Genomic DNA, 72,089 nt, shown 5'->3' with positions numbered 1-72,089 from the left:
ATTTAAAACAAAATCATTAAAATACGTTAGAAAACAAAATCATTAAAATATGTTAGAATCAATAGTACGTTAAAAAATTATATCCATCAATTACAGACTAATAATTTAATTGGTGTACAATCAAAACCTACCAAGAATTTAATTGGTGTACAATCAAAAAGTAAGAATATATTTTCTACTTCAAAATGACTTTAACATTGTATCACAAGTTGATTGAAACAAATTTACATTAAAAGCTAATAAGAACTAAATAGAAACTTTTTTTTTTTTTTTGGTTTATAACCACCGGTTTAGTCCGGTTCGGGGGAACAGCTCTGGCATCAAGTGGGTCAAGCCCCCTCCCGATCGCAGTTGCGGGGGATCGAACCGTGGTTCTCCCTACCAAGTCCAGCGCCAATCACCACTGCAATAGAATTTAACATTATCATTAATTTAAAATATCACCTAAATAGCAATAGGGTTTTTCTAACCTATGCAACCTTGCATAGGATAAGAGACAATTAATACACCACTTTTTTAAATATAAATTACCATATTTATATTTATTTATGTTCATCCATTAATTGGGTAGGAGAGAGAAAATATAAAAGGTTAGGCCCAATACGATTTTCGGCCCAGTAAACCTCAGAGGCCCACGTTCCTCTACGACCCTCCTACGCACCTAGGATGCCCACCTTAGGCATGCTCGGAACTAGGCATGCTCGGCACTAACGACCCCGCAAACACCTTCGTTGCCGAGGACTCTGCTCCGCGCAGGGTTCCTTCATATACAACCCTCCGAACAACTCGGATTCCACGTGGCTCCTGAAAGACCGCGTCTCCCTGGAACTTTGGAGCGGTTAACCAGGACAGAGGACATACACGCACCTCCGATATTTCCGCTCAGGAAACCTGGCAGTCTCCTAGTTAGGCTTGGGGATCCAACCCAATAGCGAGATCATGGCCCAGCGCGGGGGCTATATATACCCTCTTTGATTAGAGGGTCAGGTATTCAATTCTCACTCACTCTTAGCTAGTACTTGCGCTCCTTTGCTCGTCAACTTACTTTGGCATTGGAGTACCTTGCAGGTACACCCCCCCTCTCACTTCACGAAGACCCAGCATCCGAGCAGGCCTTGACGACTCTTCTGATCAGGTACGATCAGTATTGGTATTGAAGATGAAGAGACGAACATCGGTATTGGTATTGAAGATTAAGGTCCAACATATATGAAATAGGTGAAGAAATCAATTAAAAATTTTGTAACCGATTTTAATAAACTGGAAAAAAAACATGTAAAGTTAGTGGGAGGAAGATCTGAAATTTTACTTTTTTAGATTGTATTAGAAAAAATGAATAAGGATAATAAACAAAATCTTTGTTGTTGTCAAAGAAGGAAGTAAAAAAATTGGAGATCAAATCTGAATAACTTGGAAAACTAAGAAGAGCAAAGCAAACTTAAATTATATTTGTACCAATAAAATAAAATAAAATATAATATAATATAATATTGAAATAGAGATTTGGTCTTCCTCTTTCTTAATCTCAATCATTCAATCACCATCGTTACTTTCTTTCGCACTGAAAATATTTATCATCATCAATTTTGAATAATATTTTATTTTTTAAATTCTACCAATTGAATATAATATAATAATAATAATAATAAAAATTATATTTAATTTTTAATGGACAATAAATTAATTTTTACCCTCACTCAAATTCCAAATTACTCATCTAATGATAATAAAAATATTTTATTATTTAATATTTTGAAACTCTCAAATATATTCCAATTATAAAGTATAAAAATATTAGATAAAAAAAATTTATATATATGTATTTTTATGTTTATGTTTTTAATAATATTTTATGATTTAATATTTTGTATCTCTCAAATATATTCTAATTATAAATTATAAAAATATTAAATAAAAATACTTTTATATGTATATATTTTTAACTTTTATATGTATGTATTTTTATGTTTATATTTTTAATAATATTTTACTATTTAAATTCTACCAGTGAAATATAATAATAATAATAAGAATTATATTTAATTATTAATGGACAACAAATTAATTTTTACATTAACTAAAATTCTTCTTAATTACTAAAATTTTGTTTTATTGAAACAAATATTTAATTTCGATTAAATTTTTTAACCCCTCAAATAGTTAAAATTGGTTTTAGAATATCAATCGATCAAAATCAGTTTACTTTGACAGTCTATTTCACAAATCCACATTCCTCTATTAATAATAATATAATAAAAATATATACAAGTTTAAATTATACAAAATTATTAAAATAAATAAATTTAAATTTGATGCAAAAAATAATATAGGGATACCATACCAAAGAACAAAATAATTGAAATCAAGAATTATATTCTACAATTTTGAAATAAATAATTAAGTTTGATTAAATCTTTTAACAACTCAAATTATTAAATTCAGTTTTAAAATATCAATCAATTAAATTCGATTAAAAAAAATTAATAGTACAAAGAATTAAATTTGGTTTCATTGAAACAGATATTTAATTTCGATTAAATTTTTAACCCCTCAAATTGTTAAAATTGGTTTTAGAATATCAATAGATCAAAATTGGTTTACTTTGACAGTCTATTTCACAAATCCACATTCCTTTAAAATTTGCACAATATCGAACGCGTAAGATCTTTTTTGTTTTTCCCCTTATATATTCTTAATCGATCAAACTAATTTATATTCTTTCATTTTTAACACAAAAATAATTCAAATGATAAGAGTCATATCTTTTTCTCAATGATCTCTCAAATGATTGAGAACATAACTAACCGAAAGGAATTTATTTATATTATAATTTAAGTTTTTTCAAACTATTTATTTCTTTAAATAGTTTAACATTATATTTCTCATCTTTCTATTACAAATATGATATATTGTAATTTTTGTGATATAATATTTTCCGCCTTTTAATTCACATATATTTCTACCTTCCTTTTTTATTTCTATTCATTTTCTCTAATAGGTATATCATTACCCACGCCGAAAATATAAATATTTATTATTTTTATATTCTATATTTTTCATTTGACGTGTGTTTTCATAATTGTTGATTTTTTTTTAATTTGTGCAGGAGAATAAAATATTTATGTTTTAGATTTATAAGTCAACGTATACCAGTTTTGTTTAAAAATATGTGTCTAATCACCCATTTTTTCATGTATTTTTATATATAAATATATAAATTAAATATTTTTATTGAATTTCTCATATTTGTCATCCGATACTAAATATCTTTAATGACAATAACATCTCAATAGCTCAAAATTTGCAAAATTATGTATACCATAAATAATATATTTTCTTTTATTTAGATTATTTATTTAAATAATTATCACACTATTTTAAGAGATACTGAAAACATATGAGAATGTATTGATTTTTAAGTGACAAATTTAATTTGATAATAAATATTTTAGTGATAAAATTAAGCCATTCAAACAAAACTATTGAAATAAGAAACTAAAATAAAATATAAAATAAAATAATAAAATTATATTAATAAAAATTTTTATGTGATGTAATTGTTATAAATTAACATTAATAATAATAATAATCTACTTAATATAATAATATTAATAAAATATTAACTTTTAATAACTATTATAGTTTTCAATTCTAAAATATCCATGCATTGCAGGGCCAACAATCTAGTTATATTAAATGATTAAACATGGTTTCTCATTCTCCTAATTGTGATTTTATGCATGAAGTTCTACTCCATACTATTACTTAAAGTTTTAAAAACTATATAATTATTCTTAAACTTTTAAATTTTTGAATAATTTTTTCCATACATGTTTATAATATTATAAAATATTTCTTTACTAAATAATATAATTTTTTAAAATGAGAAGAATTAAATATGAATTTTTTAAATTTTAAAAAATAATGATAAAACTAATTCAAATTTCGACTTAGAAATTAAATTTTGAATTTGTTTTTTTTCGAAAAACTTTTTATAATGTTCTAAACATATATGTAAAATAATCATTCAAAAATACACATTGGCTTAACAATACGGACCAAAATTACGTGTATAAATAACCAAAACATATCATTTTAATAGGGACCAAAAACAAATTTGTATAATTTTATTGGAACCAAAAATATATTTAACCCTTTATATAATTATAGAAAATAAAGATGAAGAGGGTTTGAGAAACCTCTCTCGATGTCTCATTAACAGATTATTAATTCTCTATCTTTCTTGAAAATATGGAAAAACACGAAGAATAATTTTAGGGTTTTAAAAATGAAAAAGTTCTCCCTTATCTATTTTTGGATAAGGTTTTGTGTGCCGATTCCATTCATTTTTCTTTCGTCCACGTTGGAATTAAACCAATAGTTCCAAATTATTTGAATCTTTTTTATGCTATAATAGATGCAAAGGTATCATAACATTCATTATTTTTTTTCTATCAATATAAGAAAATTCATTATCAGCATAATTACTTTTATTTGAAGAATGTTCTGTATTGATTTTTACTTTTCTTAAAATAGTTGAAAATTATTCTATTTTAATAGCGAATGCAATTCTCTATAACTGGAGAAATAACAGAGCAAAGAAAACAAGAATTAACAATAAGATGTTGGTTCTCTACCAGGGATTATGTCGAAAGCTTGGTTCCAACATGTGCAGATTGATTGTGCAATTATTTCTTTTAACTTCAATGCTTTGTTGTAGATATCATGATATTTTGAATTAACTTCAATACCATGTTTAGAACTCAACTATCAGTTGTGATAAGGGCCAGTTTGTTTCAGCTTTAAAAAAATGGATTTTTTCTTTGTATTTTTGAAAATAAATTTTCTAAAACCGTTTTTTAAAGTATTACAAATTTTTTTATATTCGTTTTTTCTAAAATGAAACACTTAATTTGACATCCTATAACATAAACATACATAATTGAAGACCAAAATTTGGTCAAAATCATAATTTTTTCAAAAAGTTGTATTTCAAAAATGATTTTTATGAAAATCTATTTGAAATAGCTTCAAAATTAAGTGATTTTTTGAAATTTTGATATTCAAATTTTTTCCCCATAAATAGATGAAATACCTAAAATCACATTTTAAGAATAACTATTCAAACAAAATTTTAATTTGAAGCTTATATAAAAAGTTTCTTTGTTAAAAAATTTTTCACACAATTTGGTAACACTATAAAAATCATTTTTAAAAAAAACCAAAACAAACGGGCCCATAGACTTGTATTAATGCATTATTTATGGTAGATACAAGTTAATTTCTTTCAATTTTTTTCACAAATGGATACGGCTGCACTTCAAAGGATTAGGCATCCTCTTTTCTTCTGTCCTTTTTTCTCTCTGTGTGTATTGTTGTTTCAGTGCCTTGCCTAACAAGAGTTTGTTTTGAATTACTGGTTCGCAACCTCAGCTTCAAGCAAATCCAACATTACCAATGGTACATAATAAGATGAAAGATCCTTTCTGGAGCTACAATCTCTTCTGTTATAGTGTTTGGTTGGAAACACTTAACTTTACACAGTGCTCCGTTAATATTTGTTAAATTAAATGTTACTTCTGCTACTAATTAAATTAGTAGTTAATCCTGAACTAACTAACTTATCAATCACCACAATAGATCTTTGGCCCGTTTGGGAAAAGTTTGACCATTAAAGAATGTCTTAATGCAGAGTAAAATCATATACAGAACTGTTATTTTCTCTTCTCAAGTGTTGGATCCAACTTGCTAGAGAACAACCGAATTTAAAATGCATTTAATTTAATGATAAAAAAATTCATCTATCATTTGTTCTTAACTGGGAAAACATGCATAAAAAACCTTTACATTGCAATGCACAACCAAACATGTGAATTCAAGCTAATATGCTATATATAAAAGTATGCGGTTACACCTTTTATCTTACCATTAAATAGATTATTTATACATAATCACTTCAACCCAACTCTTAGTTTTCTATATTTCCTCAATGAAATTTAAATTAAAATCCATAATCTCATGAACCTTATCATAACATTTCATAAATTAAATTTTAAAGAGCGCCTAACCAAGAACTACATATCTACTTTTAAATTAATTTAGCATTACTCTATTAGATTACCTACTAATATCATTGGCTCCAAGATTACAGCCAAAAATTAAAAATCATTGTGGTGTAATCAGTAGGCTAACATCTATCATATAAGAAAATCAAATGTTCTACCAAATACTATTTTGCATTTTTTTTCAATATGCCATCCACGTGTGTGTTCTTAGCTCTCAGCATTCATGTTTCTTTCTTATTCTTCCCCTTTAGTTATTCTTATATTATTCTTCTACTATTGTCATATTTTATTATTAATACTTGAAGCAAAATATATTTTATTCACCTGCTTTCACATCATCTCTGTTGGAGCAGACTACACACCATGTTTTGTTTCAAAATTTGGTTTTCCTTCTTTCAATACAAATCTTATCTTTTCCTAGATTTCCTTTTCTCTCTTCAACTTCCTTCTTCTAAGCTAAACCAACTTTCTTCTCTTTTGCCTCACCTCTCATTTCCCTACCTCCAACTTCATCTTCCTCCGTGAGATTTTCAGTTATTTTACGGTGGTAGGCAGTTTGAGAGTGGTACATATGTGGTTTATCAACAACGTTAGTAGGTATTTTTTATTTATTTTTCAATATTTTTGTATTGATTTGTATTTATTACTCAAAAGTTCATATTGATTGTTCAGATCTTCAGATTAAAAAATATTGTTGATATACTATTTTCTCCTTTGAATCTAAAAAAAATTATTGATGACATTTTGGATCTGAAACTAATAACATGTCATCATGTTCACTAACTACATTTAACAAATATGAACTGCAGGACGAACTCGGGAAGAATATTGATGGAGAAAAGTATTCATAAAGCCTATTGATGAGAAAAAAATATTTGCTGAAATTAAATACACTTAAATATGATTAATTTATCATAATTTTATTATTTTAATACTGAGTTTATTTTGATTAGGAATATATAAATCTGTTTATGTCATATAAAATATATTTAATGATGAATATTTGTTGTTTATATAAAAATAACATTGAAGTAAAATTTGTTTTATTTTTAATTCAATTAAAATAACATGGATGTTCTGCTTGCTGAAAAAAAATATGTTTATTACATTGTTTATTTTTTAAATGATGATTTGAATAGAAGAAAGAAAATTGATACAAAATGGATAGGTAGGACATCGACCAAAAACCTATCAAGAAGAAACAAACCTAAAGATGGGCAATCCAAGCCGATTCTTTACAAAATCTGCCCTTAAACATACCGGGACAGAGTCAAAATAATAAGAGTCAGAGAGATTTAGACCTATGTTAGCAAGTGCATCTGCACAACTGTTACCTTTCCTAAAAATATGAGAGACAATAAAATTCCAATTAGATATTATGTTCATACAATTCACCCATCTATTCCTAATATTCCAAGGCACCAAAAAAGGGGCTTAAACGCCTTGACTACGGCCACCGAATCCGATTCCAACCAAAGGTTATGCCAATTTTTCTCATGGGCGAACTCAATTGCAACCATTGCACCGGAGAGTTCGGCAATGAGGGAATTGGACAAACCCAAACCAACAGCAAAAGCACCCAAAAAAACCCATCACTATTTCGCGTGATTCCAAGAGTTCGGCAATGAAGTAATATTTCAAGATTAATATTTACTTTATACAAAAATTCAAGTTGAATATTCTAAGTGATTATTTAAATGGTGTTATTGATAAAACAATGAAATATTATTTAACTCAATAATTGAAATATTGAATCTTTAATTAATTTATCTAAAATTCCAAACATGTATTGAAAAATAGTTTTTACTATTTATTTTATTTTTCAAAAAATGGAGACAACTAGGTAGAGATAGTGAGTCAACGTAAATATGTACAAATCACATCAAATATCTCGTCCACATTATTACTTATACTATATTTCTTTTTTTTTATTTCTTATTTTATTTTATTAAATTAGATAACGAAAGCAAATATTTTTTTCTTAGCTAATATAATCAATTGCAAACCAATACTACTTATTTATCATCATTGTCTCTACTTTACTATTATGTCAATCAAGACTATCAAATTTAAATTGAATTTCAATCTCATTAACTCATCATTATATTGTCTCTACTACCATATCAATCAACTTATTTCAATATATCTTAAAATTTCAATTTTATTTTTTCCGTTCATTTCTCTTTTCATCTTATATTTATATCTACCAATTAATTTTTTGTAGACATACAAATAGAGAAGAAGAACAACATCACGTGTAAGTAAGCAAAATCAGTTTTATATAGTCATGTTCTATTTTCTTTAACAAATTTTTATAAAAATAAATCTAAATAAAAATAATTGTAATAATAATGAGTTTTGAGAGTGAAAAACCGTTTCTCCCTATTTTATAAAATGAAAAAAGAAAAATAAAATGGTTTAAAAAATTAGATATTTAAATATGAAAATTAATCAACTATTTTTTTTTGTTAATACTATAAATTTAAAAGTAAATATTTGAAACTTAAATGGAAATTTAATATTTATATAAATTAACAACATTAATATTATATTATTCAAAATATTGAATATTAACGGGAACATGAAATTACTGATCAAAATATTTTGAAATCAACGGGAACCTGAAGTTACTGATTAAAATATTGAATATTAACGGGAACATGAAATTACTTATCAAAATATAGAATATTAATGGTAATATGAAGTTATTGATCACAATATTAAATATTAACGGGAATATGAAGTTATTGATTAAAATATTGAATATTAACACGAACATGAAATTACTAATCACAATATTGAATATTAACGAGAAATTGAAGTTACTGAATAAAATATTGAATATTAACGGGAACATGAAATTACTGATCCGAATATTGAATATTATCGGGAACATGAAATTTCTAATCACAATATTAAATATTAACGGGAACCTGAAGTTACTGATTAAAATATTGAATATTAACGGGAACATGAAGTTACTTATCACAATATTGAATATTAACAAGAACTTGAAGTTACTGATTAAATTACTGGTCAAAATAATGAATATTAACGGAAACATGAAGTTATTTATCACAATATTGAATATTAACGGGAACCTGGAGTTATTGATTAAAATATTTAATATTAACATTAAGTTACTGATAAAAATATTGAATATTAACGGGAACATGAAGTTCTTGATCAAAATATTTTGAAATTAACGCGAACGAAGTTACTGGCAAAATATTAAATATAAACGGGAACATGAATTTACTGGTCAAAATATTGATTATTAACGGGAACATGAAGTTACAAAAAGCTATTTAGACACAATTTCATTTTGGTGCTTTCATTTTTGTTCTTGATTTTTTTTAGACAGGATTTAATGTTAATTATTCTTATTTTTTTCACAAAATATTAATTACTTTTTAATATATATTTTTTCTATTAAAAATATACATCTGAAACAAATGCGCGTCCTGTAACAGAACCCGTGCGAACATACAGGTTTGTTACTAGTTTAGCTTAAAAAAATGTTACAAAAGCAAAGCTATTGCATTTATCATGTGCCTTAGACGACAAACAACACTAAGTATCAAATTTCTTATACAACATAGTAAGTACGTAGTACTCTAGCAGAAGTAAATGTAGCTCCAATAAGCTCGTATCCTACCATGTACCGTTGATTTGGTCGAAGTTGTGGATCTATAATTCATAAAAGACTTCAATTAAACAGAGGCAAGGCAGGAGAGTGAAAAAATAAAAGAATGGATAATTCTCAAAAGTGCAACAAGACATTGAATTCTGTATCAATATCATTAATAGGTAGAGAAACAAAACCTATATGGCTGTGCTTGTACTGTAAAATCAAATCAAGAAGGATATCTAATATATATTAAAATAATTCTGTATCAATATCATTAAATGCTTAAAATAAACATAGACATCTAAGATCTAAATATGCGAATGATGCATATTTATGTTGAAGTAATGGCAACAATCATGCATGCATATACATACAATATACCTGAATTAATGAAAGAAGAACTTACTATTCAGAGGTTGACACCAAGCTTTCTACATATTCCTTCACAAGGAACCATCTTATTTTATTGGTAATTCTAGTTCTTTCGACACTATTATCTCTCATATTATATAGAATTGCCTGCTCTTCTAAGCTGCTACCCAATATCAATCTATCATCATTCTCCGACAGATACAATGGCACCATAAAAAGTTCCTTATCTCTAAAATTGTAACCAATAGTATCCAAATTACTAATTTGCAGATCCAAATAATTAATTTGAAGAAACTGTGTCCAAGATTCTTGAACTCCAAAATCCATCATTTGCCATATAACAAAATGAGTTAGTCTAAAATCATAAGAAAAACAAAGACGATTCATCAACACACCAATAGTTGGGTCTACTCGAGGCATTTCAACAAAACCATGAGGAAGATGCATCTGCGTGTATGTCTCGGTTCCCAGATCAAGAGAAATAATAACATAATTCTCAAGAGATTTAACCTTGTATTCAAAAACACCCAACCAATTAGCAGTGCCACTCAAATAAACACCATCATAGTCATGGTGGAAGCGATAGACAGGGTGGAAGCGATAGCAAACTGAAGTGGAGCCGCAGGGAAATTTTGAATATTTCTCCAGACATTATCAACCAAACTAAAAACTTTTGTCTCGGTTATCCTATTGCGAGGTTGAAAATTTAGGGACACAACCTTATAAGTAGAGGTTAAATTATCATAACCAAATACGAACTTTAAAGATCTATATTGACTAACCCTATGATGGCGTCGATTAACCCTATCACTCGAAAAACATAAAATGGCCTAATGCTTTAGATATTGTTCTAGTGGATGGGTTCCAGAAACGAAATGTTATATCTTGATCCAAAATTGAAAAAATGAGCAAGCAGATCAATCCATTACATGAACCAACAACGCGATGGTTGACACGGCTATTGGATTGGTTGAAACAAACATCGTCCATAAGGTAATGAGGTTCGTCAGTAAGGGTGATCAGAGGATTTTCGAGTAAATGGCATACTGGTAAGGGTACGACATTTTTGGTCTTGCTAGTGACAAGTGCAAGGTGAGGGTTTCGAGCAGATCGAAGAAGATGCATTCTGATGAAAATAGGATCAGTAAAGAGAGAATTAGAGAACTTACTCAAGCATCTCATTCGCATAAAAGATTTCACAGGAAGGGAGGAAAGTACTTCAGTTACAAGCTCATTGGGGAGGAACACCGATTGTGAAGTGTTGGACGAATGTTGTGAGTGAGATGGATGGATATTCATTTTCACAGCTTGCATAACGGCAGTTGGAGGTGTTATGTGAATTTTGAAAGACCGAAAACAACCAAAACGAAGTTATCTATTAAACCAAATATTCATTTCTCATATATATGAAATAAATTTTATTTTTTTAACAGAGTTACTTTTTTTTTTTCTATTTATTTTTATTATTATGGTCAAAGAAAAATAAATAATTGAGCTTTTTCATTTTTTGTACAATGTATCAAACCAAAGAATTTGACTAAGGGGGTAAGATCAAATAAATGAATATGGTAATATTATTTAAATAAGTTTGACTACAAATTGAATTTGAACATAACCAACATAATTTTATCTATAATATAATTAGGGTGTAAGATCAAATAAATGAATATGGTAATATTATTTAAATAAGTTTGACTACAAATTGAACATAACCAACATAAACTTATCTATAATATAAAGGGGGTAAGATCAAATAAATGAATATGGTAATATTATTTAAATAAGTTTGACTACAAATTGAACATAACCAACATAAACTTATCTATAATATAAAGGGGGTAAGATCAAATAAATGAATATGGTAATATCATTTAAATAAGTTTGACTACAAATTGAACATAATCAACGTAAACTTATCTATAATATAAGAATATTTTGTTTTGGAAAAGACAACAATACCCCTGTTGCATATAGTGTGTCATATCAGCCTTTTTTTTTTAATTGCATTGCGAGCTTTTTATTTATGTAATACGCTAATTTTTTTTTCAATGTAACTTATTGTATTATTTTATATTTGGTTCCAAACCAATAACAAATATGCTTATCTTTTCAAATTTTCTCTTCTACCCATATATCATCACGCCAGAGTGTTTGCTTTGGAAATTACTAAACAACACTAGTATCTTTTTATAGGTTACTTTGCGAGATCGACTAGGGAATCTCATAACATCGTTTTTTATTCAAAGAGTTTTTATAAGATTTTTTGAATATTGTTATTTGAAAAGGAGGTGCTTGACATGGCGTCAAACATTCTTAACGTTAAAATTGGTGTTTTTTTTGCAAATTCTTGTGAAAGATCAAAACGAAAAGTTAAACATAAGCATGCAAAGAAAATAACAAAGCTTGAATATAAATGACATAACATTAAAATTTGAAGAAAAAAGTAGGTGATTCAAACATACATAGCCCTTTCTTGACTCATTTTGCTCGTTCGCTTGGGTACTTCGAGTGTTTAGCGTATAGGCGTTTGTAAGTTTGAAACCCTGAGACTACGTACGAAGTTCTTTATTTATAATACAGAAAAATAACTACTTCTTGGTGGTTTTTGACCTGCTGGAATCCCACGCTCTTCCTTCTAACTTCCTTCCATGAAGACCCATGTTCTCCATTTGTATTTTCTTTTCCCTCCAAATCCCTTACTCTCATGATCTGGACAGTTTATTTAGTCTTGGGCTTTTGGCGCTTTCAGACCCAATTGACTATTGATGGAGTCTTTCTTGGTCGACTAGAGCTATGGTCGAGTCGGGTACTTCTCTCTCAAAGTCGAACCCTTTGGATTCCTTTTCTTGGCCGGCTTTTAGTCTTCGTCGAAAATCCTAGCCAACAAAATTCCCCCCCTTAAATGTCCCTTTCGAATGAAATGGGAGAAATGGACATTTTTAGCCTTTCTTAGTGCGTACTAACGTTTTCTTAATCATGACATTTTCCTTAGACATCACGTCTGTAAGCATGCAGCCACTTCCCTACTTTTTAGCTTCAACTTCCTTGGATGAATGTGGCCTCCGCTCAACATCTTCCTCAATCGGTTGCTATTCACCTGACACGTGTTCGTCACATACCCACAATTTTTCCACTTTCTTTCCAAACATTTGAGTTCTTTAGTAGTATAAATACTCTCCTCATTTCTTTAGTTTCCTTTTTACGCTCTCTTTGTATTATCAAGCCTTCATTTCAGAACTCACAAAGCATCTAGCGTTTTTGCTAATTTCCTTCTCAAACCTTTGTAACTTTCAATGACTACCTCCAACCAAAACGTTGAACAACTTTAAAAACCTGACACTATTCCTCTGGTTTCCATGATGAGTGACGTTTTCCCGCACCTTCAAAAACCATTTGTGCTAGAACCTCCTCTTGCACGCAAAGGCAAGATGTGTATCTTTCGTTCGCAGGTTTTACTCCCTTTTCTCCTTAAGAACAATTCTCGTGCCCTTTTGGGTCCTATTCCTGATAAAGTGAGAGATGTTAAGAAACTAAAGAAATGTTTCTCATTCACTCTCAAACCAGACCCCCTGTCACCCTAAAGAAAACCCTTGATCTCAGCCCTCTCTATAGAACTATCAGGATTTTCCGTTCAGCTCCCACTATTAAACAAGACTTCATTGCTTGGTTGTACAAGATCGAGAAAGTGAAAGGTGACACCTTGAAACAATAGGATATCTTCGACTTGATTCAGCTTTCTAGGGTTGGCCCTACCTATTGTACCAGGTTTTTGAATTACTCCCTCTACTTCTGGGAAGGTTCGACCAACAGTTATCACCTCCCGTGTGGCGTGCTTACGCCCATACTATTCGATATTGCAACCATCACTGGCCTGGGACTAACTTGCGAATCCTTCAAGCCCGCAGTTGCTGACGAAAACGTCATTGGGTTCGAAAAATATTGCGCTGGCTTCACCAAGTATATTGAGCGCTATCATAATCAGCAGGCCAGCTCAGTCTCTAATGAGGAGCCAGTGAGAAATTGCTTTTAGTTGACGAACCAGTGAGGGGCATTGTCTTGCTGCTATGACGCCCACTAATCAAGATCTCTCCATGGAGTTTGCTCTGGAAAAATACATGTTGCTGCTTTTTAAGTGCACCAGATTCACTCCTAACTTGGTGTAATTTGTTTATAGGCTACATGGCCCAGAGTGGTTCACCAGAGAATTCCCCCCACTGACTCCTCACTGCTTTCTTAGTCGACAAGCATCTGGAAAGCTTTTTTGACCCCTAAGCTGAATTTAACACCCCAATTCTACCCGGTGAATATTATTGAAATCAGAGTTATAAAATTTCCAACAAAACATGGGATGCTACACTTCAACTTACAACAACGGCAATCAATCACATTTAAATTAGATACATAAGACATAATTTTGGATGAACCAACAAAAACCAATTTTATTCTCTTAAAAAGCAAACAACTTTTAATTAAGCAGCGAAATCTCAATATTCAACTTCAATTGGTATAACAACTTTTGTTCAACTTTAAAACAACAAGTGTTCCATGTAATCAACTTAAGATTCAACAACTAAATTAAATTCAACATTAAAATCCAACAACAAAAATATAAAATTAACATATAAAACAACACGCGTTCATCCCCCCCGAGTGTTACGTATCAGAGCGACGACACCGACTCGAACTAATGAAGGTAAGCAGCCTTCACTCTGGATTACCTGCACGTTACCAACATAGGGGTAACATTCAAACAGAAGGGATGAGATATTAAACCATATAATTGAGTGCATGATAAACAATATATTAGATTAGATTATATAAAATTACCGCCTCACAATTTTTAGACAACAATTGTCACAACAAGTCATCAACATAATATCATAACCAAATCATCAGCATTTATCACAACAAAATCATCCACGTAATAACATAACAAAAATATCAACATGATATAACCACTTTTTCGTCATCACAACAACTCAAAAGATGCAACTCGAAATGCGACTCGTTACAATGCACATGCATGTGGTACTAATGGAGCAAAACTCCCAACTTAATAACGCAACAAAACTCCTAACTTAATAATAGAGCAAAACTCCTAACTTAATAATTGCCAATTAATAGAGGCATCAACAAGGCATAAGCCTTCATCGCAATTTGTCGATCTAGGCCAACGTGTTTGCCAATCCAGGCCGTCACAAATATGCAGGTATGTGACTTGATGACATGTGACATCACCAAAATGCAACTTCAACAACAACAACAACAACAACTTAATATCAATGAGGCAAAACCTCCAACTTATATACTGCCAATAAATAGAGGAAAATCATCAACATCACATCGTCGTAGGTTTATTATTATAAATTGTTTCATCTTTGTCATAACATCGTTACAACAACAACCGCACAACATAATATCGACAACAATGATTATAAACAACAACATAACAACGAAATATAATTTAGAAGCAACACAACAAAAAATCATCATTGGCCATGGGCCTACAACTTGATATTTACCAACAATCCAAGGCAATTCAACAAAATTCAACAACAACGAAAATTTTTGCATTTTTCGGCAGCATATACAACTCACCGAATCAACCAAAATACACTACAAATATTCCATAAAAATCTGAACAATTCAACTATACCGGCCAAATTAATTGTCGGTTACGAGTTCGATTATTCCTACTTAGCACCATTGTGTCTTATTAAGTTTCTGTTAAATTAACTAAATCTGCTACTGGCACTGTTATTAAAATTAACCTGCTACTTCTACTATGATTCCACCGATACTGGTTTTCTGCTAGCCTATACCTACTGTTATTGATAGTTCATCTATAGTTCTTCTAATAATTATATTAATTGTTCTACTATTATATACACAATGGGAAAATCACAAGTTATTAATTAGTTTCATCCAATTATTAAAGGTTACTACATTTTTATTACTATCCACCATGATTACCATTTTGATTAAAGTGCATTTTAGGATAAATACTAACACAATTACAGGATGTCTTTATGCGAAGTTGTCGAAGTGTGAGTTCTGGTTGAGAGAATTATGTTTTCTTGGTCATGTGATTTCCAAGAATGGTATTGCCGTAGATCCGACGAAGGTAGAAGCGGTATCTCAGTGGGAAGCTCCGAAGTCAGTTTCTGAAATTCGTAGTTTTCTTGGTCTTGCAGATTACTACAGAAAGTTTATCGAATGATTTTCGAAGTTAGCATTGCCGTTAACTAAATTGACCAGGAAGGGACAAACATTTATTTGGGATTCGAAATGTGAAGAAGGATTCCAAGAGTTAAAGAAGAGGTTGACTAGCGCTCCTATCTTGATTTTTCCGAATCCAACAGAATCGTTTGTGGTATATTGTGACGCATCACTGATGGGTTTAGGTGGTGTATTGATGCAGAATCAACAAGTGGTCGCTTACGCATCGAGGCAACTCAAGGTGCATGAAAGGAATTATCCGAATCATGATTTAGAGTTAGCAGATGTGGTTTTTGTTTTGAAGTTGTGGCGACATTATATGTATGGTTTGATATTCGAAGTATTTAGTGATCATAAGAGCCTGAAGTATCTCTTTGATCAGAAGGAGCTTAATATGAGGCAGAGGAGGTGGCTAGAATTCCTTAAAGACTATGATTTTGGGTTGAATTATCATCCTGGTAAGGCAAACGTGGTTGCTGATGCATTGAGTAGGAAGTCCCTACATATGTCTATACTAATGGTGAAATAATTTGATTTAATTGAACAGTTTAGAGATTTGAGTTTGGTATGTGAAGGCACACCTAATAGTGTTAAATTAGGTATGCTAAATCTGACTAGCGGTATTCTTGAAGAAATCAGAAAGGGTCAGACAGCTGATGTTGAATTGATCGATAAGTTGACTTTGATTAACCAAGGTAAGGGCGATAAATTCAGAATTGACGAGAATGGTATAATGAGGTTTGGTGATAGAGTTTGTGTTCCTGATGTTGCTGAACTCCGAAAGAGTATTCTAGAAGAAGGACACCGTAGTGGATTGAGCATTCATCCTGGTGCTACCAAGATGTATCATGATTTGAAAAAGTTATTTTGGTGGCCCGAAATGAAGAAGGAAATCGCAGAGTTTGTTTATTCTTGTTTGACATATCAGAAGTCAAAAATTGAGCATTAGAAGCCATCTGGGTTTATGCAGCCGCTGTTTATTCCTGAATGGAAGAGGGATAGCATATCAATGGATTTTGTTTCGGGTTTGCGGAAAACTGTTAAAAATTGTAAGGCTATCTGGGTTGTTGTGGACAGGTTGACGAAGTCTGCAAACTTCATACCGGTAAGAATGGATTATCTGATGGAGAAGTTGGCTAAATTGTATATTGAGAAGATAGTTAGTTTGCATGGTATTCCTTCAAGTATCGCATATGACAGAGATCCGAGATTTACGTCTAAGTTCTGGGAAGATTTGCATAAGGCTTTGGTTACTAAGTCGAGATTGAGCTCTGCTTATCATCCGCAGACTAATGGACAAACTGAGAGGACGATCCCATCATTAGAAGATTTATTGCGTGCTTGTGTGTTAGAAAAAGGAGGTGCTTAGGATAGTTATCTGCCTTTGATTGAGTTTACCTACAACAATAGTTACCATTCAAGTATTGTTATGGCTCCATTTGAGGCCTTGTATGGTAGAATATGTAGAATGTCGTTATATTGGTACGAATCTGGTGAGAGTGCCGTGATCGGGCCAGAAATTATGCAACAGACTACGAAAAAGATTAAGATGATTCAGGAGAAAATAAAAGCTTCTCAGAGTCGTCAGAAGAGTTATCACGACAGGAGAAGGAAGACACTTGAATTTCAAGAAGGAGATCATGTGTTTATGAGAGTTACTCCTATGACGGGTATTGGTCGAGCGTTGAAGTCAAAGAAGTTGACACCCGCGTTTTATTGGTCCGTCTCCGATTTCTGAAAAAGTAGGAGAAGTAGCCTATCGTATTGCTTTACTGCTGATGCTTACAAATTTGCACGATGTATTTCATGTGTCTCAGTTCAGGAAATACATTGCAAATCCGTCCCATGTGATCCAAGTAGATAATGTACAGGTGAAAGACAACTTGACGGTTGAAGCTTTACCTGTGAGAATCAAAGATCTGAAGCTGAAGCAGTTACGTGGCAAAGAGATAGCTTTGGTCAGAGTAGCTTGGGGAGGGTCAGCTGATGGAAATTTTACCTAGGAGCTAAAGAGACTGATGAAAGACTCATATCCGGAACTCTTTACTTAAGGTATGTTTTCGAGGACGAAAACTCTTTTAGTAGGGGAGAGTTGTAACACCTGTATATTTTGATTTCTAATTTAATTGGAAATTGAATTAATAATTAGACCTATTTTGGTTTTATGAAAATAAATTAGAAAAGAATGGCTTATGGTATTGGGCCATGTGTGGTGTTAGTAAGAAGGAGGTGTTAAGACTGAAGAAGGGATAGAAAGTGAAAAAACTGAAGAATTGGGAACTCAAGAACGTGAAATAGGAGCAGTAGAGGGAGAGACCAATCAAGAACGTTTGACTAAGGTAAGGGGGGACTCTCCGGTTAACATTTCTTATCGTGTTTTGGATGATAACATTGATTAGGAATATTATCTAGGTCAATTGGATTATATGTTAGTTTTAAGGATGTTATAATTGATGAAATTGCATAGGTTATCGGTTAATAATGTGTTGTTTTGATGTATAATGATTTATGACGATGCAATTGATGATTATTTATTTGTATATGATGTTTAGAATCGATTTTGGACTTAGGATGTGTGAGATCGCAGGGTCTGTCGCAGACCTAAGAATCTGAAAAATCGCACGTCCGCTGAGTGGAGGTCCCAACGTAGTTCGCTTCTGTCCCCAGTCGCTGGTGGGCCGCTGAGCGAACCCTGCTGTGCAGAAATTCCCATTGTGTGGAATTTGTGCTGGCAGGGCCGTATCTTGAGGATGTTGAATTTATCGGTAGGTTATTCCCATTGATGATGATTGGTACCACATGCATAGTGTTCATTCATATGCATGGTTTTCATAACATGACTGAATGTGTTTCAGTGTTATGAATTGATGATGTGCTAGTTATGTGTTTGTTGAATTGTCTGAATATAATACAATTGGGTGAATGATATAAATATGATATGTTATTATTTATGATGCAATAATATTTTTTAATTGCGATGAGACTCAGCCTTACATGTTGTCATTTTCAGATTGAGGATAGCGACTTTTCGACTTGGTGAGGATTAGCTCATGAGTCAGTGCGTTTTAGTTTAGTGTCAGGTGTCATGCTCTGATATTGTGACATTGGGGAACGCGTGTTTTGAGTTTATGTTTTATGACTCTATTTTGTTTAATTTTGATGATTTGAGAGATATAGTTTCGAAGATGTTGAACTTATCCATATGACCGATTTTCCGCTGTGTTAACATGAGTTATTATGTATTATGATGAATTTCCTCAGTGAACGCATGACAATGACATATGATATTTATTTTAAATATGAATTATGGCACCCTTGTTTCATGTTACTCTGAAATATTTATTTAATTGCCGCGGGGTTTAAAAGGGTGTTACACGAGCTACTCCAAAAGCGCACTAATCTTCTTAACCTGCGCGGTACTAACATAGGGGTAACATTCAAACAGAAGGGGTGAGATATTGAACCGTATAATTTAGTTTATGATAAATAATGTATTAGAATTTAGATCATATAAAATTACCACTTCACAGTTGCTAACATCGCAGAACACTTCAAATTACAACATCGTATATCTCAACAAATTCAAATCACAATTCAAGTCACAACACTTCACATCATTCATACTTGTGCAAAAAAATGTGACACTAACAATGCACATGCATGTGGTACCATCAGGGCTTCAGCCCCCATCGCTAAATTTCCAATTAATAGAGGCTTCAACAAGGTATAGGCCTTCATGGCAGTTTGCCAATTGAGGCCGTCGCAGAGTATGCAAATGTATGTGACTCGATAAATGCGGCATTACATACTCAACAACAACACATCTCATCGCAAGGCATACGCCTATATCACTGTTATTACCAATAAATAGAGGTAGTTCATCATCACAATAATCCCTGCAACTTCGTATTATCAACAACTACGTAACAACAGCGGCAACAGTTATAACAACGAGTTGACAACAACAATTATCACCACAGGTCAACAACAACAAATATAACAACAGGTCAACAACAACAATTATAACAACAGGTCAACTACATGGAGCCACTTTATACAACCTATTGTCTCAACCAAATTATACTACAAACGTCCCACGAAACTACTCGGACAATTTCGACTATTTCCGGTTAATTACTTATCGGCTGGAAGTTCTATTATTTTCGGCTCTGTACTACTATTTATATCCTACTACTAAATTATATCTACCAAGTACATATCAGTTAAGGTTGGTTTGCTGTTAATACACTAACTCTGTATTCTACTGCTACTAAAATTTCTTCTGTTATTTCTATAGCTACCTCTGCTAAACATAGATATATATATTTACTAACTTTGTTAGATTAATCATTTCAAATATCTATGTATCACTAAATCCAAAATTACTAATTAATATATTATTATTAATATATTATTAAAATGCTAACTATTATTATCATTATTAAAAATTATTATTATTATTAATATTATTATTAATATAATAGATTATCATTATTATTCTAATGAAATGTAGATATATTTAAATACAGTATTGAGAATGGATGAAGCATACAATATAACTAATAACCATCCTTTTACCAATGTTACTAATAACGACACATATATAAAATAATTGTAATGTATGAAGCATATAATATATATATATATATATATATATATATATATATATATATATATATATATATATATATATATATATATATATATATATATATATATATATATATATATATAGGGGACGACTCAAGTAAGAACAATTGGTTATTATGAGAAATGACAACAATGAATCACGACCATTAAATTTTGATTTGTTGATTTTAATGGGCTGGATTGGTTTCTCTTTCTATGATCCTTAATATTTATTTTAAATCAACATAGAAAGAGAAACCAATTCATTTCATTAAAATCAACAAATCAAAATTTAATGGTCGTGATTCATTGTTCTCATTTCTCATAATAACCAAGTGTTCTCACTAGAGTCGTTCCCATATATATATATATATATATATATATATATATATATATATATATATATATATATATATATATATATCCACATGAAAGAGTCATGCCCCTCGGCACACCATGTGCCAGTCGGCACTCTATGTGCCCCTCGGCACAATATCGTGCAACTTGGCACATTTCCTTCGCAGGGGTGTCGTTCGCCATGCCAAACACGCCCCTCAACATAGAGTATTTCTCCCACAGCAATTTTTGTTCAGTTCCAATTTTAACACAGAGTTCACCGTAATTTTTCCATCGATTTCCATATACTCTCAGAATTTAACAGAGACAATTTTTAACCCCAACTTAACTTGAATTCCAATTATTTCTCAAATCACAATTTCAACTACAACTAATAATTGATTATATAACTGTAACAATTATAGTTAATTTTGTTCCAACATTAAATATTCACAACAACAACTCTGCGAATTCCAATAATTCATGACAGGTAGTTTGCAATTATTTTCACAACAATTATCCATCGATTCAACACATAACAAAAATCAAAACACAGACAACAACAATTTCAAAAACCCAAACATACAATAATAATTGAGAAAAGGGGTCATGCACTGACAGTGTAAAATATTTTTACACTGTCAACCAATCACCACCATGCATCCAATTAAAACATTTTTTTATTTTAAAAAAACTTTAATGACATGGCACATTCATGATTCCCTATTGGATGACAGTGTAAAATTATTTTACACTGTCAGTGCACTACCTTTTAACTCATAATAATTTTACACATAATCAAACAAACAATAATTTCATTCAACCAATCCTCACATATTATCCATCATATATCCTAAACCCTAAACCCTAAACCTATTATGTTCAAATTCAATTTGTAGTCAAACTTATTTAAATAATATTACCATATTCATTTATTTGATCTTACCCCCTTAGTCAAATTCTTTGGTTTGATACATTGTACAAAAAAATGAAAAAGCTCAATTATTTAAGACGAGAGAGAAAAAGATATTTGTGAAAATGGAGAAATCTTTCCTTATTAAGACATGAAATCAAAACATCCTTGATCTTAATTCATTCAATTATTAAATACATTTATCAACAAAAAAAAATATTATACACAAACAACCATTTTATTTTTTTTTGAATATTTTGATTTGAGAAACTTGCAGTAAGGTTATTCTCATAAGATATAACAACAATATGAATGAGTTTAGGTGAATTCAAATATTTTTAAAATCTACAATAATTCACATATTAAACCATTGACCATATCACCTCGAACAAAATATAAGATTGTTTTTTCCAGAATTTCCCAGCAAAATACTATGTCCCCTGTCTCATCTTCTTCACTGTCGTTATGTCGTTCCACTCTGTAAACAATATAGCTAGCTTCGTAAAAAATTATGTTATCGTCAGTTTCATCAAATATTACAGGTGACAAAGTTTGAGATAGATTTGAATTAGACATTGGCGGTGAAGAAGTGGTGGTGAAGTATCCTATGAAAATTGAGATAGAAAATCAATTTTTTCAGAACAAGAAAAGTCATGGTGCAATGCAAGAGAAAATAAGAGAAATCTATCTTATATGTTCCTGTGAATAATTAAAACTTATAAGGTTTCACGAAGTAATCCCAATAAAATTGAAAAAAGATGATCGACTTTTTCTTCTGCCATTTTACCCTTTTATCCTTTTAATTGTCTATTTCAAATTCACAACGGTTTTTTCTCTTTCTTCTTAAATAAAGTTTTTAATCAATTATTTGTTGTTTTTCCCCAACTGTTGGATTAGCTAGGCACTGTAGAGATAGCAGGACACACAAAGCAGGAGAGGATCTTATTCCCCAACTGCCGTTATGCAAGCTGTGAAAATGAATATCCATCCATCTCACTCACAACATTCGTCCAACACTTCACAATCGGTGTTCCTCCCCAATGAGCTTGTAACTGAAGTACTTTCCTCCCTTCCTGTGAAATTGTCGTCCTCGGTTTTTTTCTCGTGAGATACGAACTGACTCTTCTTTTATATTTGAGTTTTGAAAATCAGAGAGTCGCCACCGAATTTTATTTTATCCAATTAAGGAATGGTTTATAAAAGAAACAGAAAAAGACCTTTAAGAGATTTTGGGTTCGGGGATAGGTTATACAAAGGGAAGGTATTAGCACCCCTTTGTATCCATGGTTATCCATGGGCTCTTAATTGCTTAGCTCACTTGTTTGAATCATTTGTCTTGCTTTAAAATGCTTGTATGTGGTTTTAAAATACCTTTGTAAATTAACTTTGTAATGATCCTTGTGAGGATGTATACAAAGTGTTTTATCTTTCGAAAGATGTTTTAAAAAATATATTTAACTTCGTAATGATCCTTGTTTGGTTATATACCAAGTATTGTCTTTTTTGAAAGTTTTATTTTGAAAAACAATGAATATGTGAAACATTTGTTGTTTTGATTTGATTTGAGCAAGCAATTAGGAGATCTACCCTAAATTTATAAGGTCCTTTCCCATTTCTTTTAGAAAATTCTCCTTTGACCGGATGTAAACAAAAGTTTGGATTTTGTATTTGAAATAGTATAATTGATTTTGAAAAAAAAAAGTAACAGAGGGATTACCCTAAGAGGTGCAAGTGTGATCGTGTTTTATTTTCATATATATATTTGTCTTTGAATTTAGTGATCTAACGCTTCAGTTATCATCTTGGTCATACACGCAGTTTTATATGTACAGAAATTAAAGTGCGGGAATGTAAAATGCGGAAAATAAATCTACGCTATTACATCGATTGTGCGGGAAATGTAAACTACGCTATTTACATGATTTTGACAACCTATACACTTATCTATGAATTTAAATTGCAATAAGATAAAGGGAAGTATTTTTGGATTTTTTTGGATGGTTGATTTTAATTAGAATTAATGCATAATTAATTTAATTAAAAAGCTAAGAATTAGAAAAAAAAATTTTAACCTAAAAATTAAGTCTAAATTATGCTCATATTGCTTATTAATTAATTTTAAAACAAAACTTTTTTTTTTTTGATTTTTGAAGTTGTTTTGGAAATTTATTAAGCTAATTAACATATAATTATACAAATAATTATACAAATAATTTAAACTTAAAGAGAAAAATATTCTAAATATGTACAAAATTAGTCTAATATATAAACTTAATTTAAATAAAAAGAAAATATTTTTTTTGATTTTTTTGATAGGTTAAGATAATTAAAAAGCAAATATATAAATATATACTAATTAATTAAATAAAATATTTTTGTGTCAAAAATAACATATTATTTTATCAACCTAAAAATATTTTTATTATATTTTTTTGATTTTTAAAACTATTTTAAATTAATTTTGCAAGTTATATTAAATAAAATAGAAAATATAATATTTATAATCTGGTTTGGTGATTTATGATGGACTATGGTGTGGTTGCGCATGCTAGGGCGTTAGATTTGGATTAAATGAAATTGGAAGGCTGAGATTGAAGAGGTGTATGGTAATAGCGTGGGATAATGAACGCTGGATCCAAGGAATTCAAAATTACCAGGGCGCGCAAACTGGCCAATAGGAGCACGCCACGCAGGTCCTTTCCTATTCATCTTCTTCTTCAATTTTCTGAAGCAAATAGCGGCGGTTTTAAACCCTCACTATTTTCACGATAAACGCCATATCTCCCTGTAGCTTCAAAACCTGCAAAAGCAAGGATCATAAACAACAAAAGCAACCCAGATCCCCTAATTAGGATGCTCTGAGTTCAAATATGACGTTAGTTTTGCTATTTGAGTGCTGTAGCTATGGATTCGAAGATATTGAAGCTTGAACATGCATGAACACTCATCAATGGTATTGAGCAATTTTCACGTGGAAGCTAACATGTTAAAGCCTAGACCTATCCTATAAGACCTCATGAACTCATTAGAATGATTAGATTACATTGAGATTGATTAAATATAAGAAAACGAAAATTGATTATGTATGAATATGAAGAACACTATGCACATGTTATGACCCTCATGGGACCATATTAGGGGTTCATTCTTACTCTATATGACTTCAGAAGATGATTGAAAGTGTTTGTTTGTATTGATAATGGTTGGAAACTACAAAACGAAAATTACAAAGTTTTGGGATTTTTTTGAGAATTTTTGTGAGTTTCTTAGCTATTCCTTGGATGGATCTTTGGGTGTGTTGTTGATGAAGTATTCTACTTCATTTATAGGCCATGGAAGTGCTGCAAACTTAAGCTATCAAGCATTGATTGCTTTTTGAACTTTTGATTTTTTAATATTAAAAACCTTTGAATTCTTTAGCCATGGCTTTGAATTTCTTCATCCCTCTTGCTCTAGGCCTGCCATGTACTTATATGCTGCAGAGTTGAATCAATTTTGATGGCTTTTGCTTAAGAACCAAGCATTGTATCATTATCTTACACCATTTCTTTTTTTAATTTAACTTTATATGTAATAAAATTAAACTAAAAAAGAAATAAAAATGTTATGGGCCTTAGGTTGGTCGTGGGAGGCCCTTAGCATCATTAGAATCATGTTTGGATCATGAAAACTTGGCCTCTTTTGGAAAAAAAACATTTTTGATCAATGTTGGTTTCATGCATTTTCCCAAAAAATAGCCAACTTCAACAAGGCATAAATCCCTCAATTTTGATCATATGAAGGAGTTCTTGTACTTTTTAGAAACCTCAAGATGTCCTCTACAAGCTACTTTGGAAACTTTTTTACATTTGGAGAAGTTATCTTGATGTTATGGCCTTTGACAAAAAACCACTTTTTGTTGACTTTGAAAATGACCTGTAATGTCTGAGCTTATATTTTTCAAATGGTGAATCCAATGACCATGGTGTCATACCCCAAAATTTGCCTTCCATATTTCATTTACAATAATTCAAAGTTCAAGATTCAATTCCAAAGCCTTGCTCAAACAATCCCAAGATCCACAGTCAACTAATTCAAACCTGAAGGTCAACTACAATCAAAACATGATTCAAATCTATGATCATTGGTCAAACAGCAAGCATAGAGGTGCATAACCATCATTTGATCAAAGATTGATCATGATTCCATTAATAGAGACTCAGAGATGAACAAATACAAAAAGGTTCAAATTAGGGTTTCTTAGGAGAAAGTCAACCCAACTTTGACTGGGCATAACTTTCACATGGAACATCAAAAATGCCCCACTCAAAGCCTATTTTGAAGGAAATTGGATTCCCTACAACTTTGTCTCTCACAAGCCAGGGCTAGAAATGAGTCATTTGGGAGATACAGTGCAAAAGATTACAGGTCATTTTCAGGCATCCTTCAAAAGCAGTTTTTTGTCAAAGAGGATATGATCAAGATAAAAGCTCCAAATGGAAAATATGTTCCAAAGTGGCTTGTAGAGGACACTTTGAGGTTTCCAAAAAGTCTTAGAAATCCCTCATAGCTTAAAAATTGAATGAGATATGCTTGATCAAAATTGGGTGATTTTGGAGGACCAAATGTGAAATAAAGGAGGTCCAATTTGAATTTCTTGCAAGTGGGCCTATATTTTATGACTCAAACTTGATCCATAAGTTATCCAAACCATGTGCCACGAATTTCACCTTTTATGGGATTTTTATTTGATTTTTATTTTATTTAAAAAATGATTTAAAAAGATATAATTGAAAAAAATCATATATTATGGTAAAAAGATTCATGTTGATTATTTCCAATCACAATTATGACAAAATAATGAAGTATTTTCGTGCTCAATTAAATGGAAAAGAAATCAACACAAAAGAGGGCCAAAATAGAAAGTTTCTATTTGAAAACAAAATCAATTTTCTCAAGTTTGGTAAGATTGGATTCAAGGAGTCTTGGGTTGGGTATTTGACCTAATTTAGTCCTCCTATAAGTAGAGAAGTGAGATCAAGGGATTAAGGGGGGGAGAATTCTGATCAGAGGCAAGAGTGCAAGAACCAAAAAAGGCTTCAAGAACATCAATTCGGTTTTGAAGAATTTGAAGCTTTCAACAAGAATCAAGGGTTTCAAAAGCTTCTACAAGGGATTTGGAACGTGTTTGGATCACTTCTCTGCTTCAACACCTCCAGAACTGTCTCCTATTTGTCAAGGTAAGTTACTTTAAAACTTGGATCGATTAGCATGATACAAACATCTCCATGATGATTTAATTGCGTGATTTGCTTTGATTATTTGTTGTGGTGATTTCTGGAATGTTGATTGGGTTTCTGTGCTTGTATGCGTGATCGGCCATTGAAGGCCGAGTCAAGCTCTAGGGTTTAAATTGGGGATTTCTTATATAGTTAAAATTAGGGCAAACCAAGGGTGGGGATGAGTCCGCGTGAGGGAGACGAAAAGAATTGACAGGTCGCGCTTCATTTATATGCAGATGCGTGGTGTTCGCTATTCTTGCAGGTTTTAATTTGCTACGAAAATACCATAGCTATTTCGTAGCTATTTTGTCTGAACATTGCAGGTTAATTGGGGAAGATGATGGCGTGGCACCATCATACTGGTTGCTTTGAATTTTCGCGCGCGTTTTCATTTATCTGTTTCATGTTTTTTTATATTACAGCGAGCGCGTGGTTAGACAAGTGAGGCATTTGGTTGGGGTGGTAAACGAGCGCGTATGGGGAGTGGGAGGTCATGGGTTCGAGCCTCCCCTCCTTCATTATTTTTTCTGGAAATTATCACTTCTTGATCCAGTACATGCGCCTGCGCATAGACTACCATACACCCTCTCAGATCTGGCCATCAGTCTCCACTCAGCCTAATCTAACGTCCCTAATCTGATGGTTTATACCATGTACCCTCATAATCACCACACAGGATTATAACTTTAATAAATTCAAATAGTTTTAATTATTTATCTATTTTGATTAAAATATATTTTTAGTAAATTAATTATTAAATAATTATTGTTTTATAAAATAAATAATTATATAATAGTTATATTAAAAATACAATTTGTTGTTCGTGCCGATTAAATCGATTAATCGCTATGGTCAACAATAATTTTAATTAAAATGTTTATTTAATTAAAATGCAGTTAAATTATATTCGATTAAATGGTTGCAATTATCTTATTGATTGTGATGATTAATCCTTCCTTGCTCTAAGTTTAATTTGTTATTATTTGTAATCGTATTAATCGATTATGAGGGGTAACAATACAAAATAAAATTCATAAAAAATAATAAAACACATTAATTCATTATTAGTGATAATCGAATCAATCGATTTGAATTGGTAATGGTGCAAACCCCCTAATCTTTTAACTATAGTGATCAAACCTATTGATCATTGCGGTTAATAGTGCCAAATCAGGGTTGTACGCCCAAACAAATTCCAAAACACTTTTCAGACACCTTTCAAGCTTCAATTTCCAAATACGGATTTTTATCCTCATTCAAACCACGACAGGCCAGTCAAAAAGCCTTCAAACCATTCAAACTCTAACTCTAATGGCGTACAACCCTTCCCCGAACTACGTTGACTCTGATTCTCCCTAAGGAGATACGTAGGCACTTGGCAACAAGGCGAGTCCCCTTCCCAAAAATCTCAATTTTCCCCCTTCTCATTTCCTTAGCTATTAACCTCTGTAATTTTGCTATAAACCTTTACCTTAGATTCAAAGCCATAGGAAAGGGTTGAGGGTGCCTAACACCTTCCCTCGACCTGAATATAGTATCTTACCCTGATCTCTATACTGCGTAGGGTTTCCTATTCGCCCTTCAGAATAGGTGGCGACTCTCTAAGTTTAAATTTTAGGCAGGTTGCTACAGCTGGCGACTCTGCTGGGGATAACACTATTAGGTTAATTATTATGCTCCTAAGGCTTGAGTGGGTTTAGGTTTGTGGTTTGTGTTTTGTGGTTTAGGGTTTGTGGCGCACTTTAGGGTTGGCAAATTGCCACATTAAGGGTTCGGGGGGAGGTTTTTCTTTTAATGAACATTAAATTATTTATTTGTTTATTTGTTTCATGTTTTCATCTGCCTGAAAATATTTGCCTTTATTATTATATATTTGCTCTATTTTTATGTCGGTTAAACCTTAAGTATGGGGGTTAACTTTGAGACCAAAAGGGGACATGAATCGCCTTACGAGTCTCACTGATAACTCCACTCGGAGTGGGTTAGGTATTTGGAAAGGTCCGAAACGAAGCTTGACTTTGTGGAGGGCTGGACTGGATACTTAGCTGATCTCTCCGGGAACCTACCCCAAAAATTCGAACCTCATGGATAAAATGAGTTGTTCCAAAATCCGAAGAGACAAAAAGTCTCGGAGGCTACGAACGACCCCATGAGACCTTCTAGAACACCCCCTATTAAAAGGTTGGCTCCCAAGAGCCGCTACGTCAAACCTATGAACTTATGTGATTTGTGCTATATGTATATATCGTGTTGATCATTATTTTTATTATTTCTTTTTTCATTCATCATACATCATGTACACTCTTACATCATATTCAATTCAAAAAAAAAGAAAAAAAGGATATCATACATATCATGCATGGCATACACATCATTTTCATGACATTAAGAGAAGATTCCTCTTCCATATCCAGAGCAAGGAACCATTGGGAAGGATAATCTAACATCCCGCCCATATTATCAAACAAGGTTTCAGCAGAAGAAGTCAATGGATCAACTTGAACAGAATCAAGCCGCCCTTCGTGAGGAAGTAGATCAACTAAAGGTTAGCGTGGAAGAGGTTAAAGGAGGTATGGCTCAGATGCTAGAATTCATGAAGGCCCTCCTAGACAAACAAGACAAAGCAAAAGAGGTTCAGTCTGGGGATACCCTGGTTCAGGATGAGACCCCTAATGACGAAAACTCGCTGCTAGGATTTGTTCCAGGCTTTGGCCCTGCTAAGGACAAATCTCAGGCCCGATCTGGCAGGAGAGCTATCCAGTTCCAAGAGAAAGGAGAGACCTCCCAAGAAGGATTTGTCCCCACTCCACAAACGAAAGGGACAACCCGCACAGTTCGCATTCCTGCTAGCAATGTCCATAGGGATGAAGAGTACCTGGATCTACAGTACGGAGTGCAAGAGGTGGACAATACAGACCAAGCACCTCAAACACAGCAGTCTATTCCTAACTCTAGGGAAGACTCCAAGGACAGTGAGCAAATCAAGGCGCTAAAAGAGAGACTAAAAGTGGTAGAAGGATACGATGTCTTCGACGTGGATACCTTCGAAATGAGCTTGGTCTCAGACTTGACTATCCCTCGCAAATTCAAGATTCCCGACTTCGAGAAATACAAAGGACTCACATGTCCGAGGAATCACTTGCGCATGTACGTGCGAAAAATGACTGCCTACGCCCACGATCAAAAGCTAATGATACATTTCTTTCAAGAAAGCTTAAGCGGAGCGTCTATTGACTGGTACATGCAACTGGAAAAATCCTATATCAGAAGCTGGAATGACCTAGCTAACACATTCTTGAAGCAATACAAGTACAACTTGGACATGGCACCCAATCGGATGCAATTACAAAACATGTCACATAAGAAGGATGAATCATTCAAGGAGTATGCCCAAAGGTGGGGGGAAATGGCTTCTCGAGTCCAACCTCCCCTGATGGAAAAAGAACTGGTGGACATATTTATGAGCACCTTGCAAGGACCATACTACGACAAGATGGTCGGAAGCATATCTTCAGGGTTCTCGGACTTGGTAGTCATTGGTGAGAGAATTGAAGATGGAATCAAAAATGGGAAGATACAAGGGGCACCTTCAGGTTCCTATCACACAAAGAAGTCATATGACGGAAAAAAGGAACCCAACATTGTTGGAGCGATCCTGGTTAATCAGACACCAACACTACAACAGAAGGATCAGCAAAAACAACAGGGTGGCCAGCGCCCCTGGAGGTCCAAGCCAAAACGATCATTCACCCCATTGCACATGCCGCTGTCTCAAGCTCTGCAACATCTGCTCAGTCAGAACTTGGTAACTCTGCTACCTCCATACTCAGCTCCAGCTAACCCCGCTCCCGGGTATAAGCATCATGCTAGGTGCGCTTATCATTCAGATAGTCCTGGTCATGATACAGAGGATTGTGGGCCGTTGAAGCACAAGATCCAAGATTTGATTGAAGAAGGGCTCATTGAGTTCGAAGATCCTTGCAAGTCCAGTGCCATAGGTGGCTAGAAGAAGGATTTCTTAGATCATTAGTTTTGTTTTCATTTGCAATTTCCTTCCGTTTGTTTAAACATTAGTCTTACGACATATGCTGTGTACTTTACAACAATCATTAATGCATTGCTTACGTTTGTCTTGATTCATTCATAGTGTTCTCACTATATTTAAAACTGTGTTTTTACTCGGTTTTCTTCCTTGTGATATTCAACTCTCGATTAAAGTCATACACCTTTTGAGGGAGAATGACGAAAACGATACCACAATTTCACACACTACGCTTTCGAACAGACCGTGTTGACGATGTACAGGCATTTGTTCGATTCCTAAATAATGGAGATATAAGGATGTTAATCCCTCGTCAACCCCTTTGAGCCTAAAGAAGTAGGAGTTTTCCTTCGTATAAAATAAAACCCTTGATACATAACCTGGGGTAGGGTAGCTGCTCAGTTAACTTAATTATTCCAAACTGTTCCTTTGAACATAACCACCGATGGTTCTCCGTCATGATTAAGCCTGGCAGTCAATATCCGCAAAGAAAAAAAGAAAGCAATGCAAAAGCCTGCTAAGTCAAAACCTATTAAGGAGACTTAGGCAAAATTGGGGCATCCCGCTGACTGTAGTTTTAAAGCGAACAGTTCATGCAAAAGTTAGGGATAACAAAGTCGAAAAGAGGTCACTATGCACCTTCAACAAAAGAAAATATTACAAGAAGGGAGGATGACTGCCTTTGCAGATAAACCTTTGGTTTTTGAACCATCATAAATGTCAATGTCACAATTCCCAAATTCTTTTGGAGACTAAATGCATAGCTAACTGAGCATAGGACTGGAGAACATCACGAAGATTGGGATGGGTACAAATAAACTTTGAGCCTCTATCTTTTGTTTCTTAAAACCGTGAACCAAGCCACGTTACAACCCTTAAAAGTCCTAGCTGAAACATGGTTAGTTCGAAAGCGCACTGATACCAAAGGTATCCCGACTCCTTAAGGTCTACTATAACTCTTGAGTTGATATCACTTTCTTACAAAAAAAAACAACTTTGTTTTGCTCAAAAAATGTTTTCAAACTTTCAAGACAGACGTATGCATTTTCATTTCATTATAAAGTACACTTGTCTATATAGATTTAAATGTTAACATCAGGGAGAAGTTGCATGGGGCATGGCTAATGGTTAAAAATCCTACTGACTGATGAAGTAGCTTTTAAAGGCTTGTCAAAAAAAAAACATCTCTTACGCATGACTAGGATGGCATAACTCGTCATCATCCCATTTACATGGGGCAATCTAATCAAGATCTATAGAATCTCTCAAAGATGCTGGATAGCCCATGGGGCAAGCCCATTATCTGGGGGCATGTTGCAAAGGTCACTCAGTATCAGATGGTGTCAATACCACTCTCACATCCTTTCCAAGAACCTTTATAGGATATTTCTCATTTTATCCACGCAGTCTTCTTTAAGACATGATTCAAACACTCCTTACCCTTTCTAGGAACCTTTGTCAAACAGTCTTTTAAAGACCCGCCTTCTCGTCATTTCTATTTTCAAACCCTTTCAGACAGTCTTCTCTAAGACAGTTGCCTTTCTACGAACCCTTTCTAGGTAGTCTTCTGTAAGACATCTCTTAACTTTTTCAGTTAGTCTTTTTTTAGACATATTCAAACTTCTCTTACGCTTCCAAAAAACCTTATCAAACTTTGTTTAAAGTACCGAGTCTTCTCTAAGACAGTTCACCATCCTTTCCAGGGTGATCTTCTTCAAGATGTTTTTCCTAAGTTTTGTTTAAAACCCCACATTCCATAAAACGGTCTTTATCCTCTATAGGAATATTTTTGACCCACTGCACAAATACATCCCTTTGAGCTTTGTTTAAGGCACAATCTTGTTTAAGACAATTTTCCATTCTTTCCAAGGACCTCTTCAGGTAATCTTATAGCAGACATCATCTCATTCTTGAGTACTCAGCAAATCACTGTCCGTCAGGCGCAACCGAAACGCATGACTCACTCTGAAAAGCATCTGCTTCACATTCAAATCAATACTTACAATCAAGAAACCTATTGACTAGGGGCATTCTTTTTCAAGAATTCAAACACTGGGGCAATGCATATCAGGCAAGACATGGTGAAACTCGAGTTCTCTCTAAGGGTCCCTCCTTCAGATAAAGGGGCATGCCTCAAAGCTTCTGATATTCGGGAAGTCACACTAGGAGCATTGTTGCATAATTAATCTTCCCACGCTTGTACTATTTACATCCCGCAGTGTGGGATAGGCATACATGCATAATTCTCATTTATTTTGGGAATCTCATTACATGACACATGCACCATAACATTGCATAAAACTAACGCTGCCTTTTCAGGTCATTTCATAATCAAGAGGATGTTATCATCACATTACAAGTGCAAATACGATCATATCAATGATTCAATCTTAACAGATACAATTCCAATACCTCATTCCAAGTCTTTCTTCAAAGACAATCCAGAAGCAATCTAAGAATCTCTTACCTCTCCAGGTAGTCTTGTCCTAGACAATTATCCTAACCTTTCTAGGCAATCTTGTTTAAGATGTATCCTATCCTTTCCAAGCAGTCTTGTGTAAGACGTATCCTGACCTTTTATAGGTAGTTTTGTTTAAAACGTCCCATGACCTTTATAGGAACCTTTCTAGGTAGTTTTGTTTAAAACGTATCGTGTCCTTTATAGGAACCTTTCTAGGTAGTTTTGTTCAAAACGTTTCATGTCCTTTATAGGAACCTTTCTAGGTAGTTTTGTTTAAAACGTCTTATGTCCTTTATAGGAACCTTTCTAGGTAGTTTTGTTTAAAACGTTTTATGTCCTTTATAGGAACCTTTCTAGGTAGTTTTGTTTAAAACGTCTTATGTCCTTTATAGGAACCTTTCTAGGTAGTTTTGTTTAAAACGTTTCATGTCCTTTATAGGAACCTTTCTAGGTAGTTTTGTTTAAAACGTCTTATGTCCTTTATAGGAACCTTTCTAGGTAGGTTTGTTTAAAACGTTTTATGTCCTTTATAGGAACCTTTCTAGGTAGTTTTGTTTAAAACATATCATGCCCTTTATAGGAACCTTTATAGGTAGTTTTGTTTAAAACATGCCATATCCTTTATAGGAACCTTTATAGGTAGTTTTGTTTAAAACATATCATTCCCTTTATAGGAACCTTTATAGGTAGTTTTGTTTAAAACATATCGTTCCCCTTATAGGAATCTTTCTAGATAGTTTTGTTTAAAACATACCGTTCCCTTTATAGGAATCTTTCTAGGTAGTTTTGTTTAAAACGTATCGTACCCTTTATAGGAATCTTTCTAGATAGTTTTGTTTAAAACGTATCATTCCCTTTATAGGAACCTCTCTAGGTAAGTCTTGTTTAAGATATCCCGTATCCTATCTAAGAGCCTTTCTAGGTAAGTCCTGTTTAAGACGTTTCATATCTTTTTAGGAGCCTTTCTAGGTGAGTCTTATTTAAGACATATCATGCCTTTCTAGGTAGCCTTCTTAAAATATTTATCGAATCTTTTCAAAGACACACTTAGTTCTCTTAAAGAACTCCTCAGTTAGTCTTCTCCAAGACATTCTCCCTAAGCATTGTTCAAAGCCTAAGCTTCTTCGCATCAACCTTCGATATACCCTATTCAGGAACCTCTTCAGGTAGTCTTATGTAAGACATTACTTCTTCTCTCCTCTGAGACAATCAAATGATCCAGGTTTGAAAAGCATACGCTTTAGACAAGTACCCTTCCAGGCAAGTAGATGGCATCTATAAGCCCATCTCCCACAGAGCTTCTTTCCCTACGCAAGCAAATTTCAGGGCATTTCAGTGTCCAATCATCTTCCACCTCTTCAGGTTTAAGAAGATTGAACAGGGGCAGCTGTCATACCCCAAAATTTGCCTTCCATATTCCATTTACAATAATTCAAAGTTCAAGATTCAATTCCAAAGCCTTGCTCAAACAATCCCAAGATCCACAGTCAACTAATTCAAACCTGAAGGTCAACTACAATCAAAACATGATTCAAATCTATGATCATTGGTCAAACATCAAGCATAGAGGTGCATAACCATCATTTGATCAAAGATTGATCATGATTCCATTAATAGAGACTCAGAGATGAACAAATACAAAACAGTTCAAATTAGGGTTTCTTAGGAGAAAGTCAACCCAACTTTGACTGGGCATAACTTTCACATGGAACATCAAAAATGCCCCACTCAAAGCCTATTTTGAAGGAAATTGGATTCCCTACAACTTTGTCTCTCACAAGCCAGGGCTAGAAATGAGTCATTTGGGAGATACAGTGCAAAAGATTACAGGTCATTTTCAGGCATCCTTCAAAAGCAGTTTTTTGTCAAAGAGGATATGATCAAGATAAAAGCTCCAAATGGAAAATATGTTCCAAAGTGGCTTGTAGAGGACACTTTGAGGTTTCCAAAAAGTCTTAGAAATCCCTCATAGCTTAAAAATTGAATGAGATATGCTTGATCAAAGTTGGGTGATTTTGGAGGACCGAATGTGAAATAAAGGAGGTCCAATTTGAATTTCTTGCAAGTGGGCCTATATTTTATGACTCAAACTTGATCCATAAGTTTTCCAAACCATGTGCCACGAATTTCACCTTTTATGGGATTTTTATTTGATTTTTATTTCATTTAAAAAATGATTTAAAAAGATATAATTGAAAAAAATCATATATTATGGTAAAAAGATTCATGTTGATTATTTCCAATCACAATTATGACAAAATAATGAAGTATTTTCGTGCTCAATTAAATGGAAAAGAAATCAACACAAAAGAGGGCCAAAATAGAAAGTTTCTATTCGAAAACAAAATCAATTTTCTCAAGTTTGGTAAGATTGGATTCAAGGAGTCTTGGGCTGGGTATTTGACCTAATTTAGTCCTCCTATAAGTAGAGAAGTGAGATCAAGGGATTAAGGGGGGGAGAATTCTGATCAGAGGCAAGAGTGCAAGAACCAAAAAAGGCTTCAAGAACATCAATTCGGTTTTGAAGAATTTGAAGCTTTCAACAAGAATCAAGGGTTTCAAAAGCTTCTACAAGGGATTTGGAACGTGTTTGGATCACTTCTCTGCTTCAACACTCCCAGAACTGTCTCCTATTTGTCAAGGTAAGTTACTTTAAAACTTGGATCGATTAGCATGATACAAACATCTCCATGATGATTTAATTGCGTGATTTGCTTTGATTATTTGTTGTGGTGATTTCTGGAATGTTGATTGGGTTTCTGTGCTTGTATGCGTGATCGGCCATTGAAGGCCGAGTCAAGTTCTAGGGTTTAAATTGGGGATTTCTTATATAGTTAAAATTAGGGCAAACCAAGGGTGGGGATGAGTCCGCGTGAGGGAGACGAAAAGAATTGACAGGTCGCGCTTCATTTATATGCAGATGCGTGGTGTTCGCTATTCTTGCAGGTTTTAATTTGCTACGAAAATACCATAGCTATTTCGTAGCTATTTTGTCTGAACATTGCAGGTTAATTGGGGAAGATGATGGCGTGGCACCATCATACTGGTTGCTTTGAATTTTCGCGCGCGTTTTCATTTATCTGTTTCGTGTTTTTTTATATTACAGCGAGCGCGTGGTTAGACAAGTGAGGCATTTGGTTGGGGTGGTAAACGAGCGCGTATGGGGAGTGGGAGGTCATGGGTTCGAGCCTCCCCTCCTTCATTATTTTTTCTGGAAATTATCACTTCTTGATCCAGTACATGCGCCTGCGCATAGACTACCATACACCCTCTCAGATCTGGCCATCAGTCTCCACTCAGCCTAATCTAACGTCCCTAATCTGATGGTTTATACCATGTACCCTCATAATCACCACACAGGATTATAACTTTAATAAATTCAAATAGTTTTAATTATTTATCTATTTTGATTAAAATATATTTTTAGTAAATTAATTATTAAATAATTATTGTTTTATAAAATAAATAATTATATAATAGTTATATTAAAAATACAATTTGTTGTTCGTGCCGATTAAATCGATTAATCGCTATGGTCAACAATAATTTTAATTAAAATGTTTATTTAATTAAAATGCAGTTAAATTATATTCGATTAAATGGTTGCAATTATCTTATTGATTGTGATGATTAATCCTTCCTTGCTCTAAGTTTAATTTGTTATTATTTGTAATCGTATTAATCGATTATGAGGGGTAACAATACAAAATAAAATTCATAAAAAATAATAAAACACATTAATTCATTATTAGTGATAATCGAATCAATCGATTTGAATTGGTAATGGTGCAAACCCCCTAATCTTTTAACTATGGTGATCAAACCTATTGATCATTGCGGTTAATAGTGCCAAATCAGGGTTGTACGCCCAAACAAATTCCAAAACACTTTTCAGACACCTTTCAAGCTTCAATTTCCAAATACGGATTTTTATCCTCATTCAAACCACGACAGGCCAGTCAAAAAGCCTTCAAACCATTCAAACTCTAACTCTAATGGCGTACAACCCTTCCCCGAACTACGTTGACTCTGATTCTCCCTAAGGAGATACGTAGGCACTTGGCAACAAGGCGAGTCCCCTTCCCAAAAATCTCAATTTTCCCCCTTCTCATTTCCTTAGCTATTAACCTCTGTAATTTTGCTATAAACCTTTACCTTAGATTCAAAGCCATAGGAAAGGGTTGAGGGTGCCTAACACCTTCCCTCGACCTGAATATAGTATCTTACCCTGATCTCTATACTGCGTAGGGTTTCCTATTCGCCCTTCAGAATAGGTGGCGACTCTCTAAGTTTAAATTTTAGGCAGGTTGCTACAGCTGGCGACTCTGCTGGGGATAACACTATTAGGTTAATTATTATGCTCCTAAGGCTTGAGTGGGTTTAGGTTTGTGGTTTGTGTTTTGTGGTTTAGGGTTTGTGGCGCACTTTAGGGTTGGCAAATTGCCACATTAAGGGTTCGGGGGGAGGTTTATCTTTTAATGAACATTAAATTATTTATTTGTTTATTTGTTTCATGTTTTCATCTGCCTGAAAATATTTGCCTTTATCATTATATATTTGCTCTATTTTTATGTCGGTTAAACCTTAAGTGTGGGGGTTAACTTTGAGACCAAAAGGGGACATGAATCGCCTTACGAGTCTCACTGATAACTCCACTCGGAGTGGGTTAGGTATTTGGAAAGGTCCGAAACGAAGCTTGACTTTGTGGAGGGCTGGACTGGATACTTAGCTGATCTCTCCGGGAACCTACCCCAAAAATTCGAACCTCATGGATAAAATGAGTTGTTCCAAAATCCGAAGAGACAAAAAGTCTCGGAGGCTACGAACGACCCCATGAGACCTTCTAGAACACCCCCTATTAAAAGGTTGGCTCCCAAGAGCCGCTACGTCGAACCTATGAACTTATGTGATTTGTGCTATATGTATATATCGTGTTGATCATTATTTTTATTATTTCTTTTTTCATTCATCATACATCATGTACATTCTTGCATCATATTCTATTCAAAAAAAAAAGAAAAAAAGGATAACCTATGAATTTATTTACATGAGTTGTTAGAAAAACACAAACATAATAAATAAATAAAATATACTGTACGCGAACGAAGTTACCGATAAATATCTTGAAAAATATTTAATGCACAGAAAAATAAATATTTAACTAGCAATAAACACACATAATATTGTCTTGATAATTAAACGACAGTACGATAGATAGTACGACATTTAATACTGACAGTACAAATATTACATAATATAATAAACAGTACGACAAATAAAATAAACGGTACATTTTTGAAAGCGAAAGATACGACAACTTTAAAAATGACGATTAAAAACCCATGCAATAAATAACAACATATAGATGAACGGGAGTGTAAGCAACCCAGGTCCGCATTTTTCAGGACTATGCAGACAGAAAAAGGACATGATCACCACCAAGACAGTGATGACCATAAGAAAACACGTATCCATCCATTTTGCCATTTTTGCCGGGGAAGAAGAGAAAATAAATATGAGGTAGAAGTTTGAGAAATGAGTTGAAATTTGATGTGAGAATTTATGGAAAAAATGAGAGGTATTTATAGAGTGAAAAGAAGGATAGAGACGTTGGGGAATGAAGTGATTCCGTACAAAAAAGGAAAATTTGAGTGGTAGTAGGATTTGAAAGAAAGTGTATGGTTGGGTTTGAAAAGAGAGATGTATAGAATAAAGTTAGGATTTGATTTGAAAGAAAGAGATTTGAAAAGAAAGGAAGAGATTTTGAAAATAATAGAAGAGATTTTGAAAACAATAATATAGTACAAAAATTAGTGGGAAACAAAAACTAATAATAATTTACTTGTTACCAGTACAGTCTGAATCCCTGGACTCTGCGCCTGCAAAAATTTAATTCTGTACCAATTACGTCAGTACTATTTATCTGCAAATAAATCTCAAATAAATAGCGTGTGTGAAGTAATAAACAGTACTTTGGCGTTTGTGTAAGAATAAATTCAACAGCGAACCAAAATACCGTATAAGAAAAATTCTAAAAATGAGTATTCATAAAATCAGGATATTTATGAAATAAAATCCAAGATTATATGAAACTCCCAATTTTTAGACAGAAGTCTGTTGCCTTCTTTCTAAAAAAGATGCGGGCAAATTTTGGGGTATAACAGAAATCTTTTATGCGAATGAGATGCTTGAGTAAGTTCTCTAATTCTCTCTTTACCGATCCTATTTTCATCAGAATGCATCTTCTTCGATCTGCTCGAAACCCTCACCTTGCACTTGTCACTAGCAAGACCAAAAATGTCGTACCCTTACCAGTATGCCATTTACTCGAAAATCCTCTGATCACCCTTACTGACGAACCTCATTACCTTATGGACGATGTTTGTTTCAACCAATCCAATAGCCGTGTCAACCATCGTGTTGTTGGTTCATGTAATGGATTGATCTGCTTGATCATTTTTCAATTTTGGATCAAGATATAACATTTCGTTTCTGGAACCCATCCACTAGAACAATATCTAAAGCACTAGGCCATTTATGTTTTTCGAGTGATAGGGTTAATCGACGCCATCATAGGGTTAGTCAATATAGATCTTTAAAGTTCGTATTTGGTTATGATAATTTAACCTCTACTTATAAGGTTGTGTCCCTAAATTTTCAACCTCGTAATAGGATAACCGAGACAAAAGTTTTTAGTTTGGTTGATAATGTCTGGAGAAATATTCAAAATTTCCCTGCGGCTCCACTTCAGTTTGTCTATCGCTTCCACCCTGTCTATCGCTTCCACCATGACTATGATGGTGTTTATTTGAGTGGCACTGCTAATTGGTTGGGTGTTTTTGAATACAAGGTTAAATCTCTTGAGAATTATGTTATTATTTCTCTTGATCTGGGAACCGAGACATACACGCAGATGCATCTTCCTCATGGTTTTGTTGAAATGCCTCGAGTAGACCCAACTATTGGTGTGTTGATGAATCGTCTTTGTTTTTCTTATGATTTTAGACTAACTCATTTTGTTATATGGCAAATGATGGATTTTGGAGTTCAAGAATCTTGGACACAGTTTCTTCAAATTAATTATTTGGATCTTCAAATTAGTTATTTGGATAGTATTGGTTACAATTTTAGAGATAAGGAATTATTTATGGTGCCATTGTATCTGTCGGAGAATGATGATAGATTGATATTGGGTAGCAGTTTAGAAGAGCAGGCAATTCTGTATAATATGAGAGATAACAGTGTCGAAAGAACTAGAATTACCAATAAAATAAGATGGTTCCTTGTCAAGGAATATGTGGGAAGCTTGGTGTCAACCTCTGAATAGTAAGTTCTTCTTTCATTAATTCACATATATTGTATGTATATGCATACATGATTGTTGCCATTACTTCAACATAAATATGCATGATTCGCATATTTAGATCTTAGATGTCCATGTTTATTTAAAACATTTAAATGTTTTGTAAATTAATATATATTAGATAGATATCCTTCTTGATTTGATTATACAGTACAAGTACGCACAACCATATAGGTTTTGTTTCTCTACGTATTTTTGATATTATGCAGAATTCAATGTCTTGTTGCACTTTTGAGAATTATTCATTCATTTTCCTTTGAGTTTTTGTTCTTTTATTTTTTCACTCTAATGCATATGCTTAATAGAAGTCTTTTATGAATTATAGATCCACAACTTCGACCGAATCAACGGTTCATGGCAGGTTACGAGCTTGTTGGAGCTACATTTACTTCCGCTAGAGTACTACTCACTTTGTTGTATAAGAAATTTGAAACTTAGTGTTGTTTGTCTAAGATTATTTCTAATAGAGTAATGCTAAATAATCTGAATAGATGTGCAGTTTTTCACCAATAGATGAGTAGATATGTAGTTGTTGGTTAGGATCTCTGTTATATTGATTTATGAAATGTTATGATAAGGTTCATGAGATTATGGATTTTAATTTAAAACTTATTGAGGAAATTTACAAAACTAAGAGTTGGGTTGAAGTGATTATGTATAAATAATCTAATTAATAGTTGTGCATTGCACTGTAAAGGTTTCCTAATTAAGAACGAACGAATGAACTACTCAACCATATATTTAATAGTTGTGCATTGCATTGCTAATTGAAGGTGAGGTTGCGAACCAATAATTCAAAACAAACTCTTGTTAGGCAAGGCACAGAAACAACAATACACACAGAGAAAAAAAGACAGAAGAAAAGAGGATGCCTAATCCTTTGAAGTGCAGCCGTATCTGAAAAAAATATAAAGAAATTAACTTCTATCTACCATAATGCATTAATACAAGTCTATGTCACGGCTGTTAGTTGAGTTCTAAACATGGTAATAAGATGTGTCAATTGATTCTTGATTCAAAATATCTACAACAAAGTATTGAAGTTAAATAAATTAATTGCACAAATTAAACAATCTGCACATGAATTCGTAAGAATTGAAACAATATATCATGTGAGAAGAACTTACCTTCAACATGTTGGAACCAAACTTTCGACATAATCCCTGATAGAGAACCAACATATCTTATTGTTGATTCTAGTTTTCTTTGCTCTGTTACATCTCCAGTTGTAAAGAATTGTACTGTCTTGTTGGTCGTTTGCTAATAATAGTGTATCACCATCCTCAGAAAGATGCAACGGTGTTAATTTAATACGTGGGTGACCAAGTTCATAATCTACTCCAACATTGTGATAACTAAATTTAAGAAATTGAGACCAAGATTTTTCATCTCCGAATTTCGTCATCTGCCATATGAAAATTTCAGTTTTCTTATCATAAGAAAAACAAAGGGAATCCATCATGACACAAATATTTGGTGATATACCCCCATGATTGTCATAATTTTCAGGGGCATCAATTGTGTGAATGTCTCTGTTCTCAAGTCAAGCGATATTATTACAAATTGCTCAACAATATCATCTCTACCAAACACATCCTGAATGGACAGCCAGTTAATAGTGTTACTCAAATGTACACCATCATACTCATGACCAAAGTACAATTGAAGAGGAATAGCAGGAAGCCCATGAATAGTTCTCCAAACATTATCACCTAAACTGAATACTTTCACATCAGTTTCTGATAGAGTACGATCCACAACTGAACCTAACGCCGTGACTTTATAAGTCTGAGTTGAATTATCATAACCAAACGTGAACTTACAATAGTTATAGAAAACGGTCCCTTCTTTATCAGATATTGCTCTTGTAGCAGGATTCCAGAATCGAAGCCACCTTTTTTTATACCCATTAATCTCATTGAGAGAATAACCTACCAAGCATACTAATCCATTGCATGAACCAACAATCTCAGTACAGTTCTTGTTGCTTAATTGGTAAGAAGGATCTTGAGGAATATTGATACTACGGTTTTTCCATAATAGACCAACGGGGAAGGGTACAAAACTGTGATCATCGTTATGTGCAGATATCAATGAGAATTGTGGATTTAGTTCCGATCGATTGAGATGAATTTTGATGAATATAGGATCAGAGATAAGAGTGTTCCATGACTTACTCACACATTTCATCTGCATCAGATATTTGACAGTAAAGCGAGATAGAATATCGGTGATAAGCTCGTTGGGAAGAATTGGTGGCGTTGATGGATTGGACTTACGGTGGTGATACAGTAACTTCGGCGGTTGAGTAGCCATGAGAGAAACCTAATGTATTGTAGTGTGAGTTGAACACTTAAGAAAATTATAAACAGTTTGGAAAAAGTAATACAGTATTACGTAACAATTTAATTTAATGTGTAGGTAAAACAAATACATGGTCAAATGTTAATTTTTTTTTTTGTTGAAATATCATTTAATTTACAATTAAATTTAAGACGGAATGGGTAATTTACATATTCTAGTCTATCAAAATACATTAGAAAACAAAACAAAAAAGTATTTATAATTTTAAAAAAAGCTTTAGTAAACAAATCTTCCTTAAAAAAATCATAAGAAATATCGATCAAGACTAATAATAAAATATGTAAGTTGAATAAAATTTAAAGAAAATGTTTGTAGAGACAAAAAGTAAAATTTGATGTATTTATAGAGAGAGATATTAAAAAATTACATAACTTTTATTTACAAAATTTTAATTTTAATTATTTTATTTTTGGTTTTGTTATATGATGTCTCATATTTTGTTTTTTTTCTTAAATATTTTTCAGTGTCTATAAAGACAAACAAAGGTTTAATATGTGTGATATTTATAAATAGGGTCATGCTAACGAGTGCTTCAGAGGCATTTTTTAAATAGTTCATATAAAAAAATATTCTTTTAATAAATTTTTTATTTTAATTTTGAATGCATTGAATATGTAACACCCCATATTTTCTATTTATTAATTTAATTAAAATTTAAGTTATATTATTTGGCATCTAAGTGAATTATTGGAGAAATTGAGGAATAGAGTAATTAGGTCAATGTTGTGGTTAATAAAAGGAGGGTGTTATTTGCTAAGCCTTTTACTAAGTGAAATTATCCTGGTTCATTGTTAACTAAACTACTCCAGTCCACCCCCTTGGAGTGATTTACCTCACCTGAGGATTTAATCCACAATCACACAAGATTACATTGGTTTTCCACTTAGATAACCTCTAAGTTTTCTAGAGTATTCTGATCACAACCTGATCACTCTAGGAACACAATGCTTAGATACCCTCTAAGACTTTCTAGAGAATCCGATCACAACTTGATCTCCTCTAGTTCTTACAAATGAATGTAAACAAATTCTTACAAGAGTGTTACAATGCTTCTTAAAAGCTATAATCACAACTGTGATATTTCTCTTAAAGTTTAAGCTTAATCTCACTAAGATATTACAACAGTAATGAAGTGAGGTTGAAGATGAAGTTTGAGAGCTTTTGAATTTGACAGCGTTTCTGTAAGTTTTTGCAAAGTGTTGTATTCAGCTTCTCATCAGAACTTCTATTTATAGGCGTTTGAGAAGATGACCGTTGGGAGCATTTAATGCGTTGTGTGATCTGTATAGCATTGCATTTAATGTTTCACTCTTTTGTCAACTACCTCAAGCCTTGCTTTTCCTGCTTTAACTGACGTTGCCTTTAATAGCTTCTAACGTTCCTTTTGTCAGTCAGCGTAGTCTGCCATCTTGTACTTGCTTCTGATCTGATGTTTGTATAAACAACGTTTGAATATCATCAGAGTCAAACAGCTAGGTGCAGAGCATCTTCTTGTCTTCTGACCTTGAAGTGCTTCTAGCGTGATACCATGAGAACTTTAGTGCTTCTGCTTCTGATCTCAAGTTCTTCTGATGCTTCAATAGACCATGTTCTGATTCTGCTTGACCATCTTCTGATGTCTGGCGAGAGCATGTTCTGATGTTGCATACTTGAACCTTCTGAGTCAGTGATTCTTGCGCTGAATTTGTGCATACTCTTTATATATTTCCTGAAATGGAAATAGCATAGGATTAGAGTACCACATTATCTCAAGCAAAATTCATATACATTGTTATCATCAAAACTAAGAATATTGATCAGAACAAATCTTGTTCTAACAATCTCCCCCTTTTTGATGATGACAAAAACATATATAAATGATATGAGTTTGCAATCAGAATATCAGACGGCTAAAGACAATTACACAGTTATAGCATAAGCATATAAACATAGTGTGTGAATATGTCTCCCCCTGAGATTAACAATCTCCCCCTGAGATAAATAATCTCCCCCCTGAAATAAATACTAGAAGAAATTTATAAATAAAAGACTTCCCTGAGTATTTTTCATTTCAGTTGAGACGTTCACATAAGCTTAGAACTTCAGAACATTCAGAGCTTCTGCTTCTTGCTTCCATAGGACAGCTTCAGAGCTTTGAATTTCTTCTTGAATCATTGCATGCTAGATTGTATCAGAATATTGTTGAATGTACCAGAGCATCATCAGAGCATCTTTACATCCTGAAATGTTTCAGAACAAGCTAAACGACAAAAGTCAGAGCATGAATGAATCAGAACACAAAATATGTATCAGAGCATATAGTATGTGTCAGAGCACAAAACAAATTGTATCAAAACACATAAAAAAATGCATCAGAACATATAAGGGATAAGAATGTGTTATAGCATATTCTACCACGAGAATATCAGAACATTCTTCCTTCTTTCTTCTGATCTTGAAGCTTCACAGCACTAAGCTTGCTTCATGTTCCATGAGCATGTTTCTATATAGAATTGCTTTTCCCCATGTATTTGCTTCTCATGTTGAGCTTTTTAGAATGTCTTCAATCCTGCAAAAAACTCAAAGACATAGAACTTGCAAATTCTGTTAGAAATGTGGAGACTTACTCCCAGCAACTGATAATATAAATCAGATCATTTATCACATTTTCTCCCCCTTTTTGTCATAACATCAAAAAGCATAAAAGATTCAGATGAAAAACAAACAATATGAGAGAAAAGAGGATAATATTCATTGATTTCATCAGAAGATACAAGAAACAATGCAAGAAGGCAGATGCAAGAACCAGAGACAACTAAGACTCAAAACACTACGACTAGCCTAGCTTAGACATGATCTTGGCCATCATGTCATGAATCCCAGCAGTGCTTTCATTTTGTTTCTTCATGAAGTCTCTGAATTCTTCATGTGCTTCATCATGTTTATCCAGGCGAGAAGCAAGAACATCTTGATTCTGTTGAAGAGCCTTGATAGCGTTCACCAGAATGGAGGGTTCAGCAGAAGAAGATGCACGGCTATCATTCAGAAGGATAGCATTACCAGCAACAACATCTAAAGTGAGAATATCATCTTCAGCAGGATGATTCTCAGCATCTTCCATCTCAACATCTGAGTCTGAGTCAGAAGCAACTTCAGCATATTCTGGATCAGGAATCTCAGAATCTTCATTCTCAAGAGCTTGAAGAATCTCAGCCAGATTCTTTGGAGGAATGGGAGCAGCAACTTCTGAAGGGTAGACAACTTCAGGAATGACCATATTTGGTGCTTCCTAAGAAGGATTCATTCTTAGCCAGTTGAATAACCATTGGAAGTCTCCAGTCAGAACCGGATATTGAGGCTTCCAAATAACCATAGTCAGACATGGTTCATCTTCCAACTCATCAGTGAACTTCTTGAAGGATAGAAAAACACTTAGAAAGGGGGGGTTTGAATAAGTGTAGTTTCAAAAACTCGTAAGATAAAAATAATTTGCACAAGTATTTTTATCCTGGTTCGTTGTTAACTAAACTACTCCAGTCCACCCTATACAAGGTGATTTACCTCAACTGAGGATTTAATCCACTAATCACACGAGATTACAATGGTTTTCCACTTAGACAACTTCTAAGTCTTTTAGAGTCTTCTGATCACAACCTGATCACTCTAGGAACAAATGCTTAGACACAAGCTAAGACTTTCTTAGAGTATCCTGACCACCACGTGATCACTCTAATTACAACTGCTTAGACACAAGCTAAGACTTCCTAGAGTATCCTGATCAACACTTGATCACTCTAGTTACTTACAAATTAATGTAATCAATTCTAAGAGTATTACAATTGCTTCTGAAAAGCTATAATCACAAACTGTGATATTTCTCTTACAGATTTAAGCTTAGACTCACTAAAGTATTACAACAGTAATGTAGTGAGGTTGAAGATGAAGTTTCTGAGCTTTGAGTTGAACAGCGTTTCAGCAAGTTTTTCAGAATAAGTTCGTTCAAGATTCGTAACCTTGCTTCTCATCAGAACTTCATATATATAGGCGTTTGAGAAGATGACCGTTGGGAGCATTTAATGCTTTGCGTATTCCGTACAGCATTGCATTTAATGTTTCACTGTTTTGTCAACTACCTCGAGCCTTGCTTTTGCTGTGACTACTGACATTGCCTTTAATAGCTTCTAACGTTCCTTTTGTCAGTCAGCGTAGCCTGCCATCTAGTACTTGATTCTGATTTGTTCTTTGTAAATACTACGTTGAAAATCATCAGAGTACAAACAGCTTGGTGCAGAGCATCTTCTGATCTTCTGATCTTGATATGCTTCTGAGCGTGTTTCCATGACTTCAGTGCTTCTGCTTCTAAACTCAAGTTCTTCTGATGCTTCTAATAGACCATGTTCTGATTCTGCTTGACCATCTTCTGATGTCTTTCCAGACAATGTGCTGAAGTTGCATACTGAACCTTCTGAGTCAAAGCTTCTTAGCGCTGATTTGTGCATACTCTTTATATATTTCCTGAAAGGGAAATTGCATAGGATTAGAGTACCACATTATCTTGAGCAAAATTCATATACATTGTTATCATCAAAACTAAGATTATTGATCAGAACAATTCTTGTTCTAACAATCTCCCCCTTTTTGATGATGACAAAAACATATATAAATGATATGAATTTGCAATCAGAATAACAGACGGCAAAAGACAATTACACAGTTATAGCATAAGCATATAAACATAATGTGAATGTGTCTCCCCCTAAGATTAACAATCTCCCCCTGAGATGAATAATCTCCCCCTGAAATTAATACTAGAAGAATTTTATAAATAAAAGACTTCCCTGAGTATTTCAGTAGAGACGTTCACATATGCTTGAACTTCAGAACATTCACTGCTTCTGATTTCTACTTCCATAGGACAGCTTCAGAACATTGAATTTCTTTAGATCCTCAGAACATTCACAGCTTCTGATTCCTGCTTCCATCGGACAGCTTCAGAACATTGAATTTCTTTAGATCCTCAGAACATTCACAGCTTCTGATTCCTGCTTCCATCGGACAGCTTCAGAACTTGAATTTCTTTAGATCCTCAAAACATTCACAGCTTCTGATTCCTGCTTCCAGCGGACAGCTTCAGAGCTTGAATTTCTTCTTACATCACTTCATGCTAGATTGTATCAGAACATTGTTGAATGTACCAGAGCATCATCAGAGCATCTCTACATCCTGAAATGTTACAGAACAAAACTAAACGACAAAAGTCAGCACGAATGAATCAGAACATAAAATATGTTTCAGAACATATAATATGTATCAGAGCCATATAAGCCATATAAAATGTATCAGAACATATTCTATCATCAGAATATCTGATCATTCTTCCTTCTTGCTTCTGATTCTGAAGCTTCATAGCACTCAGCTTGCTTCAAGAATCCAAGAACTTGATTCATCTTGTTGCTTATTGATCTTGAATCTTCAATTCCTGCAACAACACAACTTAGAAACATATGAAGCTTGCAGCTTCTGTTAGTAATGTGGGGGCTTTCTTCCCGGCAACTGCTAATATAAATCAAATCATTTATCACTATTTCTCCCCCTTTTTTGTCATAACATCAAAAAGAATGTAAAAGATTCAGATGTAAGCATTCGACAAAAGAAAGACAAACAAATAATCATTGATAAAACAAGCAGAAGTACAAGAGTTATGCAGAAAACGGATGCAACAAACAAACAGAAAACAACTAAGACACAGAGACTAAGACCCTAGCCTTGACAAAATCTTGGCTAGTGTCTCATGGATCCCATTGTTGCTCTCAGCCTGCCTTTCCATGAAGGCTCTGAACTCTGCATTTGTCTCATCTTGCCTATCCAGACGAGAAGCCAGGTCATTTTGATTTTTCTGCATGGCCTCCAAAGTCCGCACCAGATAGGAGGGTTCACCAGAAGAAGAAACTTCCAGACTTCTGTTGACTGGTATAGCATTCTCCACTGCTGCTTCCATGGTAGTCTCTTCAGGGAGATCATCAGAATGTACCACCACATTCTCAGCAGGATGATCTTCTGAACGAGAACAGTCAATCTCTTCAGCATCTTCCATCTCTACATCTGAGTCAGACTCAGAAATAGCTTCAGCATATTCTGGTTCTGGGAACTCAGAATTTCCATCTTCCAGGGCTTGAAGAATGGTTGCAAGATTTGTTGGAGAAGGAGGACCAGCTGCAGCTGCAGGATAGACCACTTCTGGAAAGTCCATATCAGGAGCACTTTCAGAAGGGTTCATTCTGAACCAATTGAACAGCCCCTGAAAGTCACCAGTTAGAACCATGAACTTTGGTCGCCAGACCACAAGAGTTCTGCAGGGATTCGCTTCCAGTTCTGCAAGGAGCCTTGCTATTTCAAGCTCATCAATGAATTTTTTCTCTTCAAAGCAGAATCGGCCACTACAACTAGTAAACCAAAAATCTTCAGCATCCCTTAGAAACCTTTTAGGTCTTGGAGCAAGATATTCACAAGACTCCTGAAGGGCTTTAAAGGCAACATCAGACATGAATCTAAAGGACCGCCAGATCTTTCGCATTGCTTCATCATCTATTCCACCTTGATGAGCTGCACGAAGGACTTCCACACCTCTGTCTACAAGCTGCTTTACAATTGTAAAGCGTACACCAATACTGTAGGGACGACGAGGTTTGATTTTGTGTAGCCCAAAATCTGGTTTAAGTATGGAGTAGGGCTGCGGATCACGGTTAAGTGGAAAAAGGAAATTTTCTACGGGTTCTGAAAAATTATTTAGTGAGGTGGAGGGAATGGGTTCATTATTTTCAGAAGGAGGAGGTAGAAACAAGGGTGAAGATGTTGTGGGAGGAATGACAGTTTGGAGGGGTTGTATGTCAAGAACAGTGGGTTCAATGACTTGGTTAGACACAGTTTTTGTTTGAGAAGGAGAGGGAGGAATGAGAACATTTGAAATAGGTAAAGAAGAAGGAGTAGTGATTTTAGTTATTGGAGAGGAAGAAGGTGTGAGAACACGGACAAGAATGGGTGATTCTGATGGGGCTGTTTCTGGTTGGTTTAGAGATTCAGAAGGAGGGGCAACAGATATTGGTGCAACTTCTGATTGATAAGCAGGTGCAGAAACAGGTTCAGAGAAGGCAATACCTTTAGAGACATTCTGAAGAGCAGCAAGTTCAGCTTCACGGCGCTTCTGCTTCTTGGATTTCTTCTCTTCCACAACCTTTGCTTTTCCAGAAGCAATTTCTTTTCTTCTGGCAGCCATTTGACTGTCTTCTTCCTTTTCAACAGCTTCTGAGGTAACTTCTTCCTCCTCACTATCAGTCACAATCATTCTTCTTCTCTTCTTCTTCTCAGCAACTTTTTGAAGCTCCTGAACTTCCTTTGCTTGCTTTTCTAGAGTTGATTGACTCTTCTGGAAATCATGGACAGTTCATCTTCTTCTTCTTCTGATTCTGATTCTTCAGAATCTTCTTCTTCAGCCTGAAAAGCGTTAGTGCATTTTTTAAAATTAGATTTTAATGCAACAGACTTACCTTTCTTCTAAGGTTCATTTGCGTCAAGTTCAATCTCATGACTCCTCAGGGCACTGATCAGCTCTTCCAAAGAAACTTCATTCAGATTCTTCGCCATCTTGAATGCAGTCACCATTGGGCCCCATCTTCTGGGCAAGCTTCTGATGATCTTCTTTACATGATCAGCTTTGGTGTAGCCTTTGTCCAGAACTCTTAATCCAGCAGTCAGAGTTTGAAATCTTGAAAACATCTTCTCAATGTCTTCATCATCCTCCATCTTGAAGGCTTCGTACTTCTGGATTAGTGCAAGAGCTTTGGTCTTCTTGACTTGAGCATTTCCTTCATGAGTCATTTTCAAGGACTCATATATGTCATGAGCCGTTTCCCTGTTAGATATATTCTCATACTCAGCATGAGAGATAGCATTCAGCAAAATAGTCCTGCATTTGTGATGATTTTTGAATTCTTTCTTTTGATCATCAGTCATTTCGCTTCTTGTGAGCCTTACGCCACTAGCTTTCACTGGATGTTTGTAACCATCCATCAGAAGATCCCATAGATCAGCATCCAGACCAAGAAAGTAACTTTCCAGTTTATCTTTCCAGTATTCAAAATTTTCACCATCAAATACTGGTGGTCTAGTATAACCATTGTTACCATTGTATTGCTCAGCAGAGGCAGATGTAGATGCAGATGTATTTGTTGAAATTTCACCAGCCATCTTTTACTGAAGCGTTTTTCTCTTCCTGAATCTTTTCTAAACACGGTTAAGTGCTTGCACCTTAGAACCGGCGCTCTGATGCCAATTGAAGGATAGAAAAACACTTAGAAAGGGGGGGTTTGAATAAGTGTAGTTTCAAAAACTCGTAAGATAAAAATAATTTGCACAAGTATTTTTATCCTGGTTCGTTGTTAACTAAACTACTCCAGTCCACCCTATACAAGGTGATTTACCTCAACTGAGGATTTAATCCACTAATCACACGAGATTACAATGGTTTTCCACTTAGACAACTTCTAAGTCTTCTAGAGTCTTCTGATCACAACCTGATCACTCTAGGAACAAATGCTTAGACACAAGCTAATACTTTCTTAGAGTATCCTGACCACCACGTGATCACTCTAATTACAACTGCTTAGACACAAGCTAAGACTTCCTAGAGTATCCTGATCAACACTTGATCACTCTAGTTACTTACAAATTAATGTAATCAATTGTAAGAGTATTACAATTGCTTCTGAAAAGCTATAATCACAAACTGTGATATTTCTCTTACAGATTTAAGCTTAGACTCACTAAAGTATTACAACACTAATGTAGTGAGGTTGAAGATGAAGTTTCTGAGCTTTGAGTTGAACAGCGTTTCAGCAAGTTTTTCAGAATAAGTTCGTTCAAGATTCGTAACCTTGCTTCTCATCAGAACTTCATATATATAGGCGTTTGAGAAGATGACCGTTGGGAGCATTTAATGCTTTGCGTATTCCGTACAACATTGCATTTAATGTTTCACTGTTTTGTCAACTACCTCGAGCCTTGATTTTGCTGTGACTACTGACATTGCCTTTAATAGCTTCTAACGTTCCTTTTGTCAGTCAGCGTAGCCTGCCATCTAATACTTGATTCTGATTTGTTCTTTGTAAATACTACGTTGAAAATCATCAGAGTACAAACAGCTTGGTGCAGAGCATCTTCTGATCTTCTGATCTTGATATGCTTCTGAGCGTGTTTCCATGACTTCAGTGCTTCTGCTTCTGAACTCAAGTTCTTCTGATGCTTCTAATAGACCATGTTCTGATTCTGCTTAACCATCTTCTGATGTCTTGCCAGACCATGTGCTAAAGTTGCATACTGAACCTTCTGAGTCAAAGCTTCTTAGCGCTGATTTGTGCATACTCTTTATATATTTCCTAAAAGGGAAATTTCATAGGATTAGAGTACCACATTATCTTGAGCAAAATTCATATACATTGTTATCATCAAAACTAAGATTATTGATCAGAACAATTCTTGTTCTAACACTTCTTCTCCTCAAGAGGTCTCCGGTTTCTGATTTGATGATAGTACTTGCCATCATCAAGATCCAAGTAGTAACCAGAAGATCCAGATGCTTCAGCAACACATCTCCTCTGGATGTTCATAGCATCCAGCTGAAGGTCCCTTCTAAAGAGTCTCCATAATCTCTTAGTAGCAGTTTGATCCAGCTTTGAGTCATATGCTGCTTTCAAGATAGCCATCCTCTTGTTGAAGCTAAGATTAAACAGCTCAAAATCTATATCAATAGGTGGTTCAGTAGGATTGAAGGTGAATTTGTAGTCAGGGTACAGAAGGCAATAAGGTTTGGATTTTCTTGAGGGTAAGGGATGGGTTAAAGAATGTGGAGATACTGTGGTGATGGTAGATGAAGATGGAGTATCAGAAGGTGTTGGGGGACAAACATTTAGTGGCAGGGGATTAAGAATAATAGTAGAAGGAGGTGGTTGGATACTGTTTGGGATGGTGAGAGTATTTTGACGTTCAGAAGAAGGAGGCTTTTGCTGAGAGGAACTGCCAGCTCTTAAAGCACGGAAATAATCCCTGATGCGCTTCTGTTGGAATTCTTTAGAATTTACTTTGTAAGGATGAAAAGAGATCTTCTGCTTCTTAGCTTGCCTAGCTTCTTCTTCTGAAGCTTTTCTCTTCAATCTTTCTTCTTTCTTCTTTTGTTCCTTCTGCTACAGCTCGGCTAGAGAAGGAAGCACTCTTCCTCGAATCCATGCAGGATCAATAGAAGATTGAGCTATTACAGAAGTTTTCAAATAACGATTAACAGCCTTGTTAAGCTCTTCTTTGAACAAGGAAGCAAAGCCTTCAACAGGAACCCTTCTGGTCAGAATATCTGGAAATATTCTTGGAACAGAAGTTACCTTCTCAATTAGACGCATCCTTTGTAGATCAAAGCCATTCATAACATGTCCTTGAATGACACCAAAGAACTTGGACGTTCCAATAGTTCTTAGAGGATCCAACAAGTCACTTTCTATCAGAATGTCTAAAATCATTCTGGCGAAGGGAATAGCATTCTTCTTGAAGTCTGGAAACTTCTTGCGTTCTTCATCTTGTGATTCTTCAATATTTGTTTTCAAGTTTTGAAATAGAATGTTTGAGATGTTAACTTCAATCCCTCTTCCAATGCAGAAGAGAGCATACTTCTGATCTGGATTGATGTATGTTGAGGTAAAAGATCTCTTTCTATGATAGAGAGATCTTAGAATAATCTCAGCCCAAACTTTGTAGAACGACTTCAACAAACCAGTTTGATGAGATGCAATACCACAAACATTAGATATTTGTCTCTCAATTGTTGTCCAATCAACTCTACCAGGAAGAGCACCTGTGCTTCCTTCTTCGTCATCTAGATTGTACAACTTTCTGATTAACTTCTCAGTTATCACAACTTCATGCCCTAACACGAAGGAGATGATTGCAGTTGGGGTAACCGTTGCATGAGCCCAGAAATCTTTTACTAAAGCAGGATAAATTGGTCCGACCAATCTATCAAGGTAGTTTGACCAGCCTTGTGCCATTGTCTCAGCATTAGTGTTGAAACCATGTAATCTTAGATTTTCAAAATCTACCAAAGATTCACACAGAACTTCCAGTTCAGTTGAAAGAATGGAACATGTCTTCAAGGGAGCATAACCATGCTTGCGATGAACAATATGAGCAGAAGACATTTCTTCTTTACTTGAGGAACTTGATGAAGAAAGCATGGAGATATACTGATGGTTCGGTTACGAACTAGGGTTTATGCAGAAAAAGAAAGAGAGAGATGAATGAAGAGAGAGAGTAAAAAAAATAAAATGAATGAGGAGATGAGTATATAAAGAGACGGATTTGAAATGAAATGCAATATGTGTTTGAATGAATATGATTACAGAAAACATGGAATCAAATGCATTTAATGAGAGATGACGTTAGGAGAGATAATGTGAAATTTGAAATGATTTGCACAGGTACCTAGGGCGGCGTCTCCTCAACTGTACGCATGCTTGTCCAAAAAGAGTGAACACGTGTTCATTTTCTGGAAAACTGGTGACAGCTGTTTTACTTTAAAAGAGATTCTGAATCAACTTAGATAATGAAGCGTTAGTAATAACAGAATCAGAACTTCTAATTGATCAATATCAGAACTTCTTATAAGAAGATAATCCAAACACATTTCAGAGCTTATCCATACGTCAAAACTTCTCATCTTCTCATTCTGGGCATAAATCCATACTGATATTCTTCAGAATGAACTTAAACCTATCTTCAGCAAGGGGTTTTGTAAAGATATCAGCCCATTGATGGTCTGTATCCACAAAGTTTAAAGAAAGAACACCCTTTTGAACATAGTCCCTAATGAAATGATGTTTAATCTCAATATGTTTAGCTTTGGAATGTAAGATAGGATTCTTAGATAAACATATAGCAGAAGTATTATCACAGAAGATAGGAATGTTACTCTCATATATCTGATAATCTTCTAACTGACTCTTCATCCAGAGCATCTGTGTGCTACAACCAGCAGCAGCAACATATTCTGCTTCTGTTGTTGAGAGGGCAATGGTAGCTTGCTTCTTGCTGTACCAGGAGATCAAGTGACTTCCAAGAAATTGACAACTTCCGAAAGTGCTTTTCCTTTCACTACAACACGGAAGGCCTACAAAAGCGCTTATTTTGGGCTTTAAAAGCGCTTAAAAGCGCTGTGAAAGCCAGCGCTGGCGTAGGTAACAAAAGCGCTTCTGAAAACGCTCTGGTAGACCCCCCCCTATAAGAGCGCTTTTCTGGAAAAAGCGCTTTGGTAGACCCCCCTATAAGAGCGCTTTTCTGGAAAAAGCGCTCTGGTAGCTCCCCCTATAAGAGCGCTTTTTCCAGAAAAGCGCTCTGGTATCCCCCCCTATGAGAGCGCTTTTTCTGGAAAAAGCGCTCTGATAGCCCCCCCTATAAGAGCGCTTTTCCAAAAGCGCTTTCGTAGGTTGCGTTTTTTTTTATTTTTTATGCTTTTTTTTTAATCTTTGGCAGCGCTTTTACTAAAAAGCGCTTTCGTAGGTGGACCTTTAAGAGCGCTTTTTAAAAGCGCTTTCGTTGCTAAATGAGGTATTTTAATGTGCAGCCTGTAATTTAAGCCTCCCAGTCGACCTCTAATATTTTCGACCTGTAATATGTTTTCAACCTGTAATATTTTCGACTTGTAATATATTTTCGACGATATATTTTCAACCATAGGTAGGACAATATATATATACTAATATAATAACATTATAACATCCAAAATTATATATATACATCATTACAAACTAAATCAGTAACATCAACAATATTATACTTCAAATCGACACTAATCCTACATGAAAAGTTGCTGAATATAAAATTGACTCAAATCCTCTTTGATTTCTTCCAACTTAAGTCTTGGGTACGAAGCAGCACGGAATTTGTCAATGTACTACAAAACAAAAACATAATATGAATGATTTAGTTAAATGTAATAAATTATATGAAATTATCTTAAGTTATAAATTCATACCGTGAGCGGAATCTCTAATTGATTCACCTGAAGGATTTCTTTCATAAACCTCAAAACAAAGTATCCGCAATCTGAACTGTTTCGCTGTTGCGGACACTACATAGAAAAACAAATAAGATTTTATAGTTGTCTTGTTTTATCAAGTAGCATAAATATTATAAGCAAAATTGTGAAAAATAATGTACCTGCACTTTGATCCAAGTAATGTTGTTTGATTTAGTCCGGGATACCTGTGCGTCCCGTTGACTTCGGAACACTTGTATTGATCTAACAAATATATAAAAGCATATGTTTAGATCAATCTCACAAATAATTAAATATATAAATATAAACGAATATTTAGAACGATCCCACTTACAAATCAATGATTTCCTTCATAGCCGGATAATTGGTCCAGTCACCATTTACCGAATTCAGATAATACACCACTTCCCTTATAGGGTTGATGGCAAGCAACAACCAGTGTGCTCTATAAATTAAAACAATAGGCTATATGAAAATTTTGCTATACACAAAAGAAACAGAGATTAGATGAACCAAGAATGAGAAACTAACCCTACTGGTCGGGTATTATACGCCCAAAGATGCAGACTTTCTATATTGTCGGTGGACATGAATCTATCGACTAAGCGCTGTCTAACTGATTCCGGTTCCGAAGCAATTGTCATTCCGCTGCAATGGGCAGAAGACACGAAACGGAATCTGTTTGACAATGCAGTCCCGTGCAACACTCTGTCATACAACAACCTTAAATAACCACACATAATAAACATTAGATTATTTTCATTGAAATGTGTAAATTAATTGTTCGACTAATTAAAGAATATATCAGATGAGTGAATATTACCGGATGTATGAGTGCATATTAGCGACGCCTAGTTGTTCATGCGTAAAAATCTCTTCCAAGTCATCTATTGCAATAATTGATATGAACTCAACACCAAAGATACCTTCATCCATATTGATATTACGGAGAGCTCCATCCTTCATATCGGATATATCAACAATTGTTCCGAGCGTCGTCCAGTATCGAGGCACAAAAGCACCGCCTTTTTTTGCCGCTGGCTATAGAGGACCAGTGGGTGATACGCTACGAACTGGCTGCGTCACTTGTTGTGACTCCCGAGCAGATGCCTTAAAATCATATAAGTTAGGTAAAATATAAAATCATGCAGTTTTAGATTCAGATTATATATTAACACTTTAAATGTACCTCTTTTAGTGATGCAACAGACTCCTCCTCCTGTAAAATCCCTTTACCCTTAATTGCGGGTTTTGTAGGAGCAGTCTAAAATTAAAATGTAAAAAATAATTAATAAACGGTGCAGAATTGACATTCGAAAACTAAATGATTCATAATCGTTTTCAATATACCTCATCACTAATGGTAATGAGCTCCGAGGGCCATGCAATAAATGATCCTATTGCATCTCGCAGCAATGTCGTCTCTGAGACCATGTCAGGTACCGGTAGCATCGCATCATGATCTAATACAACATCCACCGATACTTTCAAGTGTCCATCCGGGAGCGGTCTATGGTGAAGTAAATCTCCCAAAGTGTTGTGCACTTTTCCCTTGCCAACTAGGCGATAATTCGGTGACGATAAGTATAGTTGGCAAGATGAAATGCCCTAAACCAATAGTAAATATAAAGTCATTATCATTAATAAAATAGAACAATTTGTAAGGAAAAAAATTTATAATTACCTCGGGAAATTTCCTTTGACAGTTGATACTAGCCTTATCACTAGTTTCTTTCACCGATGAAGTGTTGCACTTTTCACTCATATACGTATCCTTATCTCTTTGCAATTCAGAGACTTGTGCTTGCAATTCCTGCAATTTTTGCAACACTTCTTCATTGGTAGGATTTGATCTTCTCCTAGGATGCTTGTAAAAAGAGGTTGGAGTCACACCATGACCTTTACCCCTCACCCGACCGAGATACTCAGGAGCATCTAGTGCTCTACTAAGTACGCTCCTATCATCCTGGTCCTCACCGGTGGATACCGATTGCGACAAGGTCTCCTGTAATTCATTTACATTTCAATAATTATTAGTGGAGATAAAAAATCATTTATATATTAAAAAACATTTGATTTAATTAAAGACACAGTGTTATACTTACACATTCAGCATAAACTCTTTGAACATCGGGATCGACAGTTTGATTCTTGCCCACACGAGCTTCCTTCCACAACATATGTTCTGGAAGTGAGGTTTCCTCACTTTTCGTCTCCTCTAACTATGCATTGACACAAATAAAATCGTCAAATAAAACACATTTAGACAATTAATTAAAACGCATTTCTATTTACTTACAATTTTTTCCTCTAAGCGTGCATATCCCAAACGCCCTTTTTTGTATGGATACGCGGCTTTTGATGCTCTCGCACTATTTGTGGCACTCCTTTTCCGAAAAGATTCATCTCTTTGCTCTACAAACTTAGCCCAATCATTCTCATTAATGAACATCTCATACTTGTTTGGACGTCCCGGGGCCTCTTCAAGAAAGTTTCCTTCTTTATCCTTAAGATAGTTGTTTGTTAGATAAGCTTTCCACCCTCTATATCTTTTTCCGGCCAAACTAAGAATGAAGCGTTTATGCTCATCTGGTATGGTAAAAGACCTCTGCAAACAAACATACGCATAGAGTGTGTTAGTATAAGTAACTTAATCAAATTATCGTCAAGATAATAACAACAACCATATATGATACCTTAAGCTCGTCCCAAATCATGTCTTTTTTCTCGTCCAACTCTTTGCTTTTCAGATTCCATTTAGCTACGGAGACTGGAATATGCAAACGAACAAGTGTACCAATATAGCTTGTGAACTTTGCAGAATTAGGACCAATTGGTTGGTTATCAGAATTCCATTCCAAATTATATATCAATCCTTGGTCTCTATGTCGAATGATTCCCTTCATAAGGGACACACCTCGTGCAACTTCTTTTGATGATGTATCCGGAGCATCTATATCTTGTGAGTTTTCTTGTGGGTTCTCTTGTGGGTTTTCTTGTGGGTTCTCCTGTGGGTTTTCTTGATTACTAGCCATTGAACCTGTATAAAACAAACTAAAGCACATTAGTACACTATTAATAAGCTAACAATCTATACAAGTCAAATGGAAGTCAAACCAAGCATGTACAAGTAAATCGGAATCGAAATCGGTGAAATCAGAATAAGCAACAAAAAAAGAAAGTTGTCGGAATTGAACGAAATTTACATGGCTATAAAGTGTGAATAATAGAAATAAATCTTGTCAAACCACTCAAGTCTTGAAATATAATGTAACTGCTGTGAATAAGCAACACTTAAGCAATACCTAATGAGATCCTATAGCTTTCATATTGGTTAAGTTGGTAGTTAGCTAAAGATAGGAAGTTACAGTTGTCTCGATTGTTTGAGTCTCTAAAAGAAGATAGTACCTTATTTCAGCCTACCCCCGATTTCTTAAAGAAGACATTACCTTATTTCAAGGTAATATAAGTCCACAAACCAAAAAAACTGGTTGAGAGACACTAAATTGAAATTAAATAGAACCATAAACAATAAACTATAAGCAGAAAACAACAAACTATAAGCAAGAAGAAAGGACTAGTAACCTGAGTTGGACTTGATGTGGGAGACGGGTAGGTTTGAATCCGCGTTTTGTACAAGTAGAAACCAGAGCCTTCAAAGTAACTGTAAAATTAAATAAAAATATACCAAAACAAATCAATAGACCTCCAGTAGAATAATAATATGATTAGTATTGTCTCCATAGAGATTATACTTAGAGGAATCTGATATATCCAAACATAGGCTCAAATTAGCACAAATTTAAAACAAATATGGAAAACCGAAAATCTGAAATAGTAAAAATACACAATAACTTGTTTCAAAATAACGAATCTTCAGATCTAAAACACCATAAGGCACACTATTTAATATGTATACTTACTTCGCCGGTAAGATATCGCTCAAATTTAACAGCTGACTTTGGCAACAAAATTCCACCAGCGGTTGTCTGACCCAAAAAAATTACATTCGCAAACCAGCTATGCAATCATGCAATATCCAAATCAAACTCTAAATCGTGATGTTATGATCGTGTAGTTACAATATCATGATCAACTCTAAATCAAACTTCATCAATATACAATATCATGAACAACTCTAAATCAAACTTCATCAATATACATTAACAACTAACCTATCTAGACACAAAAGTTCACACACTCATAAAATCGAACGTGTAGTTACAATATCATGATCAATACAGCCACAAAAATGAAATTCCATGTACTAAATCCATACAGAATCTGAACTTTCAAACTACATTCCATGTACTACATTCCAATTTCAGCTACAATTTTTGTTTCATAAAAATCTATCAAACTCAAATCAATCTCATTGTCACTTAAACAGAATCTGAACTTTCAAACTAAATTGACTCAGTGACTGACTCCCAACCTCTGAACCTAAGCTACTAAATCCAAACAAAGAGAAAGAACCTTTACCTGTATGTGTCTCTCGATTAATCGCTTCTTGAACAAAAGCCCAGATTTGAAGTAGCGACGAGCAGAAGCCGTTGAGAAGAAGACGATGAGAACAAGCGTATGCGCAGAAACGATGGCTCACGATTGAGAATGGAGAATGGTGGCTCATGATTTTCTGAGATGGTGAGTTTTCTGAGTTGAAATGGTGGGCAACGAGAAACTATGGCACGATGTTTTCTGAGTTGAAATGCTGAGAAAGAGGAATTAGGGATTTCAAAGATTTTCTAAGTTTTCTGTGGGCAACAATGGCAGAGAAAGAGGAATTAGGGGTTTGGAAACGATGAAGCGCGTTTAGAATAATTTTGTTTTTAAAAAATTTTAATTTTAAAAAGGATATGACAGCGCTTCTGAAAAGCGCCTTCGTAGCCAGGCCTTTACCAGCGTTTTTTGGGGCAAAAGCGCTCTTGTAGCCCACCCCCTATAGCAGCGCTTCTGAAAGCGCTTTCATAACCCCCTATAAGAGCGCTTCTGAAAAGCGCTTCCGTAACCCCCCCTATACCAGCGCTTTTAGAAAGCGCTTTCGTATCCCCCCTATACCAGCGCTTTTTTAGCGTGTTTTTTAATTTTGTTTTTAGCGAAGCCTATACCAGCGCTATTTCCTAAAAGCGCTTTCGTAGGGGTGCTGCTAAAAGACAAATTTGGTATAGTGTTTCAACTCTATCTCCAGCATAGTCAGCATCACAAAATCCTACTAATTTGTACTCTTTAGATCTTCTGTAGACTAAACCAACATTAGTAGTACCTTTCGGATACCTCAGAATTCTCTTCACAACAGTTAAGTTAGATTCTCTAGGATCTGATTGGAATCTTGCACACAAACAAACACTGAATAAAATGTCAGGCCTAGAAGCAGTCAAGTATAGAAGAGATCCAATCATACCTCTGTACAACTTCTGATCAAAGAACCTGTTCTCAAATTCACCACCATGATCACTTTTGACCTTTATGATTTTACACTCCTTCTCAAATTGAATCTGAGTGCAGAATTCAAAGAACACTGAATGAGACTCATCCTTGTGTTTTAAGAACTTTACCCATGTCCAGCGGCTATAATCATCTACGATGACTAATCCATATTTCTTCCCTCTGACAGATGCTATTTTGACTGGGCCAAACAGATCAATGTGCAGAAGTTCTAGCGGCCTAGAGGAAGAAACAACATTCTTAGATTTGAATGCAGGTTTGGAGAACTTGCCCTTCTGACACACTTCGCAAAGAGCATCTGATTTGTATTTCAAATTAGGGAGTCCTCTGACCAGATTTAGTTTGTTAATCTAAGAAATCTTTCTCAAACTAGCATGTCCTAATCTTCTGGGCCAGACCCATTGCTCTTCGGAAACAAGTTACCTTCTGATTCTTAAGATCTTGAAGATCAGTCTTATAAATGTTATTCTTTCTCTTGCCTGTAAATAGGATTGAGCCATCCTTCTGACTTACAGCCTTGCAAGACTTTTGATTAAAGATTATGTCATAACCATTGTCACTTAATTGACTTATGGACAACAAGTTATGAGTTAATCCATCTACCAAAAGAACATTAGTTATAGAAGGAGAGTTACTAGAACATATGGTTCCTGAGCCAATTATCATGCCCTTCTGATCTCCTCCAAACTTAACTTCTCCAGCAGATTTAAGCACCAGGTCTTGGAACATAGAACTTCTTCCCGTCATGTGTCGCGAGCACCCAGAGTCCAGGTACCATGACATGTTGTGCTTTGTCTTCTTTGTTGCCAAGGATATCTGCAACAGAAATTATCTTCTCCTTAGGTACCCACAACTTCTTGGGTCCTTTCTTGTTAGTTTTCCTCAAGTTCTGATTGAACTTGGGTTTAGCATAAAAAACAACAGGAGGTACAGCATGATATTCCTTAGGTTTAGCATCAAGATATTTTCTAGGTTGTGTCACATGCTTCTTAGTGTGTGTAGCATGGAAGCTTTTGGCATGTGAAGTGAGCCTAATATCATGTGAGTGGCCATATTTGAACTGATCATACAATGGCTTGTATTTGATTTTCATATCATCTACAGATTCAAATTTGTGTGGGGTATCACCCTCATAGCCAACGCCAATCCTTTTGTTTCCAGAAACACCATATATCATAGAAGCAAGATGACTTCTGCCAATACTTCTAGATAAGCACTTTATGAAGCTCGAGTCATATTCTTTCAGAATATGATTGAGACTAGGAATGGATTTTTCTGATTCAGAAGGAGATCCAATATCTTTGGATAATTTTAAAACTTTTTCCTTCAGTTCAGAATTTTCCACTTCCAGTTTCGTAGTTTCAGAATCAAATAGCTTTTTCAGCTTTTTGTATTTGATACTAAGATGAGCCTTGAGTTTCAGAAGTTCTGTTAAACTGGAAACTAACTCTTCTTTAGATTGTTCATAAAATACCTCTTCAGAATCTGATTCTGATGTAGATTCGGATCCATCATCAATTGTGGCCATCAGTGCAATGTTTGCCTGCTCGCCTTCAGAGTCTGATTCTGATTCTGAATCTGAATCATCCCATGTTGCCATAAGACCTTTCTTCTTATGAAACTTCTTCTTGGGATTCTCCTTCTGAAGTTTTGGACACTCATTCTTGTAGTGACCAGGCTCATTGCATTCATAGCATGTGACCTTCTTCTTGTCAGATCTTCTGCTTCCAGAAGATTCTCCATGTTCAGGCTTCTTAGAACTTTTGAAGTTCTTGAACTTCCTATGCTTGCTCTTCCAGAGTTGGTTTACCCTTCTGGAGATCATGGATAGTTCATCTTCTTCTTCTGATTCTGATTCTTCAGAATCTTCTTCTTCAGCCTGAAAAACGTTAGTGCATTTTTTATAATTAGATTTTAATGCAATAGACTTACCTTTCTTCTGAGGTTCATTAGCATCCAGCTCAATTTCATGACTCCTCAGAGCACTGATCAATTCTTCAAGAGAGACTTCATTCAGATTCTTGGCAATTTTGAAAGCAGTCACCATAGGATCCCATCTTCTTGGCAAGCTTCTGATGATCTTCTTGACATGATCAGCCTTTGTGTATCCCTTGTCAAGAACTCTTAATCCAGCAGTTAGCATTTGAAATCTTGAGAACATTTTCTCAATGTTTTCATCATCCTCCATCTTGAAGGCTTCATATTTCTGGATCAAGGCAAGAGCTTTAGTCTCCTTGACTTGGGCATTTCCGTCATGAGTCATTTTCAATGATTCATATATATCATAGGTAGTTTCCCTGTTAGATATCTTCTCATATTCAACATGAGAGATAGCATTCAGCAAAACAGTCCTACACTTATGATGATTTTTGAATTCTTTCTTTTGATCATCACTCATTTCTTGTCTTGTTAGCTTTACTCCTCTAGCTTTAACTGGATGTTTGTAACCATCCACCAGAAGATCCCATAAGTCACCATCTAAACCAAGAAAGTAACTTTCAAGTTTATCTTTCCAATATTCAAAGTTTTCACCATCGAATACTGGTGGTCTAGTATAACCATTGTTACCATTTCCATTATGTTGCTCAGCAGAGCTAGATGTAGATGTAGGTGTTGGATCTTCACCAGCCATCTAAACTTTGTGTTTTTCTCTTCTTGAATATTTTCTAACACGGTTAAGTGCTTGCACCTAGAACCGGCGCTCTGATGCCAATTTTCTAAAGGGGGGTTTGAATAAGTGTAGCTTTAAAACTCTTAATATAAAAACAATTTGCACAATAATTTTTATCCTGGTTCATTGTTAACTAAACTACTCCAGTCCACCCCCTTGGAGTGATTTACCTCACCTGAGGATTTAATCCACAATCACACAAGATTACATTGGTTTTCCACTTAGATAACCTCTAAGTTTTCTAGAGTATTCTGATCACAACCTGATCACTCTAGGAACACAATGCTTAGATACCCTCTAAGACTTTCTAGAGAATCCGATCACAACTTGATCTCCTCTAGTTCTTACAAATGAATGTAAACAAATTCTTACAAGAGTGTTACAATGCTTCTTAAAAGCTATAATCACAACTGTGATATTTCTCTTAAAGTTTAAGCTTAATCTCACTAAGATATTACAACAGTAATGAAGTGAGGTTGAAGATGAAGTTTAAGAGCTTTTGAATTTGACAGCGTTTTGTAAGTTTTTGCAAAGTGTTGTATTCGGCTTCTCATCAGAACTTCTATTTATAGGCGTTTGAGAAGATGACCGTTGGGAGCATTTAATGCGTTGCATGATCCGTACAGCATTGCATTTAATGTTTCACTCTTTTGTCAACTACCTCGAGCCTTGCTTTTCCTGCTTTAACTGACGTTGCCTTTAATAGCTTCTAACGTTCCTTTTGTCAGTCAGCGTAGCCTGCCATCTTGTACTTGCTTCTGATCTGATGTTTGTATTAACAACGTTTGAATATCATCAGAGTCAAATAGCTTGGTGCAGAGCATCTTCTTGTCTTCTGACCTTGAAGTGCTTCTAGCGTGATACCATGAGAACTTCAGTGCTTCTGCTTCTGATCTCAAGTTCTTCTGATGCTTCAATAGACCATGTTCTGATTCTGCTTGTCCATCTTCTGATGTCTTGCGAGAGCATGTTCTGATGTTGCATACTTGAACCTTCTGAGTCAGTGCTTCTTGCGCTGAATTTGTGCATACTCTTTATATATTTCCTGAAATGGAAACTGCATAGGATTAGAGTACCACATTATCTCAAGAAAAATTCATATACATTGTTATCATCAAAACTAAGAATATTGATCAGAACAAATCTTGTTCTAACACTATGTTTTGGGGTTTTGGGATTTGTTGGGGTTTTAGAAGTTTCATAACTTTTGGGTGATTTGATGAAATTGGATGTTGATGATTGTGTATGATGTTAAATGACTCCAAAAACATGTTAGAATTGTGCTATAATATGTGAATTGGTACTGTTTTAATGTGGTAATCGTTTTGACACGAATTGGGTTGAGTTGGAAATGGAAAAGTGCTGTCAAAAAGTGATTTTTTTAGGTTGCAGGTACGTGGCAAACGGTTACCTGAGGGTGGTAACCGATTACTTAGCATTACGTAGGCGAGGGAAGCCTATTCGTTGTGAAGTAACCGCTTACTTGAGGTGTGGTAACCGGTTACCTCTGTTGCATTTTGCGTTGCTGGGCTGTCTGGGAGGCAGTAATCGGTTACTCCGTTTGAGGTAATCGGTTACCGCTGTTACGAATAGGATTTTTGGTTACTCCGTCAAGCAGTAACCGATTATTCTATTTGAGGTAACCAGTTACCGCTGTTGTGTTTTTGAAAAATACTTGTTTTAATTGTAACTTTCAAACCGTGTATCTGTTTTAAGTTCCGTTTCGAGCACATTGAAGATAATTAAATAATTTATGTCATAAAATGGTGAAATGGGTAGAGACTCAATTTTATTTTTTAAAATTCCGATTTAATTATCTCGGTGAAATTATACATTGTGTGCATGTATGTGAATTGTTACAATGTGATAATGTGGTGATGATATGTTGTGATATTGAGGTGATATTGATATGATATTAAGTGTGATTATGTATATTTGATTATTGAATAATGCTGAACATGAACATACTAAATTCGACGATGTGGTGTTGAGATGATTTGTTCATCGAGATCGGTGATGATGGTAAGTATGTTAGATGTTTCTGCATGGATTCATAATCATTTGGTGGCTGAATCTCGGTGATGTTTTGGATCAGTGATGGCATAATTCCTATTGTATGGAATTAGTGCTGGCAGGGCCGTATCTCGGTGATGTTTAGATCGGTCATATGGGTTAATCCCATGACGTATTGGTACCACATGCATAGTGTCAGTGCATTGCATCTATATTGTTGTAACATGATTGGAAGAATTCCAGTGTTATTCCATGATGATGTGATTGATTGCATTTTGTATTGTTGGTGAGTATTTCTGAATATCTAACTACATTGCAATTGGGTGAATAATGTGCTGATGATTTTTTATCGTTATGAACTGATAATATAGTTTAATTGTGAAATGTCTCACCCTTACTGTTGACATTCTTCAGATTAAAGATTAGCGGATCTGGCTTGGTGAGGATAGCTTATAGACTAGTACATCTAGTTGTAGCGTCGGTGTCATTCTCTGATTTGTAACACTGGGGAATGCTAGTTTAGAGTTGTTTGTTATACTTTTATTTCTATGGGTTTGGGATTATGTTCTTAAATGGTTTATGCATCGGTGAAGATTATGCTATTTCGTTTTAATTTAATTCCACTGTGTTGAACATGATTTATTAAAATTGGTATTTCGTTCTTTGTGAAGCATGACAATCTATATGATGTATCGTTTAATTTGAATTGTGACATCCTTGAATTCATGTTTACTCTGAATATTTTATTAATTGCCGTGAGTGTTTAGAAGGGTGTTACAGAATACAAGTAATTTCAATAAAACAAACTTTATTATTCTTTAAAAAAACCAATTATTTCATTTCTAAAACATTAAATACAAGTATTGGTTACTCTTTAGCATTTCCCTCCCATTCTCATCATTTACTTGTTTCATTGCAACTTTTCTTTGCAAACACTATATTTCACACTCTTTCGAAAAGTCAATTAACTTCGTCTACTCAAGAAGTTTAACAACATGTATATCTTTCTTATCTTTCTTTATATTTTTATTTCATATTTATATGATGGTATTTATTAGGGATTGTGATACTAGTGATAATATAGTCGAGGCAAATACAAGCATTGAGAGATGGGAGTTATAACATATTTGTGGTATGCGTAGTTTATATAAAATATTCATACCTCTCTGTACAACTATTTGCTTGCAAGTATAGTTATTCGTAAATGATCTTGGTGGCAGATGATTTAGGTGATTTTGATGATAACAACTAATGTTAAGCGTCTTTTGGTTGATTCCTCGAGGATCTCTAGTGAAGCAACCTCGGATGATAGTGTATATCAAAGAATCTATATCAAGTCTCATCAGTTAGAAGAAGTCAACTCCTAGATATAATGTTGTTGTTGAAACTACTGTTTTTGGCACTTCAGTTGGTGTAACTGGTTACAGGCCCATGTTTTGCAAATAGAAGCGCTGTGTTGGAGGCGTAATCAGTTACGCTATTTTCCATAACCAGTTACACTAAAGCTATGCAGTTTTATTTTCTATTTTAAGTGTTTTTAATCATTTGTAACTTTGTTGTATATAAGTGACTCACTACACCCTATTGTGGTTAATGCCAATTTTACTACTCACCCTTAGCGCTTTTCCAAAAACAGGAGCTGCTAAAGGCCTACTTCAGAAAGCGCTTTTTAGATAAAAGCGTTAGCTAAGGTATACCTAAGGCATCGCTTTTTGCTAAGCAAAGAGCGCTGCAAAAACCTATAGCAGCGCCACCTACAACAGCCCTTTTAAGCGCTTTTAAAGGCCCAAAAAGCGCTTTCTTAGGTCTTTTTTGGCGTAGTGAAAGTAGGGTGTAATCGATTACAACCAGATAGTGCAATCTGGTGTAACCGGTTACATGAGGAATTTAGTTCCAGCAACACTGTTTTTTTGATAATTCAGTCAATTTTGAAACCATCGTGCAGCCCCCGAATGAAGTTCAAGATGAGGAAAATCATAGAAGATCAACAAGACAAAGGGTGTTGCCTTTGAGACTCAAAGAATGCGTGAGATTCCAAGATAATGAAGTCAATAATGAAGGTGATTTCGTCCATTTTGCGCTTATCGCCGAATCCGAACTAATGAATACGGAGGAGGCTCTAAGAAATCCAAAGTGGATTTGTGCAATGAAAGAGGAGCTGGAATCCATTGAAAAGAATGGTACTTGAGCGTTAGTTGATCTATCATGTGGAAAGAAGCCTATTGGTGTGTATTGGGTCTATAAGGTGAAGGCAAATATCAAAGGCGAGATAATCAAGTACAAGGCTCGATTGATAGGGAATGAATTTTTACAACGTGAAGGTATAGATTTTGAGGAAGTATTTGCACTTGTGGCTAGGCATGAGACCATCTGTTTGGTTGTTGGTATTGCAAACAACAACAATTGGGGCATTTATCAAATGGACGTTAAATATGTGTTTTTGAACGGTCCGCTTGATGAAGAGGTTTATGTTGAGCAGCCCCAAGGATTTGTGGTGAAGAATCAAGAGATGAGATACTACAAGTTGTATAAAGCATTATATGGTTTGAAACAAGCTCCAAGAGCATGGAAAAAACGCATTGGTGACTTTCTTGTTGATATTGGTTTCAAGCGGTGTGTGTCCGAACATGGTGTTTATGTGAGATTGGATACTAATGATGGAGTGATCATTCTTTGCCTATATGTGGATGATCTTTAATAATGTATATTTATATTCTAAAATGTCAAAACTAGTCTTTTAATTTATAAAAGAGAAATTTAAAATAAAACTTTTAATATTAAAAAAATTATTTTCAAAAACAAAAAAAAATTACTTTTTTAAAGTTAAAACAAACAGCCTTTATATCTTATCATACACTTCCTAATTCTCTTTGAAACCATCATCCAATCATGTTGAACAAATAAATACTTTCACAATATTTCTTAAAATATTTTTTTAAGTGAATCACCTTCATTTTAAAAAAAATAATAATAATCACTCAAAAGTATCTTCATGGAATAAATCCGAAAGTATACTTCCGGATTAATTCCGAAAGTATTCTTAGTAAACCATGATTATTGAAAGAAAAGAGGTTTAGTAAATTAATTAAAAGAAAATATCATTTTTCCTTTCATACATCACTTCCATGGACTTAATGAGCCCTCCTCGTGGCTCATTAATCAAGCTTTCCATACACTTTAAAAACAAGTATATTGGTTTCTTCTTTGGGAAGAAATTGTTTGATTATCATCGTTCTTGGATACTCTTACTGAAACTGTAAAAAAAAAAACCTGTTTCCAATTCATGTACAACATACTGTAAACAAATTTTCAATGCACCTTATCTAAAAAAGAAATGCAAGAAACTCAAAATCAATTTCATTTTTTTGCTGGCCTTGCATCATTTTCTGTATATATCTGTAACAATTCCACACCAAAATGAATTAAAAAAACACGAAAAAGGACTAAAAAAAGCACGCTCAGTAGTACCTATATATTAGGCTGTGACCATGTGACAACACAAGCAGAATCACCTCCTACCAAAATTTATCTTCATACAAATCTATATCTTTATTTTATAATAATAAAGACAAGTTATTGTTTACAGCCTTTTAATGCCTACATTTGAATGAATCTATGTGGAGAAAAGGCTTGTGTAAGTGTGTCTATCATATCTCAAAACATCAAGTATACCATGACAAGTAAAATCCGATAGATAAAAAATTACATTTACATCTCATTAGAGTTATAATTGATTCTAAGAAAGTATTAGAGAAAAATTGGTTAGTGGAGACAAATACAATCATTCAGATTTCAAATTGCGGGTGCAATTGCAAAAGTTGTGATTGCGATTATTTTAATTGCTATGATGCACATTGTAACCGTTACATCGTGGATTTTGACTTAGAGGTACTTGAAAATACAATTTAAAGATACTTAAAGAAATGGTTTTTCACTTGGCTTTACACAAACAGGAGTAGTTTTGTTAAATAGAATAGTTGTTAAAGAAATAAGTGGTTAAAAATGTTTCCAAAGAGCTATCATTAATAGAGACACATCAAGAGGGCTGTCAATAATTTAAATAAAACAAATACTATAACGGCAGAGAACGTAGCTACAGGAAGGCTCCTCCATCTATATGCCCATTGACAATGTTGTATCGCAGACCTATAATATAAAACGGCCTCATGTTAGGCATGGCATTGAATGTTCACTATATTTTGATTTGCAAAACCATTGTATGCATAAAATGTGCATAGATAATTGAGTTCTAAACATGGTAATAAGATCTGCAAAATATCTACGACACAGTAAGGGAAATAGTCGCACAAACAAAGTCAAATAGAAATCTAGCACATGAATTAATAAGAATTGAAACAAGAATATCATGGGAGAAGGACTTACTTTCAACATGTTGGAACCAAACTTTCGACATAATCCCGGATAGAGAACCAACATATCTTATCGATGATTCTAGTTTTCTTTGCTATGTTATTTCTACAGTTATATAGAATTGCGCTGTCTTGTGCGTGGTTTGCTAATAATAGTGTGTCACCATCTTCAGAAAGATGAAAAGGCGTTAATTTAATATGTGGGTGACCAAGTTCAAAATCTATTCCAACATTGTGATATCTAAATTTAAGGAATTGAGACCAAGATTTTTCATCTCCAAATTTCGTCATCCGCCATATGAAAAATTCAGTTTCTTTATCATAAGAAAAACAAAGGGAATCCATCAACACACAAATATTTGGAAATATATGATCCCCATCATTGTTATAATTTTCAGGAGGCATCAACCTTGTGAATGTCTCTGTGCTCAAATCAAGCGAAACTATTACAAATTCCTCAGTAGTATCATCTCTATCAAACACTTTCTGAAATGCCATCCAGTTAATAGTGCAACCCAAATGTACACCATCATACTCATGACTAAAGTACAATTGAAGAGGAATAGCCGAAAAACCTTGAATAGTTCTCCAAACATTGTCACCTAAACTGAATACTTTCACATCAGTTTTTGATAGAGTACGATCCAAACCTGAACGTAACGCCATGACTTTATAAGTTTCAGTTGAATTATCATAACCAAACGTGAATTCACAAGATTCAAATCTATATTTATCATAATAGAAAAAATAGCCTAATTTATCGGATATTGCTCTAGTAGCAGGGTTCCAGAACCTAAGCCAAATATTTTTACACCTAGTAATCTCATTGAGAGAATAACCGGCCAAGCATACTAATCCATTG

At 34.4% G+C, this 72,089-nt stretch overlaps 2 protein-coding genes across 2 annotated transcripts in view; one reads left to right on the top strand and one right to left on the bottom strand.

Moving 5' to 3' along the window:
• The first annotated feature begins 40,300 nt into the window (after positions 1-40,300).
• On the top strand, positions 40,301-41,256 carry LOC131613922 (F-box protein CPR1-like). The gene is made up of 2 exons (XM_058885561.1): positions 40,301-40,361; positions 40,406-41,256. The coding sequence occupies exons 1-2, from the start codon at positions 40,301-40,303 to the stop codon at positions 41,254-41,256; spliced, it is 912 nt and encodes a 303-aa protein (XP_058741544.1).
• A 29,986-nt stretch (positions 41,257-71,242) lies between these two features.
• The window catches only part of LOC131613921 (F-box/kelch-repeat protein At3g23880-like), a 1,209-nt gene continuing 362 nt past the window's right edge, over positions 71,243-72,089 (bottom strand). The window contains exon 1 of the mRNA XM_058885558.1: positions 71,243-72,089. This exon is cut by the window's right edge and continues 362 nt beyond it. Within this exon, the coding sequence (XP_058741541.1) occupies positions 71,243-72,089 (847 nt within the window).

Source organism: Vicia villosa, linkage group LG6 (assembly GCF_029867415.1).
Source record: "Vicia villosa cultivar HV-30 ecotype Madison, WI linkage group LG6, Vvil1.0, whole genome shotgun sequence".
In the NCBI taxonomy this organism is placed as follows: domain Eukaryota; kingdom Viridiplantae; phylum Streptophyta; class Magnoliopsida; order Fabales; family Fabaceae; genus Vicia; species Vicia villosa.
The sequence above is the reverse complement of the archived record's forward strand: the minus strand, read 5'-3'. Positions and strand labels throughout refer to the sequence as shown.

What these genes read in the sequence shown, in the direction of transcription:
- LOC131613922 (XM_058885561.1), top strand. Translation starts at nt 40,301, where the DNA reads ATGGACGATGTTTGTTTCAACCAATCCAATAGCCGTGTCAACCATCGT. An exon ending in CCATCGTGTTGTTGGTTCAT is followed by an intron (nt 40,362 to 40,405) that starts GTAATGGATTGA and finishes TTTTGGATCAAG; the next exon opens with ATATAACATTTCGTTTCTGG.